Genomic DNA, 72,089 nt, shown 5'->3' on the forward strand with positions numbered 1-72,089 from the left:
CTGCTCGACTCGCCAGAAACACCTGCCGGACACGCCAAAATCACCTGCCGGGTACGCCAGAACCACCTGGCGGACACTCCGAAATCACCTGTCGCGCATGCCGGAACCACCTCTCAGACGTGCCGGAAGCACGTGCCGGACACGCCGGAATCACCTAGCGGACAGACCGGAACCACCTGCCGATCACGCCGGAGCCACCTGTTCGACTGGCTGGAACCACCTGCCGGACAGGCCAATATTAACTGCTGGCTATGCCAGAACCACCTGGGGGACAGTCCGGGATCTCCTGCCAGCCATGGCGGAACCACCTCTCACACGTACCAGAACCACCTGCCGGAGAAGCTGGAAACACGTCCTGGACAGTCTGGAACCACCTGCCGGCCAAGCCTGAACCACCTGCCAAGCACAACGGAACAACCTGCCAGACACGCCAAAATCACCTGCGTGTTATGCCAGAACCACTTGGAGGACTCTCTGGGATGACCTGCCGGGCATGCCGGAACCACCTCTCAGACGTGCCAGAACCATGTGGCGGACAGTCCGGAATCACCTGTTGGGCATGCGCAACCACCTCTGAGACGTACCAGAACCACATGCCGTGCAGGCTGGAACCACCTACCGGACAGACCGGAATCACCTTTCGGGCATGCCGGAACCACCTGTCAGATGTGCCAGAAACACGTGCCGGAGACGCCGGAAGCACCTGCCAAGCACGTTGGAACCACCTGCTCAACTCGCCTGAACCACCTGCCGGACATGCCAAAATCACCTGCCGACTATGCCAGAACCACTTGGCGAACACTCCGGAATCACTTGCCGGGCATGCAGGAACCACCTCTCAGACATGCCAGAACCCCGTGCCAATGACCCCGGAAGCACCAGCCGAGCACGCCGGAACCACCTGCTCAACTCGCCTGAACCACCTGCCGGACACGCCAAAATCACCTGCCCGCTACACCAGCACCACTTCGGGGACAAGCCGGAATCACGTGAGGGGCATGCCGGCACAGCCTCTCAGACTGAACCTCGTGCCGGACACCACAGAACCACCTGCCGGACAGACCGGAACCACCTGCCGGACACGCCGGAACCACCGGCTCGACCCGCTGGAACGACCGCTGGACATGCAAAATCACCTGCCGGCTACGCCGCAAACACTTGGCGAACACTCCGGAATCACCTGCCGGGCATGCCGGAACCACCTCTCAGATATGCCAGAACCACGTGCCAATGACCCCGGAAGCACCTGCCGAGCACGCCGGAACCACCTGCTCGACTCGCCAGAACCACCTGCCGGACACGCAAAAATCACCTGCCGGCTACGCCACAACCAGTTGGGGAACACTTCGGAATCACCTGCCGGGATTGCAGGAACCACCTTCCGGTCATGCCAAAATCACCTGCCAACTACGCCAGTACCACTTGGCGGACACTGTGGAAACACTTGTCGGGCCGGCCGGAACCACATCTCAGACGTGCCAGAACCATGTGCATGAGATGCTGGAACCACACCCCGAACAGACGGAAAACACCTGCCAGACCCGTCTGAACAACCTGCCGAGCACCCCGGAGCCACCTGCTCGACTCGCCGGAACCACCTACCTGACATGCCCAAATCACCAGCCGGGTATGCCAGAACCACTTGGCGGACACTCCGGAATCATCTGCCGGACATGCCGGAACCAGCTCTCAGACACACCAGAACCACGTGCCGGAGACGCCGGAAGCACCTGCCGAGCATGCCGGAGCCACCTGCTCGACTCGCCAGAAACACCTGCCGGACACGCCAAAATCACCTGCCGGGTACGCCAGAACCACCTGGCGGACACTCCGAAATCACCTGTCGCGCATGCCGGAACCACCTCTCAGACGTGCCGGAAGCACGTGCCGGACACGCCGGAATCACCTACCGGACAGACCGGAAACACCTGCCGAGCACGCCGGAGCCACCTGTTCGACTGGCTGGAACCATCTGTCGGACAGTCCAATATCAACTGCTGGCTATGCCAGAACCACCTGGGGGACAGTCCGGGATCACCTGCCAGCCATGGCGGAACCACCTCTCACACGTACCAGAACCACCTGCCGGAGAAGCTGGAAACACGTCCTGGACAGTCTGGAACCACCTGCCGGCCAAGCCTGAACCACCTGCCAAGCACAACAGAACAACCTGCCAGACACGCCAAAATCACCTGCGTGTTATGCCAGAACCACTTGGAGGACTCTCTGGGATGACCTGCCGGGCATGCCGGAACCACCTCTCAGACGTGCCAGAACCATGTGGCGGACAGTCCGGAATCACCTGTTGGGCATGCGCAACCACCTCTGAGATGTACCAGAACCACATGCCGTGCAGGCTGGAACCACCTACCGGACAGACCGGAATCACCTTTCGGGCATGCCGGAACCACCTGTCAGATGTGACAGAAACACGTGCCGGAGACGCCAGAAGCACCTGCCAAGCACGTTGGAACCACCTGCTCAACTCGCCTGAACCACCTGCCGGACATGCCAAAATCACCTGCCGACTATGCCAGAACCACTTGGCGAAAACTCCGGAATCACTTGCCGGGCATGCAGGAACCACCTCTCAGATATGCCAGAACCACGTGCCAATGACCCCGGAAGCACCTGCCAAGCACGCCGGAACCACCTGCTCGACTCGCCAGAACCACCTTCCGGACACGCAAAAATCACCTGCCGGCTACGCCACAACCAGTTGGGGAACACTTCGGAATCACCTGCCGGGCTTGCTGGAACCACCTGCCGGTCATGCCAAAATCACCTGCCAACTACGCCAGTACCACTTGGCGGACACTGTGGAAACACCTGTCGGGCCGGCCGGAACCATATCTCAGACGTGCCAGAACCATGTGCATGAGATGCTGGAACCACACCCCGAACAGACGGAAAACACCTGCCAGACCCGTCTGAACAACCTGCCGAGCACCCAGGAGCCACCTGCTCGACTCGCCGGAACCACCTACCTGACATGCCCAAATCACCAGCCGGGTATGCCAGAACCACTTGGCGGACACTCCGGAATCATCTGCCGGACATGCCGGAACCAGCTCTCAGACACACCAGAACCACGTGCCGGAGACGCCGGAAGCACCTGCCGAGCATGCTGGAGCCACCTGCTCGACTCGCCAGAAACACCTGCCGGACACGCCAAAATCACCTGCCGGGTACGCCAAAACCACCTGGCGGACACTCCGAAATCACCTGTCGCGCATGCCGGAACCACCTCTCAGACGTGCCGGAAGCACGTGCCGGACACGCCGGAATCACCTAGCGGACAGACCGGAACCACCTGCCGATCACGCCGGAGCCACCTGTTCGACTGGCTGGAACCACCTGCCGGACAGGCCAATATTAACTGCTGGCTATGCCAGAACCACCTGGGGGACAGTCCGGGATCACCTGCCAGCCATGGCGGAACCACCTCTCAAACGTACCAGAACCACCTGCCGGAGAAGCTGGAAACACGTCCTGGACAGTCTGGAACCACCTGCCGGCCAAGCCTGAACCACCTGCCAAGCACAACGGAACAACCTGCCAGACACGCCAAAATCACCTGCGTGTTATGCCAGAACCACTTGGAGGACTCTCTGGGATGACCTGCCAGGCATGCCGGAACCACCTCTCAGACGTGCCAGAACCATGTGGCGGACAGTCCGGAATCACATGTTGGGCATGCGCAACCACCTCTGAGACGTACCAGAACCACATGCCGTGCAGGCTGGAACCACCTACCGGACAGACCGGAATCACCTTTCGGGCATGCCGGAACCACCTGTCAGATGTGCCAGAAACACGTGCCGGAGACGCCGGAAGCACCTGCCAAGCACGTTGGAACCACCTGCTCAACTCGCCTGAACCACCTGCCGGACATGCCAAAATCACCTGCCGACTATGCCAGAACCACTTGGCGAACACTCCGGAATCACTTGCCGGGCATGCAGGAACCACCTCTCAGACATGCCAGAACCCCGTGCCAATGACCCCGGAAGCACCAGCCGAGCACGCCGGAACCACCTGCTCAACTCGCCTGAACCACCTGCCGGACACGCCAAAATCACCTGCCCGCTACACCAGCACCACTTCGGGGACAAGCCGGAATCACGTGAGGGGCATGCCGGCACAGCCTCTCAGACTGAACCTCGTGCCGGACACCACAGAACCACCTGCCGGACAGACCGGAACCACCTGCCGGACACGCCGGAACCACCGGCTCGACCCACCGGAACGACCGCTGGACATGCAAAATCACCTGCCGGCTACGCCGCAAACACTTGGCGAACACTCCGGAATCACCTGCCGGGCATGCCGGAACCACCTCTCAGATATGCCAGAACCACGTGCCAATGACCCCGGAAGCACCTGCCGAGCACGCCGGAACCACCTGCTCGACTCGCCAGAACCACCTGCCGGACACGCAAAAATCACCTGCCGGCTACGCCACAACCAGTTGGGGAACACTTCGGAATCACCTGCCGGGCTTGCAGGAACCACCTGCCGGTCATGCCAAAATCACCTGCCAACTACGCCAGTACCACTTGGCGGACACTGTGGAAACACCTGTCGGGCCGGCCGGAACCACATCTCAGACGTGCCAGAACCATGTGCATGAGATGCTGGAACCACACCCCGAACAGACGGAAAACACCTGCCAGACCCGTCTGAACAACCTGCCGAGCACGCCGGAGCCACCTGCTCGACTCGCCGGAACCACCTACCTGACATGCCCAAATCACCAGCCGGGTATGCCAGAACCACTTGGTGGACACTCCGGAATCATCTGCCGGACATGCCGGAACCAGCTCTCAGACACACCAGAACCACGTGCCGGAGACGCCGGAAGCACCTGCCGAGCATGCCGGAGCCACCTGCTCGACTCGCCAGAAACACCTGCCGGACACGCCAAAATCACCTGCCGGGTACGCCAGAACCACCTGGCGGACACTCCGAAATCACCTGTCGCGCATGCCGGAACCACCTCTCAGACGTGCCGGAAGCACGTGCCGGACACGCCGGAATCACCTACCGGACAGACCGGAAACACCTGCCGAGCACGCCGGAGCCACCTGTTCGACTGGCTGGAACCACCTGCCGGACAGTCCAATATCAACTGCTGACTATGCCAGAACCACCTGGGTGACAGTCCGGGATCACCTGCCAGCCATGGCGGAACCACCTCTCACACGTACCAGAACCACCTGCCGGAGAAGCTGGAAACACGTCCTGGACAGTCTGGAACCACCTGCCGGCCAAGCCTGAACCACCTGCCAAGCACAACGGAACAACCTGCCAGACACGCCAAAATCACCTGCGTGTTATGCCAGAACCACTTGGAGGACTCTCTGGGATGACCTGCCGGGCATGCCGGAACCACCTCTCAGACGTGCCAGAACCATGTGGCGGACAGTCCCGAATCACCTGTTGGGCATGCGCAACCACCTCTGAGACGTACCAGAACCACATGCCGTGCAGGCTGGAACCACCTACCGGACAGACCGGAATCACCTTTCGGGCATGCCGGAACCACCTGTCAGATGTGACAGAAACACGTGCCGGAGACGCCAGAAGCACCTGCCAAGCACGTTGGAACCACCTGCTCAACTCGCCTGAACCACCTGCCGGACATGCCAAAATCACCTGCCGACTATGCCAGAACCACTTGGCGAACACTCCGGAATCACTTGCCGGGCATGCAGGAACCACCTCTCAGATATGCCAGAACCACGTGCCAATGACCCCGGAAGCACCTGCCGAGCACGCCGGAACCACCTGCTCGACTCGCCAGAACCACCTGCCGGACATGCAAAAATCACCTGCCGGCTACTCCACAACCAGTTCTGGAACACTTCGCAATCACCTGCCGGGCTTGCTGGAACCACCTGCCGGTCATGCCAAAATCACCTGCCAACTACGCCAGTACCACTTGGCGGACACTGTGGAAACACCTGTCGGGCCGGCCGGAACCATATCTCAGACGTGCCAGAACCATGTGCATGAGATGCTGGAACCACACCCCGAACAGACGGAAAACACCTGCCAGACCCGTCTGAACAACCTGCCGAGCACGCCGGAGCCACCTGCTCGACTCGCCGGAACCACCTACCTGACATGCCCAAATCACCAGCCGGGTATGCCAGAACCACTTGGCGGACACTCCGGAATCATCTGCCGGACATGCCGGAACCAGCTCTCAGACACACCAGAACCACGTGCCGGAGACGCCGGAAGCACCTGCCGAGCATGCTGGAGCCACCTGCTCGACTCGCCAGAAACACCTGCCGGACACGCCAAAATCACCTGCCGGGTACGCCAGAACCACCTGGCGGACACTCCGAAATCACCTGTCGCGCATGCCGGAACCACCTCTCAGACGTGCCGGAAGCACGTGCCGGACACGCCGGAATCACCTACCGGACAGACCGGAAACACCTGCCGAGCACGCCGGAGCCACCTGTTCGACTGGCTGGAACCACCTGCCGGACAGGCCAATATTAACTGCTGGCTATGCCAGAACCACCTGGGGGACAGTCCGGGATCACCTGCCAGCCATGGCGGAACCACCTCTCACACGTACCAGAACCACCTGCCGGAGAAGCTGGAAACACGTCCTGGACAGTCTGGAACCACCTGCCGGCCAAGCCTGAACCACCTGCCAAGCACAACGGAACAACCTGCCAGACACGCCAAAATCACCTGCGTGTTATGCCAGAACCACTTGGAGGACTCTCTGGGATGACCTGCCGCGCATGCCGGAACCACCTCTCAGACGTGCCAGAACCATGTGGCGGACAGTCCGGAATCACCTGTTGGGCATGCGCAACCACCTCTGAGACGTACCAGAACCACATGCCGTGCAGGCTGGAACCACCTACCGGACAGACCGGAATCACCTTTCGGGCATGCCGGAACCACCTGTCAGATGTGCCAGAAACACGTGCAGGAGACGCCGGAAGCACCTGCCAAGCACGTTGGAACCACCTGCTCAACTCGCCTGAACCACCTGCCGGACATGCCAAAATCACCTGCCGACTATGCCAGAACCACTTGGCGAACACTCCGGAATCACTTGATGGGCATGCAGGAACCACCTCTCAGACATGCCAGAACCCCGTGCCAATGACCCCGGAAGCACCAGCCGAGCACGCCGGAACCACCTGCTCAACTCGCCTGAACCACCTGCCGGACACGCCAAAATCACCTGCCCGCTACACCAGCACCACTTCGGGGACAAGCCGGAATGACGTGAGGGGCATGCCGGCACAGCCTCTCAGACTGAACCTCGTGCCGGACACCACAGAACCACCTGCCGGACAGACCGGACCACCTGCCGGACACGCCGGAACCACCGGCTCGACCCGCCGGAACGACCGCTGGACATGCAAAATCACCTGCCGGCTACGCCGCAAACACTTGGCGAACACTCCGGAATCACCTGCCGGGCATGCCGGAACCACCTCTCAGATATGCCAGAACCACGTGCCAATGACCCCGGAAGCACCTGCCGAGCACGCCGGAACCACCTGCTCGACTCGCCAGAACCACCTGCCGGACACGCAAAAATCACCTGCCGGCTACGCCACAACCAGTTGGGGAACACTTCGGAATCACCTGCCGGGCTTGCTGGAACCACCTGCCGGTCATGCCAAAATCACCTGCCAACTACGCCAGTACCACTTGGCGGACACTGTGGAAACACCTGTCGGGCCGGCCAGAACCACATCTCACACGTGCCAGAACCATGTGCATGAGATGCTGGAACCACACCCCGAACAGACGGAAAACACCTGCCAGACCCGTCTGAACAACCTGCCGAGCACGCCGGAGCCACCTGCTCGACTCGCCGGAACCAAGTAACTGACATGCCAAAATCACCAGCCGGGTATGCCAGAACCACTTGGCGGACACTCCGGAATCATCTGCCGGACATGCCGGAACCAGCTCTCAGACACACCAGAACCACGTGCCGGAGACACCGGAAGCACCTGCCGAGCATGCCGGAGCCACCTGCTCGACTCGCCAGAAACACCTGCCGGACACGCCAAAATCACCTGCCGGGTACGCCAGAACCACCTGGCGGACACTCCGAAATCACCTGTCGCGCATGCCGGAACCACCTCTCAGACGTGCCGGAAGCACGTGCCGGACACGCCGGAATCACCTACCGGACAGACCGGAAACACCTGCCGAGCACGCCGGAGCCACCTGTTCGACTGGCTGGAACCACCTGCCGGACAGGCCAATATTAACTGCTGGCTATGCCAGAACCACCTGGGGGACAGTCCGGGATCACCTGCCAGCCGTGGCGGAACCACCTCTCACACGTACCAGAACCACCTGCCGGAGAAGCTGGAAACACGTCCTGGACAGTCTGGAACCACCTGCCGGCCAAGCCTGAACCACCTGCCAAGCACAACGGAACAACCTGCCAGACACGCCAAAATCACCTGCGTGTTATGCCAGAACCACTTGGAGGACTCTCTGGGATGACCTGCCGGGCATGCCGGAACCACCTCTCAGACGTGCCAGAACCATGTGGCGGACAGTCCGGAATCACCTGTTGGGCATGCGCAACCACCTCTGAGACGTACCAGAACCACATGCCGTGCAGGCTGGAACCACCTACCGGACAGACCGGAATCACCTTTCGGGCATGCCGGAACCACCTGTCAGATGTGCCAGAAACACGTGCCGGAGACGCCGGAAGCACCTGCCAAGCACGTTGGAACCACCTGCTCAACTCGCCTGAACCACCTGCCGGACATGCCAAAATCACCTGCCGACTAGGCCAGAACCACTTGGCGAACACTCCGGAATCACTTGCCGGGCATGCAGGAACCACCTCTCAGACATGCCAGAACCCCGTGCCAATGACCCGGAAGCACCAGCCGAGCACACCGGAACCACCTGCTCAACTCGCCTGAACCACCTGCCGGACACGCCAAAATCACCTGCCTGCTACACCAGCACCACTTCGGGGACAAGCCGGAATCACGTGAGGGGCATGCCGGCACAGCCTCTCAGACTGAACCTCGTGCCGGACACCACAGAACCACCTGCCGGACAGACCGGAACCACCTGCCGGACACGCCGGAACCACCGGCTCGACCCGCCGGAACGACCGCTGGACATGCAAAATCACCTGCCGGCTACGCCGGAAACACTTGGCGAACACTCCGGAATCACCTGCCAGGCATGCCGGAACCACCTCCAAGATATGCCAGAACCACGTGCCAATGACCCCGGAAGCACCTGCCGAGCACGCCGGAACCACCTGCTCGACTCGCCAGAACCACCTGCCGGACACGCAAAAATCACCTGCCGGCTACGCCACAACCAGTTGGGGAACACTTCGGAATCACCTGCCGGGCTTGCTGGAACCACCTGCCGGTCATGCCAAAATCACCTGCCAACTACGCCAGTACCACTTGGCGGACACTGTGGAAACACCTGTCGGGCCGGCTGGAACCACATCTCACACGTGCCAGAACCATGTGCATGAGATGCTGGAACCACACCCCGAACAGACGGAAAACACCTGCCAGACCCGTCTGAACAACCTGCCGAGCACGCCGGAGCCACCTGCTCGACTCGCCGGAACCACCTACCTGACATGCCCAAATCACCAGCCGGGTATGCCAGAACCACTTGGCGGACACTCCGGAATCATCTGCCGGACATGCCGGAACCAGCTCTCAGACACACCAGAACCACGTGCCGGAGACGCCAGAAGCACCTGCCGAGCATGCCGGAGCCACCTGCTCCACACGCCAGAAACACCTGCCGGACACGCCAAAATCACCTGCCGGGTACGCCAGAACCACCTGGCGGACACTCCGAAATCACCTGTCGCGCATGCCGGAACCACCTCTCAGACGTGCCGGAAGCACGTGCAGGACACGCCGGAATCACCTAGCGGACAGACCGGAACCACCTGCCGAGCACGCCGGAGCCACCTGTTCGACTGGCTGGAACCACCTGCCGGACAGGCCAATATTAACTGCTGGCTATGCCAGAACCACCTGGGGGACAGTCCGGGATCACCTGCCAGCCATGGCGGAACCACCTCTCAGACGTACCAGAACCACCTGCCGGAGAGGCTGGAAGCACGTCCTGGACAGACTGGAACCACGTGACGGCCATGCCTGAACCACCTGCCGAGCATGGCGGAACCACCTGCCGGACACGCCAAAATCACCAGCGGGCTACGCCAGAACCACTTGGACGACTCTCCGAAATGACCTGCCGGGCATGTTGGAACCACCTCTCAGACGTGCCAGAAGCACGTGGCGGACAGTCCGGAATCACCTGTGGGGCATACGCAACCAACTCTGAGACGTACCTGAACCACGTGCCGTGCACGCCGGAACCACCTACCGGACAGACCGGAATCAACTTTTGGGAATGCCGGAACCACCAGTCAAATGTGCCAGAAACACGTGCCGGAGACGCCGGAAGCACCTGCCGAGCACGTCGCAACCACCTGCTCAACTCGCCTGAACCACCTGCCGGACACGCCAAAATCACCTGCCCGCTACACCAGCACCACTTCGGGGACAAGCCGGAATCACGTGAGGGGCATGCCGGCACAGCCTCTCAGAGTGAACCTCGTGCCGGACACCACAGAACCACCTGCCGGACAGACCGGAACCACATGCCGGACACGCCGGAACCACTGGCTCGACCCGCCGGAACGACCACTGGACATGCAAAATCACCTGCCGGCTACGCCGGAAACACTTGGCGAACACTCCGGAATCCCCTGCCGGGCATGCCGGAACCACCTCTCAGATAAGCCAGAACCAGGTGCCAATGACCCCGGAAGCACCTGCCGAGCACGCCGGAACCACCTGCTCGACTCGCCAGAACCACCTGCCGGACACGCAAAAATCACCTGCCGGCTACGCCACAACCAGTTGGGGAGCACTTCGGAATCACCTGCCGGGCTTGCTGGAACCACCTGCCGGTCATGCCAAAATCACCTGCCAAATACGCCAGTACCACTTGGCGGACACTGTGGAAACACCTGTCGGGCCGGCCGGAACCACATCTCAGACGTGCCAGAACCATGTGCATGAGATGCTGGAACCTCACCCCGAACAGACGGAAAACACCTGCCAGACCCGTCTGAACAACCTGCCGAGCACGCCGGAGCCACCTGCTCGACTCGCTGGAACCACCTACCTGAGATGCCCAAATCACCAGCCGGGTATGCCAGAACCTCTTGGCGGACACTCCGGAATCATCTGCCGGACATGCCGGAACCAGCTCTCAGACACACCAGAAGCACGTGCCGGAGACGCCGGAAGCACCTGCCGAGCATGCCGGAGCCACCTGCTCGACTCGCCAGAAACACCTGCCGGACATGCCAAAATCACCTACCGGGTACGCCAGAACCACCTGGCGGACACTCCGAAATCACCTGTCGCGCATGCCGGAACCACCTCTGAGACGTGCCGGAAGCACCTGCCGGACACGCCGGAATCACCTAGCGGACAGACCGGAACCTCCTGCCGAGCACGCCGGAGCCACCTGTTCGACTGGCTGGAACCACCTGCCGGACAGGCCAATATTAACTGCTGGCTATGCCAGAACCACCTGGGGGACAGTCCGGGATCACCTGTTGGGCATGCGCAACCACCTCTGAGACGTACCAGAACCACATGCCGTGCAGGCTGGAACCACCTACCGGACATACCGGAATCACCTTTCGGGCATGCCGGAACCACCTGTCAGATGTGACAGAAACACGTGCCGGAGACGCCGGAAGCACATGCCAAGCACGTTGGAACCACCTGCTCAACTCCCCTGAACCACCTGCCGGACATGCCAAAATCACCTGCCGACTATGCCAGAACCACTTGGCGAACACTCCGGAATCACTTGCCGGGCATGCAGGAACCACCTCTCAGACATGCCAGAACCCCGTGCCAATGACCCCGGAAGCACCAGCCGAGCACGCCGGAAACACCTGCTCAACTCGCCTGAACCACCTGCCGGACACGCCAAAATCACCTGCGGGCTACGCCAGAACCACTTGGACGACTCTCCGAAATGACCTGCCGGGCATGTTGGAACCACCTCTCAGACGTGCCAGAAGCACGTGGCGGACAGTCCGGAATCACCTGTTGGGCATACGCAACCACCTCTGAGACGTACCAGAACCACGTGCCGTGCACGCCGGAACCACCTACCGGACAGACCGGAATCAACTTTTGGGCATGCCGGAACCACCAGTCAGATGTGCCAGAAACACGTGCCGGAGACGCCGGAAGCACCTGCCGAGCACGTCGCAACCACCTGCTCAACTCGCCTGAACCACCTGCCGGACACGCCAAAATCACCTGCCCGCTACACCAGCACCACTTCGGGGACAAGCCGGAATCACGTGAGGGGCATGCCGGCACAGCCTCTCAGACTGAACCTCGTGCCGGACACCACAGAACCACCTGCCGGACAGACCGGAACCACCTGCCGGACACGCCGGAACCACCGGCTCGACCCGCCGGAATGACCGCTGGACATGCAAAATCACCTGCCGGCTACGCCGGAAACACTTGGCGAACACTCCGGAATCACCTGCCGGGCATGCCGGAACCACCTCTCAGATAAGCCAGAACCACGTGCCGATGACCCCGGAAGCACCTGCCGAGCACGCCGGAACCACATGCTCGACTCGCCACAACCACCTGCCGGACACGCAAAAATCACCTGCCGGCTACGCCACAACCAGTTGGGGAACACTTCGGAATCACCTGCCGGGCTTGCTGGAACCACCTGCCGGTCATGCCAAAATCACCTGCCAACTACGCCAGTACCACTTGGCGGACACTGTGGAAACACCTGTCGGGCCGGCCGGAACCACATCTCACACGTGCCAGAACCATGTGCATGAGATGCTGGAACCACACCCCGAACAGACGGAAAACACCTGCCAGACCCGTCTGAACAACCTGCCGAGCACGCCGGAGCCACCTGCTCGACTCACCGGAACCACCTACCTGACATGCCAAAATCACCAGCCGGGTATGCCAGAACCTCTTGGCGGACACTCCGGAATCATCTGCCGGACATGCCGGAACCAGCTCTCAGGCACACCAGAACCACGTGCCGGAGACGCCGGAAGCACCTGCCGAGCATGCCGGAGCCACCTGCTCGACTCGCCAGAAACACCTGCTGGACACGCCAAAATCACCTGCCGGGTACGCCAGAACCACCTGGCGGACACTCCGAAATCACCGGTCGCGCATGCCGGAACCACCTCCAGACGTGCCGGAAGCACGTGCCGGACACGCCGGAATCACCTACCGGACAGACCGGAACCACCTGCCGAGCACGCCGGAGCCACCTGTTCGACTGTCTGGAACCACCGGCCGGACAGGCCAATATTAACTGCTGGCTATGCCAGAACCACCTGGGGGACAGTCCGGGATCACCTGCCAGCCATGGCGGAACCACCTCTCACACCTACCAGAACCACCTGCCGGAGAAGCTGGAAACACGTCCTGGACAGTCTGGAACCACCTGCCGGCCAAGCCTGAACCACCTGCCAAGCACAACGGAACAACCAGCCAGACACGCCAAAATCACCTGCGTGTTATGCCAGAACCACTTGGAGGACTCTCTGGGATGACCTGCCGGGCATGCCGGAACCACCTCTCAGACGTGCCAGAACCATGTGGCGGACAGTCCGGAATCACCTGTTGGGCATGCGCAACCACCTCTGAGACGTACCAGCACCACATGCCGTGCAGGCTGGAACCACCTACCGGACAGACCGGAATCACCTTTCGGGCATGCCGGAACCACCTGTCAGATGTGACAGAAACACGTGCCGGAGACGCCGGAAGCACCGGCCAAGCACGTTGGAACCACCTGCTCAAATCGCCTGAACCACCTGCCGGACATGCCAAAATCACCTGCCGACTATGCGAGAACCACTTGGCGAACACTCCGGAATCACTTGCCGGGCATGCAGGAACCACCTCTCAGACATGCCAGAACCCCATGCCAATGACCCCGGAAGCACCAGCCGAGCACGCCGGAACCACCTGCTCAACTCGCCTGAACCACCTGCCGGACACGCCAAAATCACCTGCCCGCTACACCAGCACCACTTCGGGGACAAGCCGGAATCACGTGAGGGGCATGCCGGCACAGCCTCTCAGACTGAACCTCGTGCCGGACACCACAGAACCACCTGCCGGACAGACCGGAACCACCTGCCGGACACGCCGGAACCACCGGCTCGACCCGCCGGAACGACCGCTGGACATGCAAAATCACCTGCCGGCTACGCCAGAAACACTTGGCGAACACTCCGGAATCACCTGCCGGGCATGCCGGAACCACCTCTCAGATATGCCAGAACCACGTGCCAATGACCCCGGAAGCACCTGCCGAGCACGCCGGAACCACCTGCTCGACTCGCCAGAACCACCTGCCGGACATGCAAAAATCACCTGCCGGCTACGCCACAACCAGTTGGGGAACACTTCGGAATCACCTGCCGGGCTTGCTGGAACCACCTGCCGGTCATGCCAAAATCACCTGCCAACTACGCCAGTACCACTGGGCGGACACTGTGGAAACACCTGTCGGGCCGGCCGGAACCACATCTCACACGTGCCAGAACCATGTGCATGAGATGCTGGAACCACACCCCGAACAGACGGAAAACACCTGCCAGACCCGTCTGAACAACCTGCCGAGCACGCCGGAGACACCTGCTCGACTCGCCAGAACCACCTACCTGACATGCCCAAATCACCAGCCGGGTATGCCAGAACCACTTGGCGGACACTCCGGAATCATCTGCCGGACATGCCGGAACCAGCTCTCAGACACACCAGAACCACGTGCCGGAGACGCCGGAAGCACCTGCAGAGCATGCCGGAGCCACCTGCTCGACTCGCCAGAAACACCTGCCGGACACGCCAAAATCACCTGCCGGGTACGCCAGAACCACCTGGCGGACACTCCGAAATCACCTGTCGCGCATGCCGGAACCACCTCTCAGACGTGCCGGAAGCACGTGCCGGACACGCCGGAATCACCTAGCGGACAGAACGGAACCACCTGCCGAGCACGCCGGAGCCACCTGTTCGACTGTCTGGAACCACCGGCCGGACAGGCCAATATTAACTGCTGGCTATGCCAGAACCACCTGGGGGACAGTCCGGGATCACCTGCCAGCCATGGCGGAACCACCTCTCACACGTACCAGAACCACCTGCCGGAGAAGCTGGAAACACGTCCTGGACAGTCTGGAACCACCTGCCGGCCAAGCCTGAACCACCTGCCAAGCACAACGGAACAACCTGCCAGACACGCCAAAATCACCTGCGTGTTATGCCAGAACCACTTGGAGGACTCTCTGGGATGACATGCCGGGCATGCCGGAACCACCAGTCAGATGTGCCAGAAACACGTGCCGGAGACGCCGGAAGCACCTGCCAAGCACGTTGGAACCACCTGCTCAACTCGCCTGAACCACCTGCCGGACACGCCAAAATCACCTGCCCGCTACACCAGCACCACTTCGGGGACAAGCCGGAATCACGTGAGGGGCATGCCGGCACAGCCTCTCAGACTGAACCTCGTGCCGGACACCACAGAACCACCTGCCGGACAGACCGGAAACACCTGCCGGACACGCCGGAACCACCGGCTCGACCCGCCGGAACGACCGCAGGACATGCAAAATCACCTGCCGGCTATGCCAGAACCACTTGGCGAACACTCCGGAATCACTTGCCGGGCATGCAGGAACCACCTCTCAGACATGCCAGAAACCCGTGCCAATGACCCCGGAAGCACCAGCCGAGCACGCCGGAACCACCTGCTCGACTCGCCAGAACCACCTGCCGATCACGCAAAAATCACCTGCCGGCTACGCCACAACCAGTTGGTGAACACTTTGGAATCACCTGCCAGGCTTGCTGGAACCACCTGCCGGTCATGCCAAAATCACCTGCCAACTACGCCAGAACCGCTTGGCGGACACTGCGGAAACACCTGTCGGGCCGGCTGGAACCACATCTCAAACGTGCCAGAAACGTGTTCATGAGATGCTGGAACCACACCCCGAACAGACGGATACCACCTGCCAGAACCGCCTGAACCACCTGCTGAGCACGCCGGAACCACCTCCCTGACACGCCAAAATCACCTGCTGGGTATGCCAGAACCACTTGGCGGACACTCCGGAATCATCTGCCGGACATGCCGGAACCAGCTCTCAGACACACCAGAACCAAATGCCGGAGACGCCGGAAGCACCTGCCGAGCATGCCGGAGCCACCTGCTCGACTCGCCAGAAACACCTGCCGGACACGCCAAAATCACCTGCCGGGTATGCCAGAACCACCTGGCGGACACTACGGAATCACCTGCCGCGCATGCCGGAACCACCTCTCAGACGTGCCGGAAGCACGTGCCAGACACGCCGGAAACACCTACCGGACAGACCGGAACCACCTGCCAAGAACGCCGGAGCCACCTGTTCGACTCGCTGGAATGCCGGGGTCCCGCCCCGGCGGAGTCCAGGTTCCTGAGGGATGGACGGCGTCGGCGCGATGAGGGAAGGGGAAAATAAATGGGATGTGAGACTTGGGTTGGTGTTAGCAAGTCCGACTTTACTGTGCACAAGTGTCGTTTATATATTTTTCAGGATTAGTACAGAAATAGTTTTACAAATATTCTCAGAGAGATAAGGAAGTAAGAAACGAGCACAAGAATATTTATTAGCATTCCATTCTATAGAGCATAAGGTTAATGATCGTCTTCTCTGCAATTAACTAGTGTTTGTTGTCTCTAAGCTAAAGGAGATAGGTACCTAGGCGTCTGTTGTAATTCATGGTAAAGTTAAATCAAAGAGAGAACGTCCAGGCCTCCGGACAGGACAGCAGCCCGTCTGGTTACATCCTGGTGGAGCCATCCCTGCCTCCCTCAATCATTTACGCCATTAGTGTAGATGGTTAATGGGAACAAAAGGCGACTCCAGGGTGTCTTGTCCCCAGGGCTATCTGCATTCTCAGCGGGCAGTTAAACATCTTTACTTTTTCGTGCCCTTTAGGGGCTGGAAGCATTCCTTTGTCTTTTAGATTGTAGAGCTAACGGTCCCTTAAGTACACTGCCGGAGAATGTATCATATTGTTAGTAAAGTAAAGGGCTGAAAAGCTAAACTAAACTATATATCTTCAAGAATAAAAAAGAGAAATAAGTATACACATAACCTTGATAGAAAGCATGCATATAATTCAGAAAATATCGGGGGTGTTGGCCGGCCATTCTTCACCGAGGGGCATTCTTGCACCCCTCGGCCCTTCTACTCACCAATTATTTATTATTTATTGCTTTTAGGAGAAAACCTCTATAACATTTTAACAGAAAGCAGAAGGTCAAGAATAATATATAGATACTTCTTGATCAACCAATTAACCAACAAACTTAGAAGGACGATGCATATGTATATTTAGACAAAGAACTGGAGGGAGAAGGAAACATTAAGCAGACAGAGGCCATAAACCTAATTCGACATCTTATCTGGGCAGGATTCCTTTCTGATTGTCTCAAATGGGACTGTGTGCTCCTCCATTAATTAACTGAAAAATATCTTGAAAGTTACCTGCAGGTGGTCACATTCTCTTACTATATCTAATTTTCCCAGGAGGTAGTGCCTCCCAAGCAGCCACCCAAAGGAGTGAAAACTGGAGGTTAAGAAAGGAAAAGGAATGAAGGGCAATTAGAAGCAGCACAGGTTTCAGAACTGTGTGAGGGGCTGGCCGGTTATTCTTCACCAAGGGGCGGCCCTGCACCCCTCGGCGTTAATCGGCTGGACCCTGTCAAACAGCCGATCAAATGATGTAGCCACGGCTCCCAGCAATGGAACCATCTGCCGGACAGGCCAATATCAACTGCTGGCTATGCCAGAACCACCTGGGGGACAGTCCGGGATCACCTGCCAGCCATGGCGGAACCACCTCTCAGACGTACCAGAACCACCTGCCGGAGAAGCTGGAAACACGTCCTGGACAGACTGGAACCACGTGACGGCCATGCCTGAACCACCTGCAGAGCACGGCGGAACCACCTGCCGGACACGCCAAAATCACCTGTGGGCTACGCCAGAACCACTTGGACGACTCTCCGAAATGACCTGCCGGGCATGTCGGAACCACCTCTCAGACGTGCCAGAAGCACGTGGCGGACAGTCAGGAATCACCTGTTGGGCATACGCAACCACCTCTGAGACGTACCAGAACCACGTGCCGTGCACGCCGGAACCACCTACCGGACAGACCGGAATCAACATTTGGGCATGCCGCAACCACCAGTCAGATGTGCCAGAAACACGTGCCGGAGACGCCGGAAGCACCTGCCGAGCACGTCGCAACCACCTGCTCAACTCGCCTGAACCACCTGCCGGACACGCCAAAATCACCATCCCGCTACACCAGCACCACTTCGGGGACAAGCCGGAATCACGTGAGGGGCATGCCGGCACAGCCTCTCAGACTGAACCTCGTGCCGGACACCACAGAACCACCTGCCGGACAGACCAGAACCACCTGCCGGACACGCCGGAACCACCGGCTCGACCCGCCGGAACGACCGCTGGACATGCCAAATCACCTGCCGGCTACGCCGGAAACACTTGGCGAACACTCCGGAATCACCTGCCGGGCATGCCGGAACCACCTCTCAGATATGCCAGAACCACGTGCCAATGACCCCGGAAGCACCTGCCGAGCATTCCGGAACCACCTGCTCAACTCGCGAGAACTACCTGCCGGACACGCAAAAATCACCTGCCGGCTACGCCACAACCAGTTGGGGAACACTTCGGAATCACCTGCCGGGCTTGCTGGAACCACCTGCCGGTCATGCCAAAATCATCTGCCAACTACGCCAGTACCACTTGGCGGACACTGTGGAAACACCTGTCGGGCCGGCCGGAACCACATCTCACACGTGCCAGAACCATGTGCATGAGATGCTGGAACCACACCCCGAACAGACGGAAAACACCTGCCAGACCCGTCTGAACAACCTGCCGAGCACGCCGGAGCCACCTGCTCGACTCGCCGGAACCACCTACCTGACATGCCCAAATCACCAGCCGGGTATGCCAGAACCACTTGGCGGACACTCCGGAATCATCTGCCGGACATGCCGGAACCAGCTCTCAGACACACCCGAACCACGTGCCGGAGATGCCGGAAGCACCTGCCGAGCATGCCGGAGCCACCTGCTCGACTCGCCAGAAACACCTGCCGGACACGCCAAAATCACCTGCCGGCTACGCCAGAACCACCTGGCGGACACTCCGAAATCACCTGTCGCGCATGCCGGAACCACCTCTCCGACGTGCCGGAAGCACGTGCCAGACACGCCGGAATCACCTACCGGACAGACCGGAACCACCTGCCGAGCACGCCGGAGCCACCTGTTCGACTCGCTGGAACCACCTGCCGGACAGGCCAATATCAACTGCTGGCTATGCCAGAACCACCTGGGGGACGGTTCGGAATCCCCTGCCAGCCATGGCGGAACCACCTCTCAGACGTACCAGAACCACCTGCCGGAGAAGCTGGAAACACGTCCTGGACAGTCTGGAACCACCTGCCGGCCAAGCCTGAACCACCTGCCAAGCACAACGGAACAACCTGCCAGACACGCCAAAATCACCTGCGTGTTATGCCAGAACCACTTGGAGGACTCTCTGGGATGACCTGCCGGGCATGCCGGAACCACCTCTCAGACGTGCCAGAACCATGTGGCGGACAGTCCGGAATCACCTGTTGGGCATGCGCAACCACCTCTGAGACGTACCAGAACCACATGCCGTGCAGGCTGGAACCACCTACCGGACAGACCGGAATCACCTTTCGGGCATGCCGCAACCACCTGTCAGATGTGCCAGAAACACGTGCCGGAGACGCCGGAAGCACCTGCCAAGCACGTTGGAACCACCTGCTCAACTCGCCTGAACCACCTGCCGGACATGCCAAAATCACCTGCCGACTATGCCAGAACCACTTGGCGAACACTCCGGAATCACTTGCCGGGCATGCAGGAACCACCTCTCAGACATGCCAGAACCCCGTGCCAATGACCCCGGAAGCACCAGCCGAGCACGCCGGAACCACCTGCTCAACTCGCCTGAACCACCTGCCGGACACGCCAAAATCACCTGCCCGCTACACCAGCACCACTTCGGGGACAAGCCGGAATCACGTGAGGGGCATGCCGGCACAGCCTCTCAGACTGAACCTCGTGCCGGACACCACAGAACCACCTGCCGGACAGACCGGAACCACCTGCCGGACACGCCGGAACCACCGGCTCGACCCGCCGGAACGACCGCTGGACATGCAAAATCACCTGCCGGCTACGCCGGAAACACTTGGCGAACACTCCGGAATCACCTGCCGGGCATGCCGGAACCACCTCTCAGATATGCCAGAACCACGTGCCAATGACCCCGGAAGCACCTGCCGAGCACGCCGGAACCACCTGCTCGACTCGCCAGAACCACCTGCCGGACACGCAAAAATCACCTGCCGGCTACGCCAAAACCAGTTGGGGAACACTTCGGAATCACCTGCCGGGCTTGCTGGAACCACCTGCCGGTCATGCCAAAATCACCTGCCAACTACGCCAGTACCACTTGGCGGACACTGTGGAAACACCTGTCGGGCCGGCCGGAACCACATCTCAGACGTGCCAGACCCATGTGCATGACATGCTGGAACCACACCCCGAACAGACGGAAAACACCTGCCAGACCCGTCTGAACAACCTGCCGAGCACGCCGGAGCCACCTGCTCGACTCGCCGGAACCACCTACCTGACATGCCCAAATCACCAGCCGGGTATGCCAGAACCACTTGGCGGACACTCCGGAATCATCTGCCGGACATGCCGGAACCAGCTCTCAGACACACCAGAACCACGTGCCGGAGACGCCGGAAGCACCTGCCGAGCATGCCGGAGCCACCTGCTCGACTCGCCAGAAACACCTGCCGGACACGCCAAAATCACCTGCCGGCTACGCCAGAACCACCTGGCGGACACTCCGAAATCACCTGTCGCGCATGCCGGAACCACCTCTCCGACGTGCCGGAAGCACGTGCCGGACACGCCGGAATCACCTACCGGACAGACCGGAACCACCTGCCGAGCACGCCGGAGCCACCTGTTCGACTCGCTGGAACCACCTGCCGGACAGGCCAATATCAACTGCTGGCTATGCCAGAACCACCTGGGGGACGGTCCGGAATCCCCTGCCAGCCATGGCGGAACCACCTCTCAGACGTACCAGAACCACCTGCCGGAGAAGCTGGAAACACGTCCTGGACAGACTGGAACCACGTGACGGCCTTGCCTGAACCACCGGCCGAGCACGGCGGAACCACCTGCCGGAAACGCCAAAATCACCTGCGGGCTACGCCAGAACCACTTGGATGACTCTCCGAAATGACCTGCCGGGCATGTTGGAACCACCTCTCAGACGTGCCAGAAGCACGTGGCGGACAGTCCGGAATCACCTGTTGGGCATACGCAACCACCTCTGAGACGTACCAGAACCACGTGCCGTGCACGCCAGAACCACCTACCGGACAGACCGGAATCAACTTTTGGGCATGCCGGAACCACCAGTCAGATGTGCCAGAAACACGTGCCGGAGACGCCGGAAGCACCTGCCGAGCACGTCGCAACCACCTGCTCAACTCGCCTGAACCACCTGCCGGACACGTCAAAATCACCTGCCCGCTACACCAGCACCACTTCGGGGACAAGCCGGAATCACGTGAGGGGCATGCCGGCACAGCCTCTCAGACTGAACCTCGTGCCGGACACCACACAACCACCTGCCGGACAGACCGGAACCACCTGCCGGACACGCCGGAACCACCAGCTCGACCCGCCGGAACGACCGCTGGACATGCAAAATCACCTGCCGGCTACGCCGGAAACACTTGGCGAACACTCCGGAATCACCTGCCGGGCATGCCGGAACCACCTCTCAGATATGCCAGAACCACGTGCCAATGACCCCGGAAGCACCTGCCGAGCACGCCGGAACCACCTGCTCTTCTCGCCAGAACCACCTGCCGGACACGCAAAAATCACCTGCCGGCTACGCCACAACCAGTTGGCGAACACTTCGGAATCACCTGCCGGGCTTGCTGGAACCACCTGCCGGTCATGCCAAAATCACCTGCCAACTACGCCAGTACCACTTGGCGGACACTGTGGAAACACCTGTCGGGCTGGCCGGAAGCACATCTCAAACGTGCCAGAACCATGTGCATGAGATGCTGGAACCACACCCCGAACAGACGGAAAACACCTGCCAGACCCGTCTGAACAACCTGCCGAGCACGCCGGAGCCACCTGCTCGACTCGCCGGAACCACCTACCTGACATGCCCAAATCACCAGCCGGGTATGCCAGAACCACTTGGCGGACACTCCGGAATCATCTGCCGGACATGCCGGAACCAGCTCTCAGACACACCCGAACCACGTGCCGGAGATGCCGGAAGCACCTGCCGAGCATGCCGGAGCCACCTGCTCGACTCGCCAGAAACACCTGCCGGACACGCCAAAATCACCTGCCGGCTACGCCAGAACCACCTGGCGGACACTCCGAAATCACCTGTCGCGCATGCCGGAACCACCTCTCAGACGTGCCGGAAGCACGTGCCGGACACGCCGGAATCACCTACCAGACAGACCGGAACCACCTGCCGAGCACGCCGGAGCCACCTGTTCGACTGGCTGGAACCACCTGCCGGACAGGCCAATATCAACTGCTGGCTATGCCAGAACCACCTGGGGGACGGTCCGGAATCCCCTGCCAGCCATGGCGGAACCACCTCTCAGGCGTACCAGAACCACCTGCCGGAGAAGCTCGAAACACGTCCTGGACAGACTGGAACCACCTGCCGGCCAAGCCTGAACCACCTGCCAAGCACAACGGAACAACCTGCCAGACACGCCAAAATCACCTGCGTGTTATGCCAGAACCACTTGGAGGACTCTCTGGGATGACCTGCCGCGCATGCCGGAACCACCTCTCAGACGTGCCAGAACCATGTGGCGGACAGTCCGGAATCACCTGTTGGGCATGCGCAACCACCTCTGAGACGTACCAGAACCACATGCCGTGCAGGCTGGAACCACCTACCGGACAGACCGGAATCACCTTTCGGGCATGCCGGAACCACCTGTCAGATGTGCCAGAAACACGTGCCGGAGACGCCGGAAGCACCTGCCAAGCACGTTGGAACCACCTGCTCAACTCGCCTGAACCACCTGCCGGACATGCCAAAATCACCTGCCGACTATGCCAGAACCACTTGGCGAACACTCCGGAATCACTTGCCGGGCATGCAGGAACCACCTCTCAGACATGCCAGAACCCCGTGCCAATGACCCCGGAAGCACCAGCCGAGCACGCCGGAACCACCTGCTCGACTCGCCAGAACCACCTGCCGATCACGCAAAAATCACCTGCCGGCTACGCCACAACCAGTTGGTGAACACTTTGGAATCACCTTCCAGGCTTGCTGGAACCACCTGCCAGTCATGCCAAAATCACCTGCCAACTACGCCAGAACCGCTTGGCGGACACTGCGGAAACACCTGTCGGGCCGGCTGGAACCACATCTCAGACTTGCCAGAAACGTGTTCATGAGATGCTGGAACCACACCCCGAACAGACGGATACCACCTGCCAGAACCGCCTGAACCACCTGCTGAGCACGCCGGAACCACCTGCTCGACTCACCGGTACCACCTCCCTGACACGCCAAAATCACCTGCTGGGTATGCCAGAACCACTTGGCGGACACTCCGGAATCATCTGCCGGACATGCCGGAACCAGCTCTCAGACACACCAGAACCAAGTGCCGGAGACGCCGGAAGCACCTGCCGAGCATGCCGGAGCCACCTGCTCGACTCGCCAGAAACACCTGCCGGACACGCCAAAATCACCTGCCGGGTATGCCAGAACCACCCGGCGGACACTCCGGAATCACCTGCCGCGCATGCCGGAACCACCTCTCAGACGTGCCGGAAGCACGTGCCGGACACTCCGGAAACACCTACCGGACAGACCGGAACCACCTGCCAAGAAGGCCGGAGCCACCTGTTCGACTCGCTGGAACCACCTGCCGGACAGGCCAACATCAACTGCTGGCTATTCCAGAACCACCTGGGGCACAGTCCGGGATCACCTGCCAGCCATGGCGGAACGACCTCTCAGACGTACAAGAACCACCTGCCGGAGAAGCTGGAAAAACGTCCTGCACAGACTGGAACCACGTGACAGCCATGCCTGAACCACCTGCCGAGCATGGCGGAACCACCTGCCGGACACGCCAAAATCACCTGCGGGCTACGCCAGAACCACTTGGACGACTCTCCGAAATGACCTGCCGGGCATGTTGGAACCTCCTCTCAGACGTGCCAGAAGCACGTGGCAGACAGTCCGGAATCACCTGTTGGGCATACGCAACCACCTCTGAGACGTACCAGAACCACGTGCCGTGCACGCCGGAACCACCTACCGGACAGACCGGAATCAAATTTTGGGCATGCTGGAACCACCAGTCAGATGTGCCAGAAACACGTGCCGGAGACGCCGGAAGCACCTGCCGAGCATGTCGCAACCACCTGCTCAACTCGCCTGAACCACCTGCCGGACACGCCAAAATCACCTGCCCGCTACACCAGCACCACTTCGGGGACAAGCCGGAATCACGTGAGGGGCATGCCGGCACAGCCTCTCAGACTGAACCTCGTGCCGGACACCACAGAACCACCTGCCGGACAGACCGGAACCACCTGCCGGACACGCCGGAACCACCGGCTCGACCCGCCGGAACGACCGCTGGACATGCAAAATCACCTGCCGGCTACGCCGGAAACACTTGGCGAACACTCCGGAATCACCTGCCGGGCATGCCGGAACCACCTCTCAGATATGCCAGAACCACGTGCCAATGACCCCGGAAGCACCTGCCGAGCACGCCGGAACCACCTGCTCAACTCGCCAGAACCACCTGCCGGACACGCAAAAATCACCTGCCGGCTACGCCACAACCAGTTGGGGAACACTTCGGAATCACCTGCCGGGCTTGCTGGAACCACCTGCCGGTCATGCCAAAATCACCTGCCAACTACGCCAGTACCACTTGGCGGACATTGTGGAAACACCTGTCGGGCCGGCCGGAACCACATCTCACACGTGCCAGAACCATGTGCATGAGATGCTGGAACCACACCCCGAACAGACGGAAAACACCTGCCAGACCCGTCTGAACAACCTGCCGAGCACGCCGGAGCCACCTGCTGGACTCGCCGGAACCACCTACCTGACATGCCCAAATCACCAGCCGGGTATGCCAGAACCACTTGGCGGACATTCCGGAATCATCTGCCGGACATGCCGGAACCAGCTCTCAGACACACCCGAACCACGTGCCGGAGATGCCGGAAGCACCTGCCGAGCATGCCGGAGACACCTGCTCGACTCGCCAGAAACACCTGCCGGACACGCCAAAATCACCTGCCGGCTACGCCAGAACCACCTGGCGGACACTCCGAAATCACCTGTCGCGCATGCCAGAACCACCTCTCCGACGTGCCGGAAGCACGTGCCGGACACGCCGGAATCACCTACCGGACAGACCGGAACCACCTGCCGAGCACGCCGGAGCCACCTGTTCGACTCGCTGGAACCACCTGCCGGACAGGCCAATATCAACTGCTGGCTATTCCAGAACCACCTGGGGGACAGTCCGCTATCATCTGCCAGCCATGGTGGAACCACCTCTCAGACGTACCAGAACCACCTGCCGGAGAAGCTGGAAACACGTCCTGGACAGACTGGAACCACGTGACGGCCTTGCCTGAACCACCTGCCGAGCACGCCAGAACCACCTGCCGGACACGCCAAAATCACCTGCCCGCTACACCAGCACCACTTCGGGGACAAGCCGGAATCACGTGAGGGGCATGCCGGCACAGCCTCTCAGACTGAACCTCGTGCCGGACACCACAGAACCACCTGCCGGACAGACCGGAACCACCTGCCGGACACGCCGGAACCACTGGCTCGACCCGCCGGAACGACCGCTGGACATGCAAAATCACCTGCCGGCTACGCTGGAAACACTTGGCGAACACTCCGGAATCACCTGCCAGGCATGCCGGAACCACCTCTCAGATATGCCAGAACCACGTGCCAATGACCCCGGAAGCACCTGCCGAGCACGCCGGAACCACCTGCTCGACTCGCGAGAACCACCTGCCGGACACGCAAAATCACCTGCCGGCTATGCCTCAACCAGTTGGGGAACACTTCGGAATCACCTGCCGGGCTTCTTTTAACCACCTGCCGGTCATGCCAAAATCATCTGCCAACTACGCCAGTACCACTTGGCGGACACTGTGGAAACAACTGTCGGGCCGGCCAGAACCACATCTCACACGTGCCAGAACCATGTGCATGAGATGCTGGAACCACACCCCGAACAGACGGAAAACACCTGCCAGACCCGTCTGAACAACCTGCCGAGCACGCCGGAGCCACCTGCTCGACTCGCCAGAACCACCTACCTGACATGCCAAAATCACGAGCCGGGTATGCCAGAACCACTTGGCGGACACTCCGGAATCATCTGCCGGACATGCCGGAACCAGCTCTCAGACACACCAGAACCATGTGCCGGAGACGCCGGAAGCACCTGCCGAGAATGCCGGAGCCACCTGCTCGACTCGCCAGAAACACCTGCCGGACACGCCAAAATCACCTGCCGGGTACGCCAGAACCACCTGGCGGACACTCCGGAATCACCTGTCGCGCATGACGGAACCACCTCTCAGACGTCCCGGAAGCACGTGCCGGACACGCCGGAAACACCTACCGGACAGACCGGAACCACCTGCCAAGAACGCCGGAGCCACCTGTTCGACTCGCTGGAACCACCTGCCGGACAGGCCAATATCAACTGCTGGCTATTCCAGAAACACCTGGGGGACAGTCAGGGATCACCTGCCAGCCATGGCGGAACCACCTCTCACACGTACCAGAACCACCTGCCGGAGAAGCTGGAAACACGTCCTGGACAGTCTGGAACCACCTGCCGGCCAAGCCTGAACCACCTGCCAAGCACAACGGAACAACCTGCCAGACACGCCAAAATCACCTGCGTGTTATGCCAGAACCACTTGGAGGACTCTCTGGGATGACCTGCCGGGCATGCCGGAACCACCTCTCAGACGTGCCAGAACCATGTGGCGGACAGTCCGGAATCACCTGTTGGGCATGCGCAACCACCTCTGAGACGTACCAGAACCACATGCCGTGCAGGCTGGAACCACCTACCGGACAGACCGGAATCACCTTTCGGGCATGCCGGAACCACCTGTCAGATGTGACATCAACACGTGCCGGAGACGCCGGAAGCACCTGCCAAGCACGTTGGAACCACCTGCTCAACTCGCCTGAACCACCTGCCGGACATGCCAAAATCACCTGCCGACTATGCCAGAACCACTTGGCGAACACTCCGGAACCACTTGCCGGGCATGCAGGAACCACCTCTCAGACATGCCAGAACCCCGTGCCAATGACCCCGGAAGCACCAGCCGAGCACACCGGAACCACCTGCTCAACTCGCCTGAACCACCTGACGATCACGCCAAAATCACCTGCCCGCTACACCAGCACCACTTCGGGGACAAGCCGGAATCACGTGAGGGGCATGCCGGCACAGCCTCTCAGACTGAACCTCGTGCCGGACACCACAGAACCACCTGCCGGACAGACCGGAACCACCTGCCGGACACGCCGGAACCACCGGCTCGACCCGCCGGAACGACCGCAGGACATGCAAAATCACCTGCCGGCTATGCCAGAACCACTTGGCGAACACTCCGGAATCACTTGCCGGGCATGCAGGAACCACCTCTCAGACATGCCAGAAACCCGTGCCAATGACCCCGGAAGCACCAGCCGAGCACGCCGGAACCACCTGCTCAACTCGCCTGAACCACCTGCCGGACATGCCAAAATCACCTGCCGACTATGCCAGAACCACTTGGCGAACACTCCGGAATCACTTGCCGGGCATGCAGGAACAACCTCTCAGACATGCCAGAACCCCGTGCCAATGACCCCGGAAGCACCAGCCGAGCACACCGGAACCACCTGCTCAACTCGCCTGAACCACCTGACGATCACGCCAAAATCACCTGCCCGCTACACCAGCACCACTTCGGGGACAAGCCGGAATCACGTGAGGGGCATGCCGGCACAGCCTCTCAGACTGAACCTCGTGCCGGACACCACAGAACCACCTGCCGGACAGACCGGAACCACCTGCCGGACACGCCGGAACCACCGGCTCGACCCGCCGGAACGACCGCAGGACATGCAAAATCACCTGCCGGCTATGCCAGAACCACTTGGCGAACACTCCGGAATCACTTGCCGGGCATGCAGGAACCACCTCTCAGACATGCCAGAAACCCGTGCCAATGACCCCGGAAGCACCAGCCGAGCACGCCGGAACCACCTGCTCGACTCGCCAGAACCACCTGCCGATCACGCAAAAATCACCTGCCGGCTACGCCACAACCAGTTGGTGAACACTTTGGAATCACCTGCCAGGCTTGCTGGAACCACCTGCCGGTCATGCCAAAATCACCTGCCAACTACGCCAGAACCGCTTGGCGGACACTGCGGAAACACCTGTCGGGCCGGCTGGAACCACATCTCAAACGTGCCAGAAACGTGTTCATGAGATGCTGGAACCACACCCCGAACAGACGGATACCACCTGCCAGAACCGCCTGAACCACCTGCTGAGCACGCCGGAACCACCTCCCTGACACGCCAAAATCACCTGCTGGGTATGCCAGAACCACTTGGCGGACACTCCGGAATCATCTGCCGGACATGCCGGAACCAGCTCTCAGACACACCAGAACCAAATGCCGGAGACGCCGGAAGCACCTGCCGAGCATGCCGGAGCCACCTGCTCGACTCGCCAGAAACACCTGCCGGACACGCCAAAATCACCTGCCGGGTATGCCAGAACCACCTGGCGGACACTACGGAATCACCTGCCGCGCATGCCGGAACCACCTCTCAGACGTGCCGGAAGCACGTGCCAGACACGCCGGAAACACCTACCGGACAGACCGGAACCACCTGCCAAGAACGCCGGAGCCACCTGTTCGACTCGCTGGAATGCCGGGGTCCCGCCCCGGCGGAGTCCAGGTTCCTGAGGGATGGACGGCGTCGGCGCGATGAGGGAAGGGGAAAATAAATGGGATGTGAGACTTGGGTTGGTGTTAGCAAGTCCGACTTTACTGTGCACAAGTGTCGTTTATATATTTTTCAGGATTAGTACAGAAATAGTTTTACAAATATTCTCAGAGAGATAAGGAAGTAAGAAACGAGCACAAGAATATTTATTAGCATTCCATTCTATAGAGCATAAGGTTAATGATCGTCTTCTCTGCAATTAACTAGTGTTTGTTGTCTCTAAGCTAAAGGAGATAGGTACCTAGGCGTCTGTTGTAATTCATGGTAAAGTTAAATCAAAGAGAGAACGTCCAGGCCTCCGGACAGGACAGCAGCCCGTCTGGTTACATCCTGGTGGAGCCATCCCTGCCTCCCTCAATCATTTACGCCATTAGTGTAGATGGTTAATGGGAACAAAAGGCGACTCCAGGGTGTCTTGTCCCCAGGGCTATCTGCATTCTCAGCGGGCAGTTAAACATCTTTACTTTTTCGTGCCCTTTAGGGGCTGGAAGCATTCCTTTGTCTTTTAGATTGTAGAGCTAACGGTCCCTTAAGTACACTGCCGGAGAATGTATCATATTGTTAGTAAAGTAAAGGGCTGAAAAGCTAAACTAAACTATATATCTTCAAGAATAAAAAAGAGAAATAAGTATACACATAACCTTGATAGAAAGCATGCATATAATTCAGAAAATATCGGGGGTGTTGGCCGGCCATTCTTCACCGAGGGGCATTCTTGCACCCCTCGGCCCTTCTACTCACCAATTATTTATTATTTATTGCTTTTAGGAGAAAACCTCTATAACATTTTAACAGAAAGCAGAAGGTCAAGAATAATATATAGATACTTCTTGATCAACCAATTAACCAACAAACTTAGAAGGACGATGCATATGTATATTTAGACAAAGAACTGGAGGGAGAAGGAAACATTAAGCAGACAGAGGCCATAAACCTAATTCGACATCTTATCTGGGCAGGATTCCTTTCTGATTGTCTCAAATGGGACTGTGTGCTCCTCCATTAATTAACTGAAAAATATCTTGAAAGTTACCTGCAGGTGGTCACATTCTCTTACTATATCTAATTTTCCCAGGAGGTAGTGCCTCCCAAGCAGCCACCCAAAGGAGTGAAAACTGGAGGTTAAGAAAGGAAAAGGAATGAAGGGCAATTAGAAGCAGCACAGGTTTCAGAACTGTGTGAGGGGCTGGCCGGTTATTCTTCACCAAGGGGCGGCCCTGCACCCCTCGGCGTTAATCGGCTGGACCCTGTCAAACAGCCGATCAAATGATGTAGCCACGGCTCCCAGCAATGGAACCATCTGCCGGACAGGCCAATATCAACTGCTGGCTATGCCAGAACCACCTGGGGGACAGTCCGGGATCACCTGCCAGCCATGGCGGAACCACCTCTCAGACGTACCAGAACCACCTGCCGGAGAAGCTGGAAACACGTCCTGGACAGACTGGAACCACGTGACGGCCATGCCTGAACCACCTGCAGAGCACGGCGGAACCACCTGCCGGACACGCCAAAATCACCTGTGGGCTACGCCAGAACCACTTGGACGACTCTCCGAAATGACCTGCCGGGCATGTCGGAACCACCTCTCAGACGTGCCAGAAGCACGTGGCGGACAGTCAGGAATCACCTGTTGGGCATACGCAACCACCTCTGAGACGTACCAGAACCACGTGCCGTGCACGCCGGAACCACCTACCGGACAGACCGGAATCAACATTTGGGCATGCCGCAACCACCAGTCAGATGTGCCAGAAACACGTGCCGGAGACGCCGGAAGCACCTGCCGAGCACGTCGCAACCACCTGCTCAACTCGCCTGAACCACCTGCCGGACACGCCAAAATCACCATCCCGCTACACCAGCACCACTTCGGGGACAAGCCGGAATCACGTGAGGGGCATGCCGGCACAGCCTCTCAGACTGAACCTCGTGCCGGACACCACAGAACCACCTGCCGGACAGACCAGAACCACCTGCCGGACACGCCGGAACCACCGGCTCGACCCGCCGGAACGACCGCTGGACATGCCAAATCACCTGCCGGCTACGCCGGAAACACTTGGCGAACACTCCGGAATCACCTGCCGGGCATGCCGGAACCACCTCTCAGATATGCCAGAACCACGTGCCAATGACCCCGGAAGCACCTGCCGAGCATTCCGGAACCACCTGCTCAACTCGCGAGAACTACCTGCCGGACACGCAAAAATCACCTGCCGGCTACGCCACAACCAGTTGGGGAACACTTCGGAATCACCTGCCGGGCTTGCTGGAACCACCTGCCGGTCATGCCAAAATCATCTGCCAACTACGCCAGTACCACTTGGCGGACACTGTGGAAACACCTGTCGGGCCGGCCGGAACCACATCTCACACGTGCCAGAACCATGTGCATGAGATGCTGGAACCACACCCCGAACAGACGGAAAACACCTGCCAGACCCGTCTGAACAACCTGCCGAGCACGCCGGAGCCACCTGCTCGACTCGCCGGAACCACCTACCTGACATGCCCAAATCACCAGCCGGGTATGCCAGAACCACTTGGCGGACACTCCGGAATCATCTGCCGGACATGCCGGAACCAGCTCTCAGACACACCCGAACCACGTGCCGGAGATGCCGGAAGCACCTGCCGAGCATGCCGGAGCCACCTGCTCGACTCGCCAGAAACACCTGCCGGACACGCCAAAATCACCTGCCGGCTACGCCAGAACCACCTGGCGGACACTCCGAAATCACCTGTCGCGCATGCCGGAACCACCTCTCCGACGTGCCGGAAGCACGTGCCAGACACGCCGGAATCACCTACCGGACAGACCGGAACCACCTGCCGAGCACGCCGGAGCCACCTGTTCGACTCGCTGGAACCACCTGCCGGACAGGCCAATATCAACTGCTGGCTATGCCAGAACCACCTGGGGGACGGTCCGGAATCCCCTGCCAGCCATGGCGGAACCACCTCTCAGACGTACCAGAACCACCTGCCGGAGAAGCTGGAAACACGTCCTGGACAGACTGGAACCACGTGACGGCCTTGCCTGAACCACCGGCCGAGCACGGCGGAACCACCTGCCGGAAACGCCAAAATCACCTGCGGGCTACGCCAGAACCACTTGGATGACTCTCCGAAATGACCTGCCGGGCATGTTGGAACCACCTCTCAGACGTGCCAGAAGCACGTGGCGGACAGTCCGGAATCACCTGTTGGGCATACGCAACCACCTCTGAGACGTACCAGAACCACGTGCCGTGCACGCCAGAACCACCTACCGGACAGACCGGAATCAACTTTTGGGCATGCCGGAACCACCAGTCAGATGTGCCAGAAACACGTGCCGGAGACGCCGGAAGCACCTGCCGAGCACGTCGCAACCACCTGCTCAACTCGCCTGAACCACCTGCCGGACACGTCAAAATCACCTGCCCGCTACACCAGCACCACTTCGGGGACAAGCCGGAATCACGTGAGGGGCATGCCGGCACAGCCTCTCAGACTGAACCTCGTGCCGGACACCACAGAACCACCTGCCGGACAGACCGGAACCACCTGCCGGACACGCCGGAACCACCAGCTCGACCCGCCGGAACGACCGCTGGACATGCAAAATCACCTGCCGGCTACGCCGGAAACACTTGGCGAACACTCCGGAATCACCTGCCGGGCATGCCGGAACCACCTCTCAGATATGCCAGAACCACGTGCCAATGACCCCGGAAGCACCTGCCGAGCACGCCGGAACCACCTGCTCTTCTCGCCAGAACCACCTGCCGGACACGCAAAAATCACCTGCCGGCTACGCCACAACCAGTTGGCGAACACTTCGGAATCACCTGCCGGGCTTGCTGGAACCACCTGCCGGTCATGCCAAAATCACCTGCCAACTACGCCAGTACCACTTGGCGGACACTGTGGAAACACCTGTCGGGCTGGCCGGAAGCACATCTCAAACGTGCCAGAACCATGTGCATGAGATGCTGGAACCACACCCCGAACAGACGGAAAACACCTGCCAGACCCGTCTGAACAACCTGCCGAGCACGCCGGAGCCACCTGCTCGACTCGCCGGAACCACCTACCTGACATGCCCAAATCACCAGCCGGGTATGCCAGAACCACTTGGCGGACACTCCGGAATCATCTGCCGGACATGCCGGAACCAGCTCTCAGACACACCCGAACCACGTGCCGGAGATGCCGGAAGCACCTGCCGAGCATGCCGGAGCCACCTGCTCGACTCGCCAGAAACACCTGCCGGACACGCCAAAATCACCTGCCGGCTACGCCAGAACCACCTGCCGGACACTCCGAAATCACCTGTCGCGCATGCCGGAACCACCTCTCAGACGTGCCGGAAGCACGTGCCGGACACGCCGGAATCACCTACCAGACAGACCGGAACCACCTGCCGAGCACGCCGGAGCCACCTGTTCGACTCGCTGGAACCACCTGCCGGACAGGCCAATATCAACTGCTGGCTATGCCAGAACCACCTGGGGGACGGTCCGGAATCCCCTGCCAGCCATGGCGGAACCACCTCTCAGGCGTACCAGAACCACCTGCCGGAGAAGCTCGAAACACGTCCTGGACAGACTGGAACCACCTGCCGGCCAAGCCTGAACCACCTGCCAAGCACAACGGAACAACCTGCCAGACACGCCAAAATCACCTGCGTGTTATGCCAGAACCACTTGGAGGACTCTCTGGGATGACCTGCCGGGCATGCCGGAACCACCTCTCAGACGTGCCAGAACCATGTGGCGGACAGTCCGGAATCACCTGTTGGGCATGCGCAACCACCTCTGAGACGTACCAGAACCACATGCCGTGCAGGCTGGAACCACCTACCGGACAGACCGGAATCACCTTTCGGGCATGCCGCAACCACCTGTCAGATGTGCCAGAAACACGTGCCGGAGACGCCGGAAGCACCTGCCAAGCACGTTGGAACCACCTGCTCAACTCGCCTGAACCACCTGCCGGACATGCCAAAATCACCTGCCGACTATGCCAGAACCACTTGGCGAACACTCCGGAATCACTTGCCGGGCATGCAGGAACCACCTCTCAGACATGCCAGAACCCCGTGCCAATGACCCCGGAAGCACCAGCCGAGCACGCCGGAACCACCTGCTCAACTCGCCTGAACCACCTGCCGGACACGCCAAAATCACCTGCCGGCTACACCAGCACCACTTCGGGGACAAGCCTGAATCACGTGAGGGGCATGCCGGCACAGCCTCTCAGACTGAACCTCGTGCCGGACACCACAGAACCACCTGCCGGACAGACCGGAACCACCTGCCGGACACGCCGGAACCACCGGCTCGACCCGCCGGAACGACCGCTGGACATGCAAAATCACCTGCCGGCTACGCCGGAAACACTTGGCGAACACTCCGGAATCACCTGCCGGGCATGCCGGAACCACCTCTCAGATATGCCAGAACCACGTGCCAATGACCCCGGAAGCACCTGCCGAGCACGCCGGAACCACCTGCTCGACTCGCCAGAACCACCTGCCGGACACGCAAAAATCACCTGCCGGCTACGCCAAAACCAGTTGGGGAACACTTCGGAATCACCTGCCGGGCTTGCTGGAACCACCTGCCGGTCATGCCAAAATCACCTGCCAACTACGCCAGTACCACTTGGCGGACACTGTGGAAACACCTGTCGGGCCGGCCGGAACCACATCTCAGACGTGCCAGACCCATGTGCATGACATGCTGGAACCACACCCCGAACAGACGGAAAACACCTGCCAGACCCGTCTGAACAACCTGCCGAGCACGCCGGAGCCACCTGCTCGACTCGCCGGAACCACCTACCTGACATGCCCAAATCACCAGCCGGGTATGCCAGAACCACTTGGCGGACACTCCGGAATCATCTGCCGGACATGCCGGAACCAGCTCTCAGACACACCAGAACCACGTGCCGGAGACGCCGGAAGCACCTGCCGAGCATGCCGGAGCCACCTGCTCGACTCGCCAGAAACACCTGCCGGACACGCCAAAATCACCTGCCGGGTACGCCTGAACCACCTGGCGGACACTCCGAAATCACCTGTCGCGCATGCCGGAACCACCTCTCAGACGTGCCGGAAGCACGTGCCGGACACACCGGAATCACCTAGCGGACAGACCGGAACCACCTGCCGAGCACGCCGGAGCCACCTGTTCGACTGGCTGGAACCACCTGCCGGACAGGCCAATATTAACTGCTGGCTATGCCAGAACCACCTGGGGGACAGTCCGGGATCACCTGCCTGCCATGGCGGAACCACCTCTCACACGTACCATAACCACCTGCCGGAGAAGCTGGAAACACGTCCTGGACAGTCTGGAACCACCTGCCGGCCAAGCCTGAACCACCTGCCAAGCACAACGGAACAACCTGCCAGACACGCCAAAATCACCTGCGTGTTATGCCAGAACCACTTGGAGGACTCTCTGGGATGACCTGCCGGGCATGCCGGAACCACCTCTCAGACGTGCCAGAACCATGTGGCGGACAGTCCGGAATCACCTGTTGGGCATGCGCAACCACCTCTGAGACGTACCAGAACCACATGCCGTGCAGGCTGGAACCCCCTACCGGACAGACCGGAATCACCTTTTAGGCATGCCGGAACCACCTGTCAGATGTGCCAGAAACACGTGCCGGAGACGCCGGAAGCACCTGCCAAGCACGTTGGAACCACCTGCTCAACTCGCCTGAACCACCTACCGGACATGCCAAAATCACCTGCCGACTATGCCAGAACCACATGGCGAACACTCCGGAATCACTTGCCGGGCATGCAGGAACCACCTCTCAGACATGCCAGAACCCCGTGCCAATGACCCCGGAAGCACCAGCCGAGCACGCCGGAACCACCTGCTCAACTCGCCTGAACCACCTGCCGGACACGCCAAAATCACCTGCCCGCTACACCAGCACCACTTCGGGGACAAGCCAGAATCACGTGAGGGGCATGCCGGCACAGCCTCTCAGACTGAACCTCGTGCCGGACACCACAGAACCACCTGCCGGACAGACCGGAACCACCTGCCGGACACGCCGGAACCACTGGCTCGACCCACCGGAACGACCGCTGGACATGCAAAATCACCTGCCGGCTACGCCGCAAACACTTGGCGAACACTCCGGAATCACCTGCCGGGCATGCCGGAACCACCTCTCAGATATGCCAGAACCACGTGCCAATGACCCCGGAAGCACCTGCCGAGCACGCCGGAACCACCTGCTCGACTCGCCGGAACCACCTGCCGGACACGCAAAAATCACCTGCCGGCTACACCACAACCAGTTGGGGAACACTTCGGAATCACCTGCCGGGCTTGCTGGAACCACCTGCTGGTCATGCCAAAATCACCTGCCAACTACGCCAGTACCACTTGGCGGACACTGTGGAAACACCTGTCGGGCCGGCCGGAACCACATCTCAGACGTGCCAGAACCATGTGCATGACATGCTGGAACCACACCCCGAACAGACGGAAAACACCTGCCAGACCCGTCTGAACAACCTGCCGAGCACGCCGGAGCCACCTGCTCGACTCGCAGGAACCACCTACCTGACATGCCCAAATCACCAGCCGGGTATGCCAGAACCACTTGGCGGACACTCCGGAATCATCTGCCGGACATGCCGGAACCAGCTCTCAGACACACCAGAACCGCGTGCCGGAGACGCCGGAAGCACGTGCCGAGCATGCCGGAGCCACCTGATCGACTCGCCAGAAACACCTGCCGGACACGCCAAAATCACCTGCCGGGTACGCCAGAACCACCTGGCGGACACTCCGAAATCACCTGTCGCGCATGCCGGAACCACCTCTCAGACGTGCCGGAAGCACGTGCCGGACACGCCGGAATCACCTAGCGGACAGACCGGAAGCACCTGCTGAGCATGCCGGAGCCACCTGTTCGACTGGCTGGAACCACCTGCCGGACAGGCCAATATTAACTGCTGGCTATGCCAGAACCACCTGGGGGACAGTCCGGGATCACCTGCCAGCCATGGCGGAACCACCTCTCACGCGTACCAGAACCACCTGCCGGAGAAGCTGGAAACACGTCCTGGACAGTCTGGAACCACCTGCCGGCCAAGCCTGAACCACCTGCCAAGCACAACGGAACAACCTGCCAGACACGCCAAAATCACCTGCGTGTTATGCCAGAACCACTTGGAGGACTCTCTGGGATGACCTGCCGGGCATGCCGGAACCACCTCTCAGACGTGCCAGAACCATGTGGCGGACAGTCCGGAATCACCTTTTGGGCATGCCGGAACCACCTGTCAGATGTGCCAGAAACATGTGCCGGAGACGCCGGAAGCACCTGCCAAGCACATTGGAACCACCTGCTCAACTCGCCTGAACCACCTGCCGGACATGCCAAAATCACCTGCCGACTATGCCAGAACCACTTGGCGAACACTCCTGAATCACTTGCCGGGCATGCAGGAACCACCTCTCAGAAATGCCAGAACCCCGTGCCAATGACCCCGGAAGCACCAGCCGAGCACGCCGGAACCACCTGCTCAACTCGCCTGAACCACCTGCCGGACACGCCAAAATCACCTGCCCGCTACACCAGCACCACTTCGGGGACAAGCCGGAATCACGTGAGGGGCATGCCGGCACAGCCTCTCAGACTGAACCTCGTGCCGGACACCACAGAACCACCTGCCGGACAGACCGGAACCACCTGCCGGACACGCCGGAACCACCGGCTCGACCCGCCGGAACGACCGCTGGACATGCAAAATCACCTGCCGGCTACGCCGGAAACACTTGGCGGACACTCCGAAATCACCTGCCGCGCATGCCGGAACCACCTCTCAGACGTGCCTGAAGCACGTGCCAGACACGCCAGAAACACCTACCGGACAGACCGGAACCACCTGCCGAGCACGCCGGAGCCACCTGTTCGACTGGCTGGAACCACCTGCCGGACAGGCCAATATTAACTGCTGGCTATGCCAGAACCATCTGGGGACAGTCCGGAATCACCTGCCAGCCATGGCGGAACCACCTCTCAGACGTACCAGAACCACCTGCCGGAGAAGCTGGAAACACGTCCTGGACAGACTGGAACCACGTGACGGCCATGCCTGAACCACCTGCCGAGCATGGCGGAACCACCTGCCGGACACGCCAAAATCATCTGCGGGCTACGCCAGAACCACTTGGACGACTCTCCGAAATGACCTGCCGGGCATGTTGGAACCACCTCTCAGACGTGCCAGAAGCACGTGGCGGACAGTCCGGAATCACCTGTTGGGCATACGCAACCACCTCTGAGACGTACCAGAACCACGTGCCGTGCACGCCGGAACCACCTACCGGACAGACTGGAATCAACTTTTGGGCATGCCGGAACCACCAGTCAGATGTGCCAGAAACACGTGCCGGAGATGCCGGAAGCACCTGCCGAGCACGTCGCAACCACCTGCTCAACTCGCCTGAACCACCTGTCGGACATGCCAAAATCACCTGCCGACTAGGCCAGAACCACTTGGCGAACACTCCGGAATCACTTTCCGGGCATGCAGGAACCACCTCTCAGACATGCCAGAACCATGTGCCAATGACCCCGGAAGCACCAGCCGAGCACGCCGGAACCACCTGCTCAACTCGCCTGAACCACCTGCCGGACACGCCAAAATCACCTGCCCGCTACACCAGCACCACTTCGGGGACAAGCCGGAATCACGTGAGGGGCATGCCGGCACAGCCTCTCAGACTGAACCTCGTGCCGGACACCACAGAACCACCTGCCGGACAGACCGGAACCACCTGCCGGACACGCCGGAACCACCGGCTCGACCCGCCGGAACGACCGCTGGACATGCAAAATCACCTGCCGGCTACGCCGGAAACACTTGGCGAACACTCCGGAATCACCTGCCGGGCATGCCGGAACCACCTCTCAGATATGCCAGAACCACGTGCCAATGACCCCGGAAGCACCTGCCGAGCACGCCGGAACCACCTGCTCGACTCGCCAGAACCACCTGCCGGACACGCAAAAATCACCTGCCGGCTACGCCACAACCAGTTGGGGAACACTTCGGAATCACCTGCCGGGCTTGCTGGAACCACCTGCCGGTCATGCCAAAATCACCTGCCAACTACGCCAGTACCACTTGGCGGACACTGTGGAAACACCTGTCGGGCCGGCCGGAACCACATCTCAGACGTGCCAGAACCATGTGCATGAGATGCTGGAACCACACCCCGAACAGACGGAAAACACCTGCCAGACCCGTCTGAACAACCTGCTGAGCACGCCGGAGCCACCTGCTCGACTCGCCGGAACCACCTACCTGACATGCCCAAATCACCAGCCGGGTATGCCAGAACCACTTGGCGGACACTCCGGAATCATCTGCCGGACATGCCGGAACCAGCTCTCAGACACACCAGAACCGCGTGCCGGAGACGCCGGAAGCACGTGCCGAGCATGCCGGAGCCACCTGATCGACTCGCCAGAAACACCTGCCGGACACGCCAAAATCACCTGCCGGGTACGCCAGAACCACCTGGCGGACACTCCGAAATCACCTGTCGCGCATGCCGGAACCACCTCTCAGACGTGCCGGAAGCACGTGCCGGACACGCCGGAATCACCTAGCGGACAGACCGGAAGCACCTGCTGAGCATGCCGGAGCCACCTGTTCGACTGGCTGGAACCACCTGCCGGACAGGCCAATATTAACTGCTGGCTATGCCAGAACCACCTGGGGGACAGTCCGGGATCACCTGCCAGCCATGGCGGAACCACCTCTCACGCGTACCAGAACCACCTGCCGGAGAAGCTGGAAACACGTCCTGGACAGTCTGGAACCACCTGCCGGCCAAGCCTGAACCACCTGCCAAGCACAACGGAACAACCTGCCAGACACGCCAAAATCACCTGCGTGTTATGCCAGAACCACTTGGAGGACTCTCTGGGATGACCTGCCGGGCATGCCGGAACCACCTCTCAGACGTGCCAGAACCATGTGGCGGACAGTCCGGAATCACCTTTTGGGCATGCCGGAACCACCTGTCAGATGTGACAGAAACACGTGCCGGAGACGCCGGAAGCACCTGCCAAGCACATTGGAACCACCTGCTCAACTCGCCTGAACCACCTGCCGGACATGCCAAAATCACCTGCCGACTATGCCAGAACCACTTGGCGAACACTCCTGAATCACTTGCCGGGCATGCAGGAACCACCTCTCAGAAATGCCAGAACCCCGTGCCAATGACCCCGGAAGCACCAGCCGAGCACGCCGGAACCACCTGCTCAACTCGCCTGAACCACCTGCCGGACACGCCAAAATCACCTGCCCGCTACACCAGCACCACTTCGGGGACAAGCCGGAATCACGTGAGGGGCATGCCGGCACAGCCTCTCAGACTGAACCTCGTGCCGGACACCACAGAACCACCTGCCGGACAGACCGGAACCACCTGCCGGACACGCCGGAACCACCGGCTCGACCCGCCGGGATGACCGCTGGACATGCAAAATCACCTGCCGGCTACGCCGGAAACACTTGGCGGACACTCCGAAATCACCTGCCGCGCATGCCGGAACCACCTCTCAGACGTGCCGGAAGCACGTGCCAGACACGCCAGAAACACCTACCGGACAGACCGGAACCACCTGCCGAGCACGCCGGAGCCACCTGTTCGACTGGCTGGAACCACCTGCCGGACAGGCCAATATTAACTGCTGGCTATGCCAGAACCATCTGGGGACAGTCCGGAATCACCTGCCAGCCATGGCGGAACCACCTCTCAGACGTACCAGAACCACCTGCCGGAGAAGCTGGAAACACGTCCTGGACAGACTGGAACCACGTGACGGCCATGCCTGAACCACCTGCCGAGCATGGCGGAACCACCTGCCGGACACGCCAAAATCATCTGCGGGCTACGCCAGAACCACTTGGACGACTCTCCGAAATGACCTGCCGGGCATGTTGGAACCACCTCTCAGACGTGCCAGAAGCACGTGGCGGACAGTCCGGAATCACCTGTTGGGCATACGCAACCACCTCTGAGACGTACCAGAACCACGTGCCGTGCACGCCGGAACCACCTACCGGACAGACTGGAATCAACTTTTGGGCATGCCGGAACCACCAGTCAGATGTGCCAGAAACACGTGCCGGAGACGCCGGAAGCACCTGCCGAGCACGTCGCAACCACCTGCTCAACTCGCCTGAACCACCTGTCGGACATGCCAAAATCACCTGCCGACTAGGCCAGAACCACTTGGCGAACACTCCGGAATCACTTTCCGGGCATGCAGGAACCACCTCTCAGACATGCCAGAACCATGTGCCAATGACCCCGGAAGCACCAGCCGAGCACGCCGGAACCACCTGCTCAACTCGCCTGAACCACCTGCCGGACACGCCAAAATCACCTGCCCGCTACACCAGCACCACTTCGGGGACAAGCCGGAATCACGTGAGGGGCATGCCGGCACAGCCTCTCAGACTGAACCTCGTGCCGGACACCACAGAACCACCTGCCGGACAGACCGGAACCACCTGCCGGACACGCCGGAACCACCGGCTCGACCCACCGGAACGACCGCTGGACATGCAAAATCACCTGCCGGCTACGCCGGAAACACTTGGCGAACACTCCGGAATCACCTGCCGGGCATGCCGGAACCACCTCTCAGATATGCCAGAACCACGTGCCAATGACCCCGGAAGCACCTGCCGAGCACGCCGGAACCACCTGCTCGACTCGCCAGAACCACCTGCCGGACACGCAAAAATCACCTGCCGGCTACGCCACAACCAGTTGGGGAACACTTCGGAATCACCTGCCGGGCTTGCTGGAACCACCTGCCGGTCATGCCAAAATCACCTGCCAACTACGCCAGTACCACTTGGCGGACACTGTGGAAACACCTGTCGGGCCGGCCGGAACCACATCTCAGACGTGCCAGAACCATGTGCATGAGATGCTGGAACCACACCCCGAACAGACGGAAAACACCTGCCAGACCCGTCTGAACAACCTGCTGAGCACGCCGGAGCCACCTGCTCGACTCGCCGGAACCACCTACCTGACATGCCCAAATCACCAGCCGGGTATGCCAGAACCACTTGGCGGACACTCCGGAATCATCTGCCGGACATGCCGGAACCAGCTCTCAGACACACCAGAACCACGTGCCGGAGACGCCGGAAGCACGTGCCGAGCATGCCGGAGCCACCTGATCGACTCGCCAGAAACACCTGCCGGACACGCCAAAATCACCTGCCGGGTACGCCAGAACCACCTGGCGGACACTCCGAAATCACCTGTCGCGCATGCCGGAACCACCTCTCAGACGTGCCGGAAGCACGTGCCGGACACGCCGGAATCACCTACCGGACAGACCGGAACCACCTGCCGATCACGCCGGAGCCACCTGTTCGACTGGCTGGAACCACCTGCCGGACAGGCCAATATTAACTGCTGGCTATGCCAGAACCACCTGGGGGACGGTCCGGGATCTCCTGCCAGCCATGGCGGAACCACCTCTCACGCGTACCAGAACCACCTGCCGGAGAAGCTGGAAACACGTCCTGGACAGTCTGGAACCACCTGCCGGCCAAGCCTGAACCACCTGCCAAGCACAACGGAACAACCTGCCAGACACGCCAAAATCACCTGCGTGTTATGCCAGAACCACTTGGAGGACTCTCTGGGATGACCTGCCGGGCATGCCGGAACCACCTCTCAGACGTGCCAGAACCATGTGGCGGACAGTCCGGAATCACCTGTTGGGCATGCGCAACCACCTCTGAGACGTACCAGAACCACATGCCGTGCAGGCTGGAACCACCTACCGGACAGACCGGAATCACCTTTAGGGCATGCCGGAACCACCTGTCAGATGTGCCAGAAACACGTGCCGGAGACGCCGGAAGCACCTGCCAAGCACGTTGGAACCACCTGCTCAACTCGCATGAACCACCTGCCGGACATGCCAAAATCACCTGCCGACTATGCCAGAACCACTTGGCGAACACTCCGGAATCACTTGCCGGGCATGCAGGAACCACCTCTCAGACATGCCAGAACCCCGTTCCAATGACCCCGGAAGCACCAGCCGAGCACGCCGGAACCACCTGCTCAACTCGCCTGAACCACCTGCCGGACACGCCAAAATCACCTGCCCGCTACACCAGCACCACTTCGGGGACAAGCCGGAATCACGTGAGGGGCATGCCGGCACAGCCTCTCAGACTGAACCTCGTGCCGGACACCACAGAACCACCTGCCGGACAGACCGGAACCACCTGCCGGACACGCCGGAACCACCGGCTCGACCCGCCGGAACGACCGCTGGACATGCCAAATCACCTGCCGGCTACGCCGGAAACACTTGGCGAACACTCCGGAATCACCTGCCGGGCATGCCGGAACCACCTCTCAGATATGCCAGAACCACGTGCCAATGACCCCGGAAGCAACTGCCGAGCACGCCGGAACCACCTGCTCGACTCGCCAGAACCACCTGCCGGACACGCAAAAATCACCTGCCGGCTACGCCACAACCAGTTGGGGAACACTTCGGAATCACCTGCCGGGCTTGCTGGAACCACCTGCCGGTCATGACAAAATCACCTGCCAACTACGCCAGTACCACTTGGCGGACACTGTGGAAACACCTGTCGGGCCGGCCGGAACCACATCTCATACGTGCCAGAACCATGTGCATGAGATGCTGGAACCACACCCCGAACAGACGGAAAACCCCTGCCAGACCGGTCTGAACAACCTGCCGAGCATGCCGGAGCAACCTGATCGACTCGCCGGAACCACCTACCTGACATGCCCAAATCACCAGCCGGGTATGCCAGAACCACTTGGCGGACACTCCGGAATCATCTGCCGGACATGCCGGAACCAGCTCTCAGACACACCAGAACCACGTGCCGGAGACGCCGGAAGCACCTGCCGAGCATGCCAGAGCCACCTGCTCGACTCGCCAGAAACACCTGCCGGACACGCCAAAATCACCTGCCGGGTACACCAGAACCACCTGGCGGACACTCCGAAATCACCTGCCGCGCATGCCGCAACCACCTCTCAGACGTGCCGGAAGCACGTGCCAGACACGCCGGAAACACCTACCGGACAGACCGGAACCACCTGCCGAGCACGCCGGAGCCACCTGTTCGACTGGCTGGAACCACCTGCCGGACAGGCCAATATTAACTGCTGGCTATGCCAGAACCATCTGGGGACAGTCCGGAATCACCTGCCAGCCATGGCGGAACCACCTCTCAGACGTACCAGAACCACCTGCCGGAGAAGCTGGAAACACGTCCTGGACAGACTGGAACCACGTGACGGCCATGCCTGAACCACCTGCCGAGCATGGCGGAACCACCTGCCGGACACGCCAAAATCACCTGCGGGCTACGCCAGAACCACTTGGACGACTCTCCGAAATGACCTGCCGGGCATGTTGGAACCACCTCTCAGACGTGCCAGAAGCACGTGGCGGACAGTCCGGAATCACCTGTTGGGCATACGCAACCACCTCTGAGACGTACCAGAACCACGTGCCGTGCACGCCGGAACCACCTACCGGACAGACCGGAATAAACTTTTGGGCATGCCGGAACCACCAGTCAGATGTGCCAGAAACACGTGCCGGAGACGCCGGAAGCACCTGCCGAGCACGTCGCAACCACCTGCTCAACTCGCCTGAACCACCTGCCGGACACGCCAAAATCACCTGCCTGCTACACCAGCACCACTTCGGGTACAAGCCGGAATCACGTGAGGGGCATGCCGGCACAGCCTCTCAGACTGAACCTCGTGCCGGACACCACAGAACCACCTGCCGGACAGACCGGAACCACCTGCCGGACACGCCGGAACCACCGGCTCGACCCGCCGGAACGACCGCTGGACATGCAAAATCACCTGCCGGCTACGCCGGAAACACTTGGCGAACACTCCGGAATCACCTGCCGGGCATGCCGGAACCACCTCTCAGATAAGCCAGAACCACGTGCCAATGACCCCGGAAGCACCTGCCGAGCACGCCGGAACCACCTGCTCGACTCGCCAGAACCACCTGCCGGACACGCAAAAATCACCTGCCGGCTACGCCACAACCAGTTGGGGAACACTTCGGAATCACCTGCCGGGCTTGCTGGAACCACCTGCCGGTCATGCCAAAATCACCTGCCAACTACGCCAGTACCACTTGGCGGACACTGTGGAAACACCTTTCGGGCCGACCGGAACCTCATCTCACACGTGCCAGAACCATGTGCATGAGATGCTGGAACCACACCCCGAACAGACGGAAAACACCTGCCAGACCCGTCTGAACAACCTGCCGAGCACGCCAGAGCCACCTGCTCGACTCGCCGGAACCACCTACCTGACATGCCCAAATCACCAGCCGGGTATGCCAGAACCACTTGGCGGACACTCCGGAATCATCTGCCGGACATGCCGGAACCAGCTCTCAGACACACCAGAACCACGTGCCGGAGACGCCGGAAGCACCTGCCGAGCATGCTGGAGCCACCTGCTCGACTCGCCAGAAACACCTGCCGGACACGCATAAATCACCTGCCGGGTACGCCAGAAACACCTGGCGGACACTCCGAAATCACCTGTCGCGCATGCCGGAACCACCTCTCAGACGTGCCGGAAGCACGTGCCGGACACGCCGGAATCACCTAGCGGACAGACCGGAACCACCTGCTGAGCATGCCGGAGCCACCTGTTCGACTGGCTGGAACCACCTGCCGGACAGGCCAATATTAACTGCTGGCTATGCCAGAACCACCTGGGGGACAGTCCGGGATCACCTGCCAGCCATGGCGGAACCACCTCTCACGCGTACCAGAACCACCTGCCGGAGAAGCTGGAAACACGTCCTGGACAGTCTGGAACCACCTGCCGGGCAAGCCTGAACCACCTGCCAAGCACAACGGAACAACCTGCCAGACACGCCAAAATCACCTGCGTGTTATGCCAGAATCACTTGGAGGACTCTCTGGGATGACCTGCCGGGCATGCCGGAACCACCTCTCAGACGTGCCAGAACCATGTGGCGGACAGTCCGGAATCACCTGTTGGGCATGCGCAACCACCTCTGAGACGTACCAGAACCACATGCCGTGCAGGCTGGAACCACCTACCGGACAGACCGGAATCACCTTTTGGGCATGCCGGAACCACCTGTCAGATGTGCCAGAAACACGTGCCGGAGACGCCGGAAGCACCTGCCAAGCACATTGGAACCACCTGCTCAACTCGCCTGAACCACCTGCCGGACATGCCAAAATCACCTGCCGACTATGCCAGAACCACTTGGCGAACACTCCGGAATCACTTGCCGGGCATGCAGGAACCACCTCTCAGAAATGCCAGAACCCCGTGCCAATGACCCCGGAAGCACCAGCCGAGCACGCCGGAACCACCTGCTCAACTCGCCTGAACCACCTGCCGGACACGCCAAAATCACCTGCCCGCTACACCAGCACCACTTCGGGGACAAGCCGGAATCACGTGAGGGGCATGCCGGCACAGCCTCTCAGACTGAACCTCGTGCCGGACACCACAGAACCACCTGCCGGACAGACCGGAACCACCTGCCGGACACGCCGGAACCACCGGCTCGACCCGCCGGAACGACCGCTGGACATGCAAAATCACCTGCCGGCTACGCCGGAAACACTTGGCGAACACTCCGGAATCACCTGCCGGGCATGCCGGAACCACCTGCCGGTCATGCCAAAATCAACTGCCAACTACGCCAGTACCACTTGGCGGACACTGTGGAAACACCTGTCGGGCCGGCCGGAACCACATCTCACACGTGCCAGAACCATGTGCATGAGATGCTGGAACCACACCCCGAACAGACGGAAAACACCTGCCAGACCCGTCTGAACAACCTGCCGAGCACGCCGGAGCCACCTGCTCGACTCGCCGGAACCACCTACCTGACATGCCCAAATCACCAGCCGGGTATGCCAGAACCACTTGGCGGACACTCCGTAATCATCTGCCGGACATGCCGGAACCAGCTCTCAGACACACCAGAACCACGTGCCGGAGACGCCGGAAGCACCTGCCGAGCATGCCGGAGCCACCTGCTCGACTCGCCAGAAACACCTGCCGGACACGCCAAAATCACCTGCCGGGTACACCAGAACCACCTGGCGGACACTCCGAAATCACCTGCCGCGCATGCCGGAACCACCTCTCAGACGTGCCGGAAGCACGTGCCAGACACGCCGGAAACACCTACCGGACAGACCGGAACCACCTGCCGAGCACGCCGGAGCCACCTGTTCGACTGGCTGGAACCACCTGCCGGACAGGCCAATATTAACTGCTGGCTATGCCAGAACCATCTGGGGACAGTCCGGAATCACCTGCCTGCCATGGCGGAACCACCTCTCAGACGTACCAGAACCACCTGCCGGAGAAGCTGGAAACACGTCCTGGACAGACTGGAACCACGTGACGGCCATGCCTGAACCACCTGCCGAGCATGGCGGAACCACCTGCCGGACACGCCAAAATCACCTGCGGGCTACGCCAGAACCACTTGGACGACTCTCCGAAATGACCTGCCGGGCATGTTGGAACCACCTCTCAGACATGCCAGAAGCACGTGGCGGACAGTCCGGAATCACCTGTTGGGCATACGCAACCACCTCTGAGACGTACCAGAACCACGTGCCGTGCACGCCGGAACCACCTACCGGACAGACCGGAATCAACTTTTGGGCATGCCGGAACCACCAGTCAGATGTGCCAGAAACACGTGCCGGAGACGCCGGAAGCACCTGCCGAGCACGTCGCAACCACCTGCTCAACTTGCCTGAACCACCTGCCGGACACGCCAAAATCACCTGCCTGCTACACCAGCACCACTTCGGGTACAAGCCGGAATCACGTGAGGGGCATGCCGGCACAGCCTCTCAGACTGAACCTCGTGCCGGACACCACAGAACCACCTGCCGGACAGACCGGAACCACCTGCCGGACACGCCGGAACCACCGGCTCGACCCGCCGGAACGACCGCTGGACATGCAAAATCACCTGCCGGCTACGCCGGAAACACTTGGCGAACACTCCGGAATCACCTGCCGGGCATGCCGGAACCACCTCTCAGATAAGCCAGAACCACGTGCCAATGACCCCGGAAGCACCTGCCGAGCACGCCGGAACCACCTGCTCGACTCGCCAGAACCACCTGCCGGACACGCAAAAATCACCTGCCGGCTACGCCACAACCAGTTGGGGAACACTTCGGAATCACCTGCCGGGCTTGCTGGAACCACCTGCCGGTCATGCCAAAATCACCTGCCAACTACGCCAGAACCACTTGGCGGCCACTGTGGAAACACCTGTCGGGCCGGCCGGAACCACATCTCACACGTGCCAGAACCATGTGCATGAGATGCTGGAACCACACCCCGAACAGACGGAAAACACCTGCCAGACCCGTCTGAACAACCTGCCGAGCACGCCAGAGCCACCTGCTCGACTCGCCGGAACCACCTACCTGACATGCCCAAATCACCAGCCGGGTATGCCAGAACCACTTGGCGGACACTCCGGAATCATCTGCCGGACATGCCGGAACCAGCTCTCAGACACACCAGAACCACGTGCCGGAGACGCCGGAAGCACCTGCAGAGCATGCTGGAGCCACCTGCTCGACTCGCCAGAAACACCTGCCGGACACGCCAAAATCACCTGCCGGGTACGCCAGAAACACCTGGCGGACACTCCGAAATCACCTGTCGCGCATGCCGGAACCACCTCTCAGACGTGCCGGAAGCACGTGCCGGACACGCCGGGATCACCTAGCGGACAGACCGGAACCACCTGCTGAGCATGCCGGAGTCACCTGTTCGACTGGCTGGAACCACCTGCCGGACAGGCCAATATTAACTGCTGGCTATGCCAGAACCACCTGGGGGACAGTCCGGGATCACCTGCCAGCCATGGCGGAACCACCTCTCACGCGTACCAGAACCACCTGCCGGAGAAGCTGGAAACACGTCCTGGACAGTCTGGAACCACCTGCCGGCCAAGCCTGAACCACCTGCCAAGCACAACGGAACAACCTGCCAGACACGCCAAAATCACCTGCGTGTTATGCCAGAACCACTTGGAGGACTCTCTGGGATGACCTGCCGGGCATGCCGGAACCACCTCTCAGACGTGCCAGAACCATGTGGCGGACAGTCCGGAATCACCTGTTGGGCATGCGCAACCACCTCTGAGACGTACCAGAACCACATGCCGTGCAGGCTGGAACCACCTACCGGACAGACCAGAATCACCTTTTGGGCATGCCGGAACCACCTGTCAGATGTGCCAGAAACACGTGCCGGAGACGCCGGAAGCACCTGCCAAGCACATTGGAACCACCTGCTCAACTCGCCTGAACCACCTGCCGGACATGCCAAAATCACCTGCCGACTATGCCAGAACCACTTGGCGAACACTCCGGAATCACTTGCCGGGCATGCAGGAACCACCTCTCAGAAATGCCAGAACCCCGTGCCAATGACCCCGGAAGCACCAGCCGAGCACGCCGGAACCACCTGCTCAACTCGCCTGAACCACCTGCCGGACACGCCAAAATCACCTGCCCGCTACACCAGCACCACTTCGGGGACAAGCCGGAATCACGTGAGGGGCATGCCGGCACAGCCTCTCAGACTGAACCTCGTGCCGGACACCACAGAACCACCTGCCGGACAGACCGGAACCACCTGCCGGACACGCCGGAACCACCGGCTCGACCCGCCGGAACGACCGCTGGACATGCAAAATCACCTGCCGGCTACGCCGGAAACACTTGGCGAACACTCCGGAATCACCTGCCGGGCATGCCGGAACCACCTCTCAGATAAGCCAGAACCACGTGCCAATGACCCCGGAAGCACCTGCCGAGCACGCCGGAACCACCTGCTCGACTCGCCAGAACCACCTGCCGGACACGCAAAAATCACCTGCCGGCTACGCCACAACCAGTTGGGGAACACTTCGGAATCACCTGCCGGGCTTGCTGGAACCACCTGCCGGTCATGCCAAAATCACCTGCCAACTACGCCAGTACCACTTGGCGGACACTGTGGAAACACCTGTCGGGCCGGCCGGAACCACATCTCACACGTGCCAGAACCATGTGCATGAGATGCTGGAACCACACCCCGAACAGACGGAAAACACCTGCCAGACCCGTCTGAACAACCTGCCGAGCACGCCAGAGCCACCTGCTCGACTCGCCGGAACCACCTACCTGACATGCCCAAATCACCAGCCGGGTATGCCAGAACCACTTGGCGGACACTCCGGAATCATCTGCCGGACATGCCGGAACCAGCTCTCAGACACACCAGAACCACGTGCCGGAGACGCCGGAAGCACCTGCAGAGCATGCTGGAGCCACCTGCTCGACTCGCCAGAAACACCTGCCGGACACGCCAAAATCACCTGCCGGGTACGCCAGAAACACCTGGCGGACACTCCGAAATCACCTGTCGCGCATGCCGGAACCACCTCTCAGACGTGCCGGAAGCACGTGCCGGACACGCCGGGATCACCTAGCGGACAGACCGGAACCACCTGCTGAGCATGCCGGAGTCACCTGTTCGACTGGCTGGAACCACCTGCCGGACAGGCCAATATTAACTGCTGGCTATGCCAGAACCACCTGGGGGACAGTCCGGGATCACCTGCCAGCCATGGCGGAACCACCTCTCACGCGTACCAGAACCACCTGCCGGAGAAGCTGGAAACACGTCCTGGACAGTCTGGAACCACCTGCCGGCCAAGCCTGAACCACCTGCCAAGCACAACGGAACAACCTGCCAGACACGCCAAAATCACCTGCGTGTTATGCCAGAACCACTTGGAGGACTCTCTGGGATGACCTGCCGGGCATGCCGGAACCACCTCTCAGACGTGCCAGAACCATGTGGCGGACAGTCCGGAATCACCTGTTGGGCATGCGCAACCACCTCTGAGACGTACCAGAACCACATGCCGTGCAGGCTGGAACCACCTACCGGACAGACCAGAATCACCTTTTGGGCATGCCGGAACCACCTGTCAGATGTGCCAGAAACACGTGCCGGAGACGCCGGAAGCACCTGCCAAGCACATTGGAACCACCTGCTCAACTCGCCTGAACCACCTGCCGGACATGCCAAAATCACCTGCCGACTATGCCAGAACCACTTGGCGAACACTCCGGAATCACTTGCCGGGCATGCAGGAACCACCTCTCAGAAATGCCAGAACCCCGTGCCAATGACCCCGGAAGCACCAGCCGAGCACGCCGGAACCACCTGCTCAACTCGCCTGAACCACCTGCCGGACACGCCAAAATCACCTGCCCGCTACACCAGCACCACTTCGGGGACAAGCCGGAATCACGTGAGGGGCATGCCGGCACAGCCTCTCAGACTGAACCTCGTGCCGGACACCACAGAACCACCTGCCGGACAGACCGGAACCACCTGCCGGACACGCCGGAACCACCGGCTCGACCCGCCGGAACGACCGCTGGACATGCAAAATCACCTGCCGGCTACGCCGGAAACACTTGGCGAACACTCCGGAATCACCTGCCGGGCATGCCGGAACCACCTCTCAGATAAGCCAGAACCACGTGCCAATGACCCCGGAAGCACCTGCCGAGCACGCCGGAACCACCTGCTCGACTCGCCAGAACCACCTGCCGGACACGCAAAAATCACCTGCCGGCTACGCCACAACCAGTTGGGGAACACTTCGGAATCACCTGCCGGGCTTGCTGGAACCACCTGCCGGTCATGCCAAAATCACCTGCCAACTACGCCAGTACCACTTGGCGGACACTGTGGAAACACCTGTCGGGCCGGCCGGAACCACATCTCACACGTGCCAGAACCATGTGCATGAGATGCTGGAACCACACCCCGAACAGACGGAAAACACCTGCCAGACCCGTCTGAACAACCTGCCGAGCACGCCAGAGCCACCTGCTCGACTCGCCGGAACCACCTACCTGACATGCCCAAATCACCAGCCGGGTATGCCAGAACCACTTGGCGGACACTCCGGAATCATCTGCCGGACATGCCGGAACCAGCTCTCAGACACACCAGAACCACGTGCCGGAGACGCCGGAAGCACCTGCAGAGCATGCTGGAGCCACCTGCTCGACTCGCCAGAAACACCTGCCGGACACGCCAAAATCACCTGCCGGGTACGCCAGAAACACCTGGCGGACACTCCGAAATCACCTGTCGCGCATGCCGGAACCACCTCTCAGACGTGCCGGAAGCACGTGCCGGACACGCCGGGATCACCTAGCGGACAGACCGGAACCACCTGCTGAGCATGCCGGAGTCACCTGTTCGACTGGCTGGAACCACCTGCCGGACAGGCCAATATTAACTGCTGGCTATGCCAGAACCACCTGGGGGACAGTCCGGGATCACCTGCCAGCCATGGCGGAACCACCTCTCACGCGTACCAGAGCCACCTGCCGGAGAAGCTGGAAACACGTCCTGGACAGACTGGAACCACGTGACGGCCATGCCTGAACCACCTGCCGAGCATGGCGGAACCACCTGCCGGACACGCCAAAATCATCTGCGGGCTACGCCAGAACCACTTGGACGACTCTCCGAAATGACCTGCCGGGCATGGTGGAACCACCTCTCAGACGTGCCAGAAGCACGTGGCGGACAGTCCGGAATCACCTGTTGGGCATACGCAACCACCTCTGAGACGTACCAGAACCACGTGCCGTGCACGCCGGAACCACCTACCAGACAGACCGGAATCAACTTTTGGGCATGCCGGAACCACCTGTCAGATGTGCCAGAAACACGTGCCGGAGACGCCGGAAGCACCTGCCGAGCACGTCGCAACCACCTGCTCAACTCGCCTGAACCACCTGCCGGACATGCCAAAATCACCTGCCGACTAGGCCAGAACCACTTGGCGAACACTCCGGAATCACTTGCCGGGCATGCAGGAACCACCTCTCAGACATGCCAGAACCATGTGCCAATGACCCCGGAAGCACAAGCCGAGCACGCCGGAACCACCTGCTCAACTCGCCTGAACCACCTGCCGGACACGCCAAAATCACCTGCCCGCTACACCAGCACCACTTCGGGGACAAGCCGGAATCACGTGAGGGGCATGCCGGCACAGCCTCTCAGACTGAACCTCGTGCCGGACACCACAGAATCACCTGCCGGACAGACCGGAACCACCTGCCGGACACGCCGGAACCACCGGCTCGACCCGCCGGAACGACCGCTGGACATGCAAAATCACCTGCCGGCTACGCCGGAAACACTTGGCGAACACTCCGGAATCACCTGCCGGGCATGCCGGAACCACCTCTCAGATATGCCAGAACCACGTGCCAATGACCCCGGAAGCACCTGCCGAGCACGCCGGAACCACCTGCTCGACTCGCCAGAACCACCTGCCGGACACGCAAAAATCACCTGACGGCTACGCCACAACCAGTTGGGGAAGACTTCGGAATCACCTGCCGGGCTTGCAGGAACCACCTGCCGGTCATGCCAAAATCACCTGCCAACTACGCCAGTATCACTTGGCGGACACTGTGGAAACACCTGTCGGGCCGGCCGGAACCACATCTCAGACGTGCCAGAACCATGTGCATGAGATGCTGGAACCACACCCCGAACAGACGGAAAACACCTGCCAGACCCGTCTGAACAACCTGCCGAGCACGCCGGAGCCACCTGCTCGACTCGCCGGAACCACCTACCTGACATGCCCAAATCACCAGCCGGGTATGCCAGAACCACTTGGCGGACACTCCGGAATCATCTGCCGGACATGCCGGAACCAGCTCTCAGACACACCAGAACCACGTGCCGGAGACGCCGGAAGCACGTGCCGAGCATGCCGGAGCCACCTGCTCGACTCGCCAGAAACACCTGCCGGACACGCCAAAATCACCTGCCGGGTACGCCAGAACCACCTGGCGGACACTCCGAAATCACCTGTCGCGCATGCCGGAACCACCTCTCAGACGTGCCGGAAGCACGTGCCGGACACGCCGGAATCACCTACCGGACAGACCGGAACCACCTGCCGATCACGCCGGAGCCACCTGTTCGACAGGCTGGAACCACCTGCCGGACAGGCCAATATTAACTGCTGGCTATGCCAGAACCACCTGGGGGACAGTCCGGGATCTCCTGCCAGCCATGGCGGAACCACCTCTCACACGTACCAGAACCACCTGCCGGAGAAGCTGGAAACACATCCTGGACAGTCTGGAACCACCTGCCGGCCAAGCCTGAACCACCTGCCAAGCACAACGGAACAACCTGCCAGACACGCCAAAATCACCTGCGTGTTATGCCAGAACCACTTGGAGGACTCTCTGGGATGACCTGCCGGGCATGCCGGAACCACCTCTCAGACGTGCCAGAACCATGTGGCGGACAGTCCGGAATCACCTGTTGGGCATGCGCAACCACCTCTGAGACGTACCAGAACCACATGCCGTGCAGGCTGGAACCACCTACCGGACAGACCGGAATCACCTTTAGGGCATGCCGGAACCACCTGTCAGATGTGCCAGAAACACGTGCCGGAGACGCCGGAAGCACCTGCCAAGCACGTTGGAACCACCAGCTCAACTCGCATGAACCACCTGCCGGACATGCCAAAATCACCTGCCGACTATGCCAGAACCACTTGGCGAACACTCCGGAATCACTTGCCGGGCATGCAGGAACCACCTCTCAGACATGCCAGAACCCCGTGCCAATGACCCCGGAAGCACCAGCCGAGCACGCCGGAACCACCTGCTCAACTCGCCTGAACCACCTGCCGGACACGCCAAAATCACCTGCCCGCTACACCAGCACCACTTCGGGGACAAGCCGGAATCACGTGAGGGGCATGCCGGCACAGCCTCTCAGACTGAACCTCGTGCCGGACACCACAGAACCACCTGCCGGACAGACCGGAACCACCTGCCGGACACGCCGGAACCACCGGCTCGACCCGCCGGAACGACCGCTGGACATGCAAAATCACCTGCCGGCTACGCCGGAAACACTTGGCGAACACTCCGGAATCACCTGCCGGGCATGCCGGAACCACCTCTCAGATAAGCCAGAACCACGTGCCAATGACCCCGGAAGCACCTGCCGAGCACGCCGGAACCACCTGCTCGACTCGCCAGAACCACCTGCTGGACACGCAAAAATCACCTGCCGGCTACGCCACAACCAGTTGGGGAACACTTCGGAATCACCTGCCGGGCTTGCTGGAACCACCTGCCGGTCATGCCAAAATCACGTGCCAACTACGCCAGTACCACTTGGCGGACACTGTGGAAACACCTGTCGGGCCGGCCGGAACCACATCTCACACGTGCCAGAACCATGTGCATGAGATGCTGGAACCACACCCCGAACAGACGGAAAACACCTGCCAGACCCGTCTGAACAACCTGCCGAGCACGCCGGAGCCACCTGCTCGACTCGCCGGAACCACCTACCTGACATGCCCAAATCACCAGCCGGGTATGCCAGAACCACTTGGCGGACACTCCGTAATCATCTGCCGGACATGCCGGAACCAGCTCTCAGACACACCAGAACCACGTGCCGGAGACGCCGGAAGCACCTGCAGAGCATGCTGGAGCCACCTGCTCGACTCGCCAGAAACACCTGCCGGACACGCCAAAATCACCTGCCGGGTACGCCAGAACCACCTGGCGGACACTCCGAAATCACCTGCCGCGCATGCCGGAACCACCTCTCAGACGTGCCGGAAGCACGTGCCGGACACGCCGGAATCACCTAGCGGACAGACCGGAACCACCTGCCGAGCACGCCGGAGCCACCTGTTCGACTGGCTGGAACCACCTGCCGGACAGGCCAATATTAACTGCTGGCTATGACAGAACCACCTGGGGGACAGTCCGGGATCACCTGCCAGCCATGGCGGAACCACCTCTCAGACGTACCAGAACCACCTGCCGGAGAGGCTGGAAACACGTCCTGGACAGACTGGAACCACGTGACGGCCATGCCTGAACCACCTGCCGAGCATGGTGGAACCACCTGCCGGACACGCCAAAATCACCTGCGGGCTACGCCAGAACCACTTGGACGACTCTCCGAAATGACCTGCCGGGCATGTAGGAACCACCTCTCAGACGTGCCAGAAGCACGTGGCAGACAGTCCGGAATCACCTGTTGGGCATACGCAACCACCTCTGGGACGTACCAGAACCACGTGTCGTGCACGCCGGAACCACCTACCGGACAGACCGGAATCCACTTTTGGGCATGCCGGAACCACCAGTCAGATGTGCCAGAAACACGTGCTGGAGACGCCGGAAGCACCTGCCGAGCAGTCGCAACCACCCGCTCAACTCGCCTGAACCACCTGCCGGACACGCCAAAATCACCTGCCCGCTAGACCAGCACCACTTCGGGGACAAGCAGGAATCACGTGAGGGGCATGCCGGCACAGCCTCTCAGACTGAACCTCGTGCCGGACACCACAGAACCACCTGCCGGACAGACCGGAACCACCTGCCGGACACGCCGGAACCACCGGCTCGACCCGCCGGAACGACCGCTGGACATGCAAAATCACCTGCCGGCTACGCCGCAAAAACTTGGCGAACACTCCGGAATCACCTGCCGGGCATGCCGGAACCTCCTCTCAGATAAGCCAGAACCACGTGCCAATGACCCCGGAAGCACCTGCCGAGCACGCCGGAACCACCTGCTCGACTCGCCAGAACCACCTGCCGGACACGCAAAAATCACCTGCCGGCTACGCCACAACCAGTTGGGGAACACTTCGGAATCACTTGCCGGGCTTGCTGGAACCACCTGCCGGTCATGCCAAAATCACCTGCCAACTACGCCAGTACCACTTGGCGGACACTGTGGAAACACCTGTCGGGCCGGCCGGAACCACATCTCAGACGTGCCAGAACCATGTGCATGAGATGCTGGAACCACACCCCGAACAGACGGAAAACACCTGCCAGACCCGTCTGAACAACCTGCCGAGCACGCCGGAGCCACCTGCTCGACTCGCCGGATCCACCTACCTGACATGCCCAAATCACCAGCCGGGTATGCCAGAACCACTTGGCGGACACTCCGGAATCATCTGCCGGACATGCCGGAACCAGCTCTCAGACACACCAGAACCACGTGCCGGAGACGCCGGAAGCACGTGCCGAGCATGCCGGAGCCACCTGCTCGACTCGCCAGAAACACCTGCCGGACACGCCAAAATCACCTGCCGGGTACGCCAGAACCACCTGGCGGACACTCCGAAATCACCTGTCGCGCATGCCGGAACCACCTCTCAGACGTGCCGGAAGCACGTGCCGGACACGCCGGAATCACCTACCGGACAGACCGGAACCACCTGCCGAGCACGCCGGAGGCAGCTGTTCGACTGGCTGGAACCACCTGCCGGACAGGCCAATATTAACTGCTGGCTATGCCAGAACCACCTGGGGGAGAGTCCGGGATCACCTGCCAGCCATGGCGGAACCACCTCTCACACGTACCAGAACCACCTGCCGGAGAAGCTGGAAACACGTCCTGGACAGTCTGGAACCACCTGCCGGCCAAGCCTGAACCACCTGCCAAGCACAACGGAACAACCTGCCAGACACGCCAAAATCACCTGCGTGTTATGCCAGAACCACTTGGAGGACTCTCTGGGATGACCTGCCGGGCATGCTGGAACCACCTCTCAGACGTGCCAGAACCATGTGGCGGACAGTCCGGAATCACCTGTTGGGCATGCGCAACCACCTCTGAGACGTACCAGAACCACATGCCGTACAGGCTGGAACCACCTATCGGACAGACCGGAATCACCTTTCGGGCATGCCGGAACCACCTGTCAGATGTGCCAGAAACACGTGCCGGAGACGCCGGAAGCACCTGCCAAGCACATTGGAACCACCTGCTCAACTCGCATGAACCACCTGCCGGACATGCCAAAATCACCTGCCGACTAGGCCAGAACCACTTGGCGAACACTCCGGAATCACTTGCCGGGCATGCAGGAACCACCTCTCAGACATGCCAGAACCCCGTGCCAATGACCCCGGAAGCACCAGCCGAGCACGCCGGAACCACCTGCTCAACTCGCCTGAACCACCTGCCGGACACGCCAAAATCACCTGCCCGCTACACCAGCACCACTTCGGGGACAAGCCGGAATCACGTGAGGGGCATGCCGGCACAGCCTCTCAGACTGAACCTCGTGCCGGACACCACAGAACCACCTGCCGGACAGACCGGAACCACCTGCCGGACACGCCGGAACCACCGGCTCGACCCGCCGGAACGACCGCTGGACATGCAAAATCACCTGCCGGCTACGCCGGAAACACTTGGCGAACACTCCGGAATCACCTGCCGGGCATGCCGGAACCACCTCTCAGATAAGCCAGAACCACGTGCCAATGACCCCGGAAGCACCTGCCGAGCACGCCGGAACCACCTGCTCGACTCGCCAGAACCACCTGCCGGACACGCAAAAATCACCTGCCGGCTACGCCACAACCAGTTGGGGAACACTTCGGAATCACCTGCCGGGCTTGCTGGAACCACCTGCCGGTCATGCCAAAATCACCTGCCAACTACGCCAGTACCACTTGGCGGACACTGTGGAAACACCTGTCGGGCCGGCCGGAACCACATCTCACACGTGCCAGAACCATGTGCATGAGATGCTGGAACCACACCCCGAACAGACGGAAAACACCTGCCAGACCCGTCTGAACAACCTGCCGAGCACGCCGGAGACACCTGCTCGACTCGCCGGAACCACCTACCTGACATGCCCAAATCACCAGCCGGGTATGCCAGAACCACTTGGCGGACACTCCGGAATCATCTGCCGGACATGCCGGAACCAGCTCTCAGACACACCAGAACCACGTGCCGGAGACGCCGGAAGCACCTGCCGAGCATGCCAGAGCCACCTGCTCGACTCGCCAGAAACACCTGCCAGACACGCCAAAATCACCTGCCGGGTACGCCAGAACCACCTGGCGGACACTCCGAAATCACCTGTCGCGCATGCCGGAACCACCTCTCAGAGGTGCCGGAAGCACGTGCCGGACACGCCGGAATCACCTAGCGGACAGACCGGAACCACCTGCCGAGCACGCCGGAGCCACCTGTTCGACTGGCTGGAACCACCTGCCGGACAGGCCAATATTAACTGCTGGCTATGACAGAACCACCTGGGGGACAGTCCGGGATCACCTGCCAGCCATGGCGGAACCACCTCTCAGACGTACCAGAACCACCTGCCGGAGAGGCTGGAAACACGTCCTGGACAGACTGGAACCACGTGACGGCCATGCCTGAACCACCTGCCGAGCATGGCGGAACCACCTGCCGGACACGCCAAAATCACCTGCGGGCTACGCCAGAACCACTTGGACGACTCTCCGAAATGACCTGCCGGGCATGTTGGAACCACCTCTCAGACGTGCCAGAAGCACGTGGCAGACAGTCCGGAATCACCTGTTGGGCATACGCAACCACCTCTGGGACGTACCAGAACCACGTGTCGTGCACGCCGGAACCACCTACCGGACAGACCGGAATCCACTTTTGGGCATGCCGGAACCACCAGTCAGATGTGCCAGAAACACGTGCTGGAGACGCCGGAAGCACCTGCCGAGCACGTCGCAACCACCCGCTCAACTCGCCTGAACCACCTGCCGGACACGCCAAAATCACCTGCCCGCTAGACCAGCACCACTTCGGGGACAAGCAGGAATCACGTGAGGGGCATGCCGGCACAGCCTCTCAGACTGAACCTCGTGCCGGACACCACAGAACCAGCTGCCGGACAGACCGGAACCACCTGCCAAGAACGCCGGAGCCACCTGTTCGACTGGCTGGAACCACCTGCCGGACAGGCCAATATTAACTGCTGGCTATGACAGAACCACCTGGGGGACAGTCCGGGATCACCTGCCAGCCATGGCGGAACCACCTCTCAGACGTACCAGAACCACCTGCCGGAGAAGCTGGAAACACGTCCTGGACAGACTGGAACCACGTGACGGCCATGCCTGAACCACCTGCCGAGCATGGCGGAACCACCTGCCGGACACGCCAAAATCACCTGCGGGCTACGCCAGAACCACTTGGACGACTCTCCGAAATGACCTGCCGGGCATGTAGGAACCACCTCTCAGACGTGCCAGAAGCACGTGGCGGACAGTCCGGAATCACCTGTTGGGCATACGCAACCACCTCTGGGACATACCAGAACCACGTGTCGTGCACGCCGGAACCACCTACAGGACAGACCGGAATCCACTTTTGGGCATGCCGGAACCACCAGTCAGATGTGCCAGAAACACGTGCTGGAGACGCCGGAAGCACCTGCCGAGCACGTCGCAACCACCCGCTCAACTCGCCTGAACCACCTGCCGGACACGCCAAAATCACCTGCCCGCTAGACCAGCACCACTTCGGGGACAAGCAGGAATCACGTGAGGGGCATGCCGGCACAGCCTCTCAGACTGAACCTCGTGCCGGACACCACAGAACCACCTGCCGGACAGACCGGAACCACCTGCCGGACACGCCGGAACCACCGGCTCGACCCGCCGGAACGACCGCTGGACATGCAAAATCACCTGCCGGCTACGCCGCAAACACTTGGCGAACACTCCGGAATCACCTGCCGGGCATGCCGGAACCTCCTCTCAGATAAGCCAGAACCACGTGCCAATGACCCCGGAAGCACCTGCCGAGCACGCCGGAACCACCTGCTCGACTCGCCAGAACCACCTGCCGGACACGCAAAAATCACCTGCCGGCTACGCCACAACCAGTTGGGGAACACTTCGGAATCACCTGCCGGGCTTGCTGGAACCACCTGCCGGTCATGCCAAAATCACCTGCCAACTACGCCAGTACCACTTGGCGGACACTGTGGAAACACCTGTCGGGCCGGCCGGAACCACATCTCACACGTGCCAGAACCATGTGCATGAGATGCTGGAACCACACCCCGAACAGACGGAAAACACCTGCCAGACCCGTCTGAACAACCTGCCGAGCACGCCAGAGCCACCTGCTCGACTCGCCGGATCCACCTACCTGACATGCCCAAATCACCAGCCGGGTATGCCAGAACCACTTGGCGGACACTCCGGAATCATCTGCCGGACATGCCGGAACCAGCTCTCAGACACACCAGAACCACGTGCCGGAGACGCCGGAAGCACCTGCCGAGCATGCCGGAGCCACCTGCTCGACTCGCCAGAAACACCTGCCGGACACGCCAAAATCACCTGCCGGGTACGCCAGAACCACCTGGCGGACACTCCGAAATCACCTGTCGCGCATGCCGGAACCACCTCTCAGACGTGCCGGAAGCACGTGCCGGACACGCCGGAATCACCTACCGGACAGACCGGAACCACCTGCCGAGCACGCCGGAGGCAGCTGTTCGACTGGCTGGAACCACCTGCCGGACAGGCCAATATTAACTGCTGGCTATGCCAGAACCACCTGGGGGAGAGTCCGGGATCACCTGCCAGCCATGGTGGAACCACCTCTCACACGTACCAGAACCACCTGCCGGAGAAGCTGGAAACACGTCCTGGACAGTCTGGAACCACCTGCCGGCCAAGCCTGAACCACCTGCCAAGCACAACGGAACAACCTGCCAGACACGCCAAAATCACCTGCGTGTTATGCCAGAACCACTTGGAGGACTCTCTGGGATGACCTGCCGGGCATGCCGGAACCACCTCTCAGACGTGCCAGAACCATGTGGCGGACAGTCCGGAATCACCTGTTGGGCATGCGCAACCACCTCTGAGACGTACCAGAACCACATGCCGTGCAGGCTGGAACCACCTATCGGACAGACCGGAATCACCTTTCGGGCATGCCGGAACCACCTGTCAGATGTGCCAGAAACACGTGCCGGAGACGCCGGAAGCACCTGCCAAGCACATTGGAACCACCTGCTCAACTCGCCTGAACCACCTGCCGGACACGCCAAAATCACCTGCCCGCTAGACCAGCACCACTTCGGGGACAAGCAGGAATCACGTGAGGGGCATGCCGTCACAGCCTCTCAGACTGAACCTCGTGCCGGACACCACAGAACCACCTGCCGGACAGACCGGAACCACCTGCCAAGAACGCCGGAGCCACCTTTTCGACTGGCTGGAACCACCTGCCGGACAGGCCAATATTAACTGCTGGCTATGACAGAACCACCTGGGGGACAGTCCGGGATCACCTGCCAGCCATGGCGGAACCACCTCTCAGACGTACCAGAACCACCTGCCGGAGAAGCTGGAAACACGTCCTGGACAGACTGGAACCACGTGACGGCCATGCCTGAACCACCTGCCGAGCATGGCGGAACCACCTGCCGGACACGCCAAAATCACCTGCGGGCTACGCCAGAACCACTTGGACGACTCTCCGAAATGACCTGCCGGGCATGTAGGAACCACCTCTCAGACGTGCCAGAAGCACGTGGCGGACAGTCCGGAATCACCTGTTGGGCATACGCAACCACCTCTGGGACGTACCAGAACCACGTGTCGTGCACGCCGGAACCACCTACCGGACAGACCGGAATCCACTTTTGGGCATGCCGGAACCACCAGTCAGATGTGCCAGAAACACGTGCTGGAGACGCCGGAAGCACCTGCCGAGCACGTCGCAACCACCCGCTCAACTCGCCTGAACCACCTGCCGGACACGCCAAAATCACCTGCCCGCTAGACCAGCACCACTTCGGGGACAAGCAGGAATCACGTGAGGGGCATGCCGGCACAGCCTCTCAGACTGAACCTCGTGCCGGACACCACAGAACCACCTGCCGGACAGACCGGAAACACCTGCCGGACACGCCGGAACCACCGACTCGACCCGCCGGAACGACCGCTGGACATGCAAACTCACCTGCCGGCTACGCCGGAAACACTTGGCGAACACTCCGGAATCACCTGCCGGGCATGCCGGAACCAACTCTCAGATATGCCAGAACCACGTGCCAATGACCCCGGAAGCACCTGCCGAGCACGCCGGAACCACCTGCTCGACTTGCCAGAACCACCTGCCGCACACGCAAAAATCACCTGCCGGCTACGCCACAACCAGTTGGGGAACACTTCGGAATCACCTGCCGGGCTTGCTGGAAACACCTGCCGGTCATGCCAAAATCACCTGCCAACTACGCCAGTACCACTTGGCGGACACTGTGGAAACACCTGTCGGGCCGGCCGGAACCACATCTCAGACGTGCCAGAACCATGTGCATGAGATGCTGGAACCACACCCCGAACAGACGGAAAACACCTGCCAGACCCGTCTGAACAACCTGCCGAGCACGCCGGAGCCACCTGCTCGACTCGCCGGAACCACCTACCTGACATGCCCAAATCACCAGCCGGGTATGCCAGAACCACTTGGCGGACACTCCGGAATCATCTGCCGGACATGCCGGAACCAGCTCTCAGACACACCAGAACCACGTGCCGGAGACGCCAGAAGCACCTGCCGAGCATGCCGGAGCCACCTGCTCGACTCGCCAGAAACACCTGCCGGACACGCCAAAATCACCTGCCGGGTACGCCAGAACCACCTGGCGGACACTCCGAAATCACCTGTCGCGCATGCCGCAACCACCCCTCAGACGTGCCGGAAGCACGTGCCGGACACGCCGGAATCACCTACCGGACAGACCGGAACCACCTGCCGATCACGCCGGAGCCACCTGTTCGACTGGCTGGAACCACCTGCCGGACAGGCCAATATCAACTGCTGGCTATGCCAGAACCACCTGGGGGACGGTCCGGAATCACCTGCCAGCCATGGCGGAACCACCTCTCAGACGTACCAGAACCACCTGCCGGAGAAGCTGGAAACACGTCCTGGACAGTCTGGAACCACCTGCCGGCCAAGCCTGAACCACCTGCCAAGCACAGCGGAACAACCTGCCAGACACGCCAAAATCACCTGCGTGTTATGCCAGAACCACTTGGAGGACTCTCTGGGATGACCTGCCGGGCATGCCGGAACCACCTCTCAGACGTGCCAGAACCATGTGGCGCACAGTCCGGAATCACCTGTTGGGCATGCGCAACCACCTCTGAGACGTACCAGAACCACATGCCGTGCAGGCTGGAACCACCTACCGGACAGACCGGAATCACCTTTCGGGCATTCCGGAACCACCTCTCAGTGGTGCCAGAACCACATGCCGGACACTCCGGAATCACCTGCCGGGCTGGCTGGAACCACCTGCCGGTCACGCCAACATCACCTGCCAGCTATGCCAGAACCACTTGGCGAACACCATGGAAACACCTGTCGGGCCTGCCGGAACCACCTCTCAAACGTGCCAGAACCATGTGCCTGAGATGCCGGAACCACAGCCCTAACAGACCGAAACCACCTGCCAGACCCGCCTGAACCACCTGCTGAGCACGCCGGAACCACCTACTCGACTCACCGGAACCACCTACCTGACACCCCAAAATCACCTGCCGGGTATGCCAGAGCCACTTGGTGGACACTCCGGAATCATCTTCCGGACATGCCAGAACCAGCTCTCAGACACACCAGAACCACGTGCCGGACACGCTGGAAGCACCTGCTGAGCATGCCTGAGCCACATGCTCGACTTGCAAGAAACACCTGCCAGACACGCCAAAATCACCTTCCGGGTACGCCAGAACCACGTGGCGAACACTCTGGAATCACCTGCCGGGCATGCCGGAACCACCTCTCAGACGTGCCAGAACCATGTGCCGGACACGCCGGAACCACCTGCCGACTATGCCGGAACCACCTGCTCCACTCCCCAGAACCACTTACTGGACACGCCGAAATCACCTGCCGGCTACGCCAGAACCACTCGGCAGACACTCAGGAACCACCTGCCGGGCATGCCGGAACCAGCTCTCTGAGGTGCCAGAACCACATGCCGGACATTCCGGAATCACCTGCCTGGCATGCCAGAACCATCTTTCAGACGTGCCACAACCGTGTTCTGGACACGCCGGTACCACCTGCCGAGCTCGCCGGAACCACCTGCTGGAGACGCCAAAATCACCTGCCGGCTACGCCAGAACCACACGGCAGACACTCCGGAATCACCTGCCGGGCTTGCTGGAACCACCTGCCGGTCACTCCAACATCACCTGCCAGCTACGCCAGAACCACTTTGCGGACTCTCCGGAAACACCTGTCGGGCCGGCCGGAACCACCTCTCAGACGTGCCAGAACCATGTGCCTGAGATGCCGGAACCACACCCCGAACAGACCGAAACCACCTGCCAGACCCGCCTGAACCACCTGCCGAGCACGCCGGAACCACCTAGTCGACTCGCAGGAACCACCTACCTGACACGCCAAAATCACCTGCCGCGTATGCCAGAACCACTTTGTGGACACTCCGGAATCATCTGCCGGACATGCCAGAACCAGCTCTCAGACACACCAGAACCACGTGCAGGACACGCCAGAAGCACCTGCTGAGCATGCCTGAGCCACATGCTCGACTTGCAAAACACACCTGCCAGACACGCAAATATCACCTGCAGGGTATGCCAGAACCACGTGGCGGACACTCCAGAATCACCTGTCGGGCGTACCGGAACCACCTCTCAGACGTGCCAGAACCTCGTGCCAGACACGCCAGAACCACCTGCCAGACAGACCAGAAGCACCTGCCGGACACGCCGGGACCACCGGCTCGACTCGCCGGAACCACCGCCAGACATGCAAAATCACCTGCCGGCTACGCCAGAACCACTTGGCGAACACTCCGCTTCACCTGCCGGGCATGCCGGAACCACCTCTCAGACTTGCCAGAAAAATGTTCTGGACACGCCGGTACCACCTGCCGAGTATGCCGGAACCACCTGCTCCACTCCCCAGAACCACCAGCTGGACACGCCAAAATCACCTGCCGGCTACGCCAGAACCACTCGGCAGACACTCAGGAACCACCTGCCGGGCATGCCGGAACCACCTCTCAGAGGTGCCAGAACCACATGCCGGACCCTCCGGAATCACCTGCCGGGCATGCCAGAACCATCTCTCAGACGTGCCAGAACCATGTTCCGGACACGCCGGTACCACCTGCCGAGCTCGCCGGAACCACCTGCTGGACACGCCAAAATCACCTGCCGGCTATGCCAGAACCACTCGGCAGACACTCCGGAACCACCTCCAGGACAGACCGGAACCACCTGCCGGACACGCCGGGACCACCTGCTTGACTCGCCAGAACCACCTGCCGGTCACACCAAAATCACCTGCCGGCTACGAAAGAACCACTTGGCGGACACTCCAGAATCACCTGCCGGGCATGCCAGCACAACCTCTCCGAAGTGCCAGAAGCACGTGCCGGACAGGCCGGAACCATCTCCCGGACAGACTGGAAACACAGGAAACACTCGCCGGAACCACCTGCTTGACTCACCGGTCACACCTGCCGGACATGCCAAACTCACCTGCCCGCTACACCAGAACCACTTGGTGGACAAGCCGGAATCACGTGAAGTGCATGCCGACACAACCTCTCAGACGTGCCAGAACCTCGTGCCGGACACCCCAGAACCACCTGCTGGACAGACGGGAACCACCTGCCGGACACGCCGGAACCACCGGCTCGAATCGCCGGAACCACCGCCGGACATGCAAAATCACCCGCCGGCTACGCCAGAACCACTTGGCGAACACTCCGGAATCACCTACCGGACATGCTGGAACCGCCTCTCAGACTTGCCAGAACCATGTTACGGACACGCCGGTACCACCTGCCGAGTATGCCGGAACCAGCTGATCCACTCCCCAGAACCACCTACTTGACACGCCAAAGTCAGCTGCTGGCTATGCAAGAACCACTCGGCAGACACTCCGGAATCACATGTCAGGCATTCCGGAACCACTTCTCAGAGGTGCCAGAAGCACGTGGCGGACAGTCCGGAATCACCTGTTGGGCATACGCAACCACCTCTGACACGTACCAGAACCACGTGCCGTGCACGCCGGAACCACCTACCGGACAGACCGGAATCAACTTTTGGGCATGCCGGAACCACCAGTCAGATGTGCCAGAAACACGTGCCGGAGACGCCGGAAGCACCTGCCGAGCACGTCACAACCACCTGCTCAACTCGCCTGAACCACCTGCCGCTCACGCCAAAATCACCTGCCCGCTACACCAGCACCACTTCGGGGACAAGCCGGAATCACGTGAGGGGCATGCCGGCACAGCCTCTCAGACTGAACCTCGTGCCGGACACCACAGAACCACCTGCCGGACATACCGGAACCACCTGCCGGACACGCCGGAACCACCAGCACGACCCGCCGGAACGACCGCTGGACATGCAAAATCACCTGCCGGCTACGCCGGAAACACTTGGCGAACACTCCGGAATCACCTGCCGGGCATGCCGGAACCACCTCTCAGATATGCCAGAACCACGTGCCAATGACCCCGGAGACACCTGCCGAACACGCCGGAACCACCTGCTCAACTCGCCAGAAACACCTGCCGGACACGCAAAAATCACCTGCCGGCTACGCCACAACCAGTTGGGGAACACTTCGGAATCACCTGCCGGGCTTGCTGGAACCACCTGCCGGTCATGCCAAAATCACCTGCCAACTACGCCAGTACCACTTGGCGGACACTGTGGAAACACCTGTCGGGCCGGCCGGAACCACATCTCAGAGGTGCCCGAACCATGTGCATGAGCTGCTGGAACCACACCCCGAACAGACGGAAAACACCTGCCAGACCCGTCTGAACAACCTGCCAAGCACGCCGGAGCCACCTGCTCGACTCGCCGGAACCACCTACCTGACATGCCCAAATCACCAGCCGGGTATGCCAGAACCACTTGGCGGACACTCCGGAATCATCTGCCGGACATGCCGGAACCAGCTCTCAGACACACCAGAACCACGTGCCGGAGACGCCGGAAGCACCTGCCGAGGCATGCCGGAGCCACCTGCTCGACTCGCCAGAAACACCTGCCGGACACGCCAAAATCACCTGCCGGGTACGCCAGAACCACCTGGCGGACACTCCGAAATCACCTGTCGCGCATGCCGGAATCACCTTTCAGACGTGCCAGAACCATGTGGCGGACAGTCCGGAATCACCTGTTGGGCATGCGCAACCACCTCTGAGACGTACCAGAACCACATGCCGTGCAGGCTGGAACCACCTACCGGACAGAACGGAATCACCTTTCGGGCATGCCGGAATCACCTGTCAGATGTGCCAGAAACACGTGCCGGAGACGCCGGAAGCACCTGCCAAGCACGTTGGAACCACCTGCTCAACTCGCCAGAACCACCTGCCGGACATGCCAAAATCACCTGCCGACAATGCCAGAACCACTTGGCGAACACTCCGGAATCACTTGCCGGGCATGCAGGAACCACCTCTCAGACATGCCAGAACGCCGTGCCAATGACCCCGGAAGCACCAGCCGAGCACGCCGGAACCACCTGTTCGACTTGCCAGAACCATCTGCCGATCACGCAAAAATCACCTGCCGGCTACGCCACAACCAGTTGGTGAACACTTCGGAATCACCTGCCGGGCTTGCTGGAACCACCTGCCGGTCATGCCAAAATCACCTGCCAACTACGCCAGTACCACTTGGCGGACACTGTGGAAACACCTGTCGGGCCGGCCGGAACCACATCTCAGACGTGCCAGAACCATGTGCATGAGATGCTGGAACCACACCCCGAACAGACGGAAAACACCTGCCAGACCCGTCTGAACAACCTGCCGAGCACCCCGGAGCCACCTGCTCGACTCGCCGGAACCACCTACCTGACATGCCCAAATCACCAGCCGGGTATGCCAGAACCACTTGGCTGACACTCCGGAATCATCTGCCGGACATGCCGGAACCAGCTCTCAGACACACCAGAACCACGTGCCGGAGACGCCGGTAGCACCTGCCGAGCATGCTGGAGCCACCTGCTCGACTCGCCAGAAACACCTGCCGGACACGCCAAAATCACCTGCCGGGTACGCCAGAACCACCTGGCGGACACTCTGAAATCACCTGTCGCGCATGCCGGAACCACCTCTCAGACGTGCCGGAAGCACGTGCCAGACACGCCGGAATCACCTACCGGACAGACCGGAACCACCTGCCGAGCACGCCGGAGCCACCTGTTCGACTGGCTGGAACCACCTGCCGGACAGGCCAATATTAACTGCTGGCTATGCCAGAACCACCTGGGGGACAGTCCGGGATCACCTGCCAGCCATGGCGGAACCACCTCTCACACGTACCAGAACCACCTGCCGGAGAAGCTGGAAACACGTCCTGGACAGTCTGGAACCACCTGCCGGCCAAGCCTGAACCACCTGCCAAGCACAACGGAACAACCTGCCAGACACGCCAAAATCACCTGCGTGTTATGCCAGAACCACTTGGAGGACTCTCTGGGATGACCTGCCGGGCATGCCGGAACCACCTCTCAGACGTGCCAGAACCATGTGGCGGACAGTCCGGAATCACCTGTTGGGCATGCGCAACCACCTCTGAGACGTACCAGAACCACATGCCGTGCAGGCTGGAACCACCTACCGGACAGACCGGAATCACCTTTCAGGCATGCCGGAACCACCTGTCAGATGTGCCAGAAACACGTGCCGGAGACGCCGGAAGCACCTGCCAAGCACGTTGGAACCACCTGCTCAATCGCCTGAACCACCTGCCGGACATGCCAAAATCACCTGCCGACTATGCCAGAACCACTTGGCGAACACTCCGGAATCACTTGCCGGGCATGCAGGAACCACCTCTCAGACATGCCAGAACCCCGTGCCAATGACCCCGGAAGCACCAGCCGAGCACGCCGGAACCACCTGCTCAACTCGCCTGAACCACCTGCCGGACACGCCAAAATCACCTGCCCGCTACACCAGCACCACTTCGGGGACAAGCCGGAATCACGTGAGGGGCATGCCGGCACAGCCTCTCAGACTGAACCTCGTGCCGGACACCACAGAACCACCTGCCGGACAGACCGGAACCACCTGCCGGACACGCCGGAACCACCGGCTCGACCCACCGGAACGACCGCTGGACATGCAAAATCACCTGCCGGCTACGCCGGAAACACTTGGCGAACACTCCGGAATCACCTGCCGGGCATGCCGGAACCACCTCTCAGATATGCCAGAACCACGTGCCAATGACCCCGGAAGCACCTGCCGAGCACGCCGGAACCACCTGCTCGACTCGCCAGAACCACCTGCCGGACACGCAAAAATCACCTGCCGGCTACGCCACAACCAGTTGGGGAGCACTTTGGAATCACCTGCCGGGCTTGCTGGAACCACCTGCCGGTCATGCCAAAATCACCTGCCAACTACGCCATTACCACTTGGCGGACACTGTGGAAACACCTGTCGTGATGGCCGGAACCACATCTCACACGTGCCAGAACCATGTGCATGAGATGCTGGAACCACACCCCGAACAGACGGAAAACACCTGCCAGACCCGTCTGAACAACCTGCCGAGCACGTCAGAGCCACCTGCTCGACTCGCCGGAACCACCTACCTGACATGCCCAAATCACCAGCCGGGTATGCCAGAACCACTTGGCGGACACTCCGGAATCATCTGCCGGACATGCCGGAACCAGCTCTCAGACACACCAGAACCACGTGCCGGAGACGCCGGAAGCACCTGCCGAGCATGCCGGAGCCACCTGCTCGACTCGCCAGAAACACCTGCCGGACACGCCAAAATCACCTGCCGGGTACGCCAGAACCACCTGGCGGACACTCCGAAATCACCTGTCGCGCATGCCGGAACCACCTCTCAGACGTGCCGGAAGCACGTGCCGGACACGCCGGAATCACCTAGCGGACAGACCGGAACCACCTGCCGATCACGCCGGAGCCACCTGTTCGACTGGCTGGAACCACCTGCCGGACAGGCCAATATTAACTGCTGGCTATGCCAGAACCACCTGGGGGACAGTCCGGGATCACCTGCCAGCCATGGCGGAACCACCTCTCACACGTACCAGAACCACCTGCCGGAGAAGCTGGAAACACGTCCTGGACAGTCTGGAACCACCTGCCGGCCAAGCCTGAACCACCTGCCAAGCACAACGGAACAACCTGCCAGACACGCCAAAATCACCTGCGTGTTATGCCAGAACCACTTGGAGGACTCTCTGGGATGACCTGCCGGGCATGCCGGAACCACCTCTCAGACGTGCCAGAACCATGTGGCGGACAGTCCGGAATCACCTGTTGGGCATGCGCAACCACCTCTGAGACGTACCAGAACCACATGCCGTGCAGGCTGGAACCACCTACCGGACAGACCGGAATCACCTTTCGGGCATGCCGGAACCACCTGTCAGATGTGCCAGAAACACGTGCCGGAGACGCCGGAAGCACCTGCCAAGCACGTTGGAACCACCTGCTCAACTCGCCTGAACCACCTGCCGGACATGCCAAAATCACCTGCCGACTATGCCAGAACCACTTGGCGAACACTCCGGAATCACTTGCCGGGCATGCAGGAACCACCTCTCAGACATGCCAGAACCCCGTGCCAATGACCCCG

The sequence above is a fragment of the Equus caballus genome, chromosome 26 (assembly GCF_041296265.1).
Source record: "Equus caballus isolate H_3958 breed thoroughbred chromosome 26, TB-T2T, whole genome shotgun sequence".
Taxonomy (NCBI): Eukaryota; Metazoa; Chordata; class Mammalia; order Perissodactyla; family Equidae; genus Equus; species Equus caballus.